The sequence below is a fragment of the Lepidochelys olivacea genome, assembly GCF_965140295.1.
Source record: "Lepidochelys olivacea isolate rLepOli2 genome assembly, chromosome: 2".
Lineage (NCBI taxonomy): Eukaryota > Metazoa > Chordata > Testudines > Cheloniidae > Lepidochelys > Lepidochelys olivacea.
In genome coordinates, this window is record NC_140412.1 from 221,343,820 (window position 1) to 221,415,908 (window position 72,089).

The 72,089-nt window shown below is 41.4% G+C and overlaps 1 protein-coding gene across 6 annotated transcripts; it reads right to left on the bottom strand.

Moving 5' to 3' along the window:
- Positions 1–24,754: 24,754 nt before the first annotated feature.
- On the bottom strand, positions 24,755–34,246 carry TAC1 (tachykinin precursor 1). Of its 6 annotated transcripts, none has more exons than XM_084618579.1 (6): positions 34,128–34,246; positions 33,492–33,713; positions 31,948–32,044; positions 30,719–30,742; positions 29,055–29,108; positions 24,755–25,328 (listed from the first exon to the last, which is right to left on the bottom strand). In XM_084618579.1, exons 2-6 carry the CDS (start codon positions 33,612–33,614, stop codon positions 25,279–25,281), a joined length of 348 nt encoding a protein of 115 aa, XP_084474705.1. In that variant the 5' UTR covers positions 33,615–33,713; positions 34,128–34,246; the 3' UTR covers positions 24,755–25,278. The 6 variants fall into 6 exon arrangements, with proteins under 6 accessions (XP_084474705.1, XP_084474706.1, XP_084474707.1 ...); XM_084618580.1 differs by lacking the exon at positions 34,128–34,246 and adding an exon at positions 33,927–34,025 and having other exon boundaries at positions 33,492–33,710; XM_084618581.1 differs by lacking the exon at positions 34,128–34,246 and adding an exon at positions 33,848–33,907.
- Positions 34,247–72,089: the final 37,843 nt, after the last annotated feature.

Sequence of the window (72,089 nt, forward strand, 5' to 3'; positions counted from 1 at the left end):
TATGGACAAGAAACTGGACTGGGACTTGGAGATCTGAATTCAGTTTCTGGTTTGGACACAGACTTCCAGACTAACACTCTCTGTTCCTCAGCTCAAACTCTTTAAAATGGAGATAAATACACCCTTTCTCCCAGCTCTGAACTGTCTTGTCTGGTTAGACTGCATGATCTACAGGAATGATTGTTCCTTAGCACGTATTATTTCAATGCCTGCACAGGAGGGGCTCTGATCTTGTTAGGACTTGGAGACACTCATGAAATCCAAATAATAGTAATTAATAAATTGTGATTCCCATCGGGGCTGTCATTGGGAAAAGTCTAGAGATTAGAATGAGCTAAATTTGAGGGGGATAGGTAATGGGGAGGCAACAGAAGTGAGAATGAAGAGTGCAATCATGACTGACACCATCTTGATATCTTACAACTGAGGGGAGATTTTATATAAACACATTTTTCCTGTTTATTTTTAAGATCCATTCACTCCATAATTTCTTTCTCTTTCTCCTTCACACACCCAAGGCCAGCCCTAGGCGTTTTTCCACCAAGCCCCCCCCCCCCCCCCCCCAAGCTGCCGAGGGTTGTGGTGCCTTCTTTCCACACACAATTTAATTTGGGCACGCCCCATTGGGTTTTTAAGTGGTGCCCAGTGCAACTTCCCTGATTATCTGCCCCTAAGGCTGGACCTGCACATTCTGTGCCCCCTTTCATTTACTAGCCTCAAGACTTTTCCATCAGGAGAATTTATAAACCACTGTAACTCATTTTTATTCCACTCGTGTCCTTAGGTTCATATATTTTTTGTTGCTGCTGGCAGGTGGCTTAGAAACATCAATTGCTTAATGCACCCTTATTTATTATGTATTAAGGGGCCTAGTGGGAACAGTTTCGGAGTTACCAAGGTTGGAACTGTGCTAAGAAATCAGAGCTGGTGAGTCCTGTATTTTTGTACATTGTGTACTGTACCATGTGCTAATAACATGATGATTTAAATTAATAAAATGTAACTAAAGGAAACTGAGTGTCATCAAATGTTTTCACTAGGTGTTTAGTGCACTGCTTCTGCGATATGTTAATATTTGAGTTCATATTTTGTGGATTTCTTTTGAAAAATATAGGTATGCCATCAATTGATTTTTGTGAGTGGCCTGCAGATGGCAGTAGCTAATAATTTGTCTGTTTAAAAGGAACATGGTTGGCATGGAAGGCATGTGATTTTTTTTTCTGAGTTTTTTTTTTTCATGTTCTCTCAAGTACAGTCGTTATTAAGATTATTGCACTGGCTTTGGTGAAAGGAACATGATAGGTATTAGACTACTGTCATTTGCAAGATTAGATTAAAACAATAAAAGAGAAAAGGCTTGTTAAATTAATGTTGCTGGCAAGATTAGGAAATTAGGAAAATAATCTAAATAGGGTTATACTGAATGCCAGAAAATTTACATTTATATATGGTACTCTGTCCTGGCTCTAAACTGTAGAGGAAGATAATACACAATGGGATAAGATACATGTTATTTTTAACTTTGAATTCCCTGGCTTCTTCCAGTTTGTTACAAATTAATATTTTTTCAGCAAAGGTTTTGGGCTATTGTTCTCCCCTTATGACTACAGTTGCTAGAAGTGGGTGTTACAGACATGAATCAAAGAGGCAATTAGAAACCGTTATCTATTAAAATGCCCTGAGGGTTTTCAAAAGAAAAGATATTTTTTTCTTGTATGTTTTAAAACACAATATTAGTTCACAATACTGAAATGGTTTCCTCTTTTTGTTAAGGGTACAATTCTGCAGTTATGCATGCAGAAATCCATTGACAACTGCAGTATGGGTCTGAATATATTTTTGTAATTAGTTGATATTTTGTCAGGAATCTATGAACCCCAGAGCCATTCTGATGTATCAGTTATATAAAAATGACATCTTCAACCATTTTGAATAGGGTGTATTTTATGTACTCATTTTGACAGCCATAACAATCTAGGGTTCAGATTCTTACCTATTGTAAGTTGGCCTTGGAAACATATTTTTATATCCATGCTATTTATCTACGGTTGGATCCACTGAATAGCATGGCAAATCCATTTGCAAGTCCCAAAATTCACTTCACACTTGGCTCCAAAATGGTACTGAGGAAAACATAGCTGTAGTTCTTTAAAAATCACTGCAGTCCACCTCATGCTTCCCCTCCAAAAATGTTTTGAAAGATCCTCCAGGCCACATCATGGGAAGACAACACTTTCCTGCTGACAGCACAGTGCAGTCTGGAATAACGCCATTCTGCACCATTTTGGGAATATGTACTTATTGGTATTAATAGAATATGCACTGTATTATTTATATAGCACACCTGGGCATTTGTCTTTAGAGCCATTCTTGAGTCTTTGGAAATAACATATTAATGCAAGATACATTTTATTAAAATGAACATTATTTTTGGGAAAAATAGAAAGGAGTTTTAAAAAATCAATTAAATATTTAAAGTCATATACCAAAGAGATGCAAATTACCAGATGAATGACAGTTGACTGATGAAAAAAAAAGCCCATAGAGTGGTCATCACAATTGACACTATTTGGAGATCTTTCTAGCAATCTCTGAGGACAGGCCTAGGAAAGAATGGGCATGAAGATGCAACTACTCTCTCCTGTTAGGAAAGGGTTGGAGAAGCTTGTATGGTGGCTGTGGGGAAACAGAGGACATCCATCTCCTGGGCTGACAATGGGGCACCTTCCAGGAGCACTACAATTCATTATAATATTTTAAACAGGCATATTATATCCCCAGGGCTGTCTATGCAGAATCCAATTAAAATAGTTGGGGCATCCTACTGGCACAAGGGTGTGTGATGTGGTCCAGACTGCAACAGTGGGACCTAAACTTTAACCACTCAGAACTTTGCTTATTTACAAAATAACTGCATAGATTTTTAGTGACTATTTTAATAACGAGATAGTCTTTGATTGCCTGAAGAAAACAGAACTTCTGCTCTCACAGGGTCTGATTCTGCAAGTCACAAGATGCCAAACAGTTCAGAACCTCAAATGGCTCTAAACTAGTAAGGATCCAATAATGATAAAATTGAGCAAAAGCACCGCATAAGCATTTTCTGGACAAAACAATCACTGACCACCCACAGCAATTACACTGTATAAGAAACATCATTTCATTGTTTTCACAGGATCAGTGTCTCACACTTTGAGAATAATCTCATGGATTCACAGAGTTTAGGAGCAGAAGGAACAAGTAGATCATCTAGTCTGACCTCCTGTATAACACTGGCCATTAAATTTTACCCAGTTACCCCTTTTCATAAATATAAAGGGAAGGGTAACCACCTTTCTGTATACAGTGCTATAAAATCCCTCCTGGGCAGAGGCAAAATCCTTTCACCTGTAAAGGGTTAAGAAGCTAAGGTAACCCCACTGGCACCTGACCTAAAATGGCCAATGAGGAGACAAGATTCTTTCAAATCTGGAGGGCAGGGAACAAAGGGTTTGCTCTGTCTGTGTGATGCTTTTGCCGGGAACAGATCAGGAATGCAGTCTTACAACTCTTGTAAAGTTAGTAAGTAATCTAGCTAGAAAATGCGTTAGATTTCCTTTTGTTTAATAGCTTGTAAAATAAGCTGTGCTGGAGGGAATTATATTCCTGTTTTTGAGTCTTCTTGTAACTTAAGGTTTTGCCTAGAGGGATTCTCTCTGTTTTGAATCTGATTACCTTGTAAGGTGTTTACCATCCTGATTTTACAAAGGTGATTCTTTCACCTTTTCTTTAATTAAAATTCTTCTTTTAAGAACCTGATTGATTTTTCATTGTTCTTAAGATCCCAGGGTTTGGGTCCGTGTTCACCTGTACCAATTGGTGAGGATTATTATCAAGCCTTCCCCAGGAAAGGGGGTGTAGGGCTTGGGGGGATATTTTGGGGGAAGACGTCTCCAAGTGGTCTCTTTCCCTGTTCTTTGTTTAAAACGCTTGGTGGTGGCAGCATACTGTTCAAGGACAAGGCAAAGTTTGTACCTTGGGGAAGTTTTTAACCTAAGCTGGTAAGAATAAGCTTAGGGGGTCTTTCATACGGGTCCCCACATCTGTGCCCTAGAGTTCAGAGTGGGGAAGGAATCCTGACACCCCTGTATTGAGTTTGATAGTCTCATAGCATATACAGTCAGCTCCAACCAGGAGAGAGTATTATCCATAACTCTAATCTATTTACATTGGGTCCAGTCCTACTCCTACTGAAATCCATAGCAAAACTCCTATTTACTTCAGTGGGAACAGGCTTGATCTCATTAATTCTATTATTAAGTAGATTATTTGATCTAAGGCGTAACAACTCAATACTGTAGTCAGTGCAGCCTCAAAATTCTTTATATTACCATAGTGCTCAGCCACGTGGATCATCATTTTATATTTGTACACACACACAAATATGTTGTACACAAATTTGCTGTGCAGCAGCCAACATTCTACAGTTGATATATTGCACATGGTATATTTACTATTTTTCTTAATGACTTTAAGGTTGGTGTAAACATTGTGAACTATTTAAGTACATAAAATAATTTTACAAAATATATTTTATTCCCTATTTTGTGAAGCAGTGAAAGCACCAACACTGGCATGTTGCTATTAACTTATATTCTTAAAAAAAAAATCAAAATAGTTTCAGCAAATTGCCTTTCTGGAAATTTGTAAAAATAATATCATTGATTAACCAAATGAATGGACCCAGTTGTGTCTCCACACATGGGCAGCACATGACTTCTGCATTTGGGGAGGCTGGGCCTGAGTGCCGGAAGCTCCATAGAAGTGAGGGGGAACCACCAATGCCTGGACCATGGCCCCCGCCCTCTGTTCCACCCTGAGGCTCATCCCCCCTCAGACTCCTCCCCGCAAGGCCCCATCCAGGCTCCATCCCCACTCTGCCCCAGGCTCCAGTCCCACTCAGCCCACCGAGAGGTCCCCCCACCATGTATCTCTTCCCCCTCCCCCGGGATGCCCCCTTGCCACTTGTGCCTCTCTGCTGCTCAGGGGGTGAAGAGGCACGAACAGCAGATGCGGGGGGAGAGTTGTGGATGGTGGTGGGGGAGGTCAGGGGAAGAGGCAGACTGGGGGCAGGAAGAGACGCAGCATGGGTGGGGCCACAGGGAAGAGTGAGATGCAAGAGCGGGACTTTGGGGTGGAAAATAGTTGGGGGGGGCTACAGCTCGGATGCCCTTTCAGCAGTGGTGCTTCACAGGCGGCTGGCCGACAGCATGCCTCCAAAGGGAGGTGTGCCACATCTTATTCGGGGAGCTTGGCCTCCCCTGGCCTATTATACCCACCACCCATGTCTCCATAGTCCTGGTGCAGATAAGGGCATCCATGTATGCTCCTGCTGTGTAGAACAGGAGAGTCAGATGCAACTATGGCAGTGGCTCTCTCCCATATCCAGCTTGCGGCCCTCAGGGAGTATGGGGCTGGAGTCTGGGACTAGGAAGGGGGAAGGAGTAGGTAAGTCAACGATAGGGTTCAGGGGAGATATAGCCTTCCTCCCTGCCTCCAGCTGAATTCCCCACACAAAGTTAATACAACTTAAGAATGTAGAAAAGCCTGTAATTAGGGAGGGGAGGATGGTCTAGTGGATTGGGAACTGGCTTGTGGCTTGGGAAACCTGAGTTCAATTCCTGCCTCAAGCACAGGCTTCATATGTGACTATGGGGAAATCAGTTAATCTATTCCATGTTCCTCCGCAAAACAGGGACAATGCTTCCCTTGCTCACAGGGATGTTGTGAGCATAAACTCAGGTGTTCAAATGTTACAGGGATGAAGACTATATAAGTACCTAAACAGCATTTTCAACTGTCCACTCCCCAGTAGTGTGGATTCTGCCTCTGGTCAGAGAGGAAGAATTCTAACAGTTAAGATCCACGCACAAAACTCAATTGCTTGATCTTTGTCTAGGCAGGTGAATGTCACCCCAAATGCATTTATATTTAAATAAAACTATTAAATCGAATCAGTCCTTAAATACCAGGGTGATAAGTGCTATAAAAGTGCATTGAAGAGACAGATGGAAATTTTTATTTCTTAATTATTCTCCATCATCATTGTTCAATGGAATGGGTTTAAATTCTAAATGCTCATCAAATCCAGCATTTGTTTTAAAAGTCTGGATGATAATGACTAGGGAAATATTAATAAATTCAGTTTCTATTTAAATACATAGTATTTTATCCCAAAATGGAGAATTATATAATTGAAAACAAAGTGCAATTTCAAATAAGCAAACTTCCCTATTGCTTTTTATCTACATACGTACAAACAATGACATCATGTTTAACAAACGATGAATAATGGAAAAGATTTTGCAAAGTTCATATGTTGTAGAGATATGTGCTTAAAGTGTAGCATCTGTTACAAATAGATGGCAAGGCACAGGATTAGGAGATGCTGATATGTTTTTTTTTCAGGGATCAAAAGTCTCGACACTGGAGACAAATTGAAGAGAAGAAAGCCTCTGAGGATGCTAGACACTCTGTGCTTTGAGTGGCTTAGTTACATGTCACAGCACTTGTTAAGTCTGGCAAAGCCAATAATAACTATTTTGTTTGGGGGATTTGAAAGTAGCATGGCCTGAACATGTGCCTTGAGTAAGCTTGCAGCATTGCTTGTTTTCTAAGCTCAGGGCTCAATCATTCCATAGAAATATACCAAGAGAGAATGAATCCTGTCAAATACAGACCCAAAGTGCCTAAGAAGCACAGAAAACTCCCACTACCCTGAAATTCATGGAGGCTGATCTAGGGCTCTCCATTTCCCACAGGACATGCCCAGTGAAAATCCACTTTCTGTTGTATCATCCCTCATCACTGCCAGCAATAGTTTGCCTGGAGTCCCCTCTATGATGTGAAGCCCTCCTGAGGGTGGGGTTTGAGCTAACAAAGGAGAGGTTCTCATGACAGCATGGGTCATTAGTGATGATCAGCAGGGATGGCGGGAGGGCTAGGCTCTGAACTTGCAAACACACACCATGAACAGTCCTGTTTCAATCAGCCTACTCATAATAGTAAAGTTAAGCATGCACACAAGTGTTTACAAGATTGGGACACTAAGGAGTCTCATTGCTTTTTTCCCTCCTCGCCAGATGCTCAGCTTTCAGAGAAGCTGAGAGTTAAGTAGTTAAGCAAACCCTCACTTCAAACTCCAGCTATCTCTACAATTAATTTTTGATGCCCACTGCTTACGCTGCAGGGGAGGATGAGTAGGAAATGCTCTGTGTTGACTCTTCCAGCATTTACTGTCCCCATTGTGCTCTCTAGGCATGATTTAGGCCAAAGCCTTCAAGAGCTGTAGAGCTGTGTGAAACTTTCAGCAGAGGAGGGAGGGGGATATTTCTATTCTCCTTCTTGATAAACAGGGAAGCCATCACCAACTCTCTCTTCCCTTGCTGGAAGTAGACCAAAGTACGAAGGCAGGAGGTAACCATCAGTTTCATGTTGGCCATAGAGGAAAAGACAAAACAAAAAGAAGAGAATGTGAGCAGGCATGGGAGAAATAAGAATTGCAGAGAGGAAGGCTTAGATCCTCAATGTAGTTAGAAGCTTAACTTGTTGGTTTCTTGGGCATTAGGCAACTAAATATCTTTGAGGATCTGGGCTGAAGAGTCTTCTCTTCAGTTCACCACCCATTCTCTCTCTTTTCATTTGTGCTTCTCTCTCCAGCATCAGGTTTTAAAGCAATTCAGAGCTCTGCCTTCTTTTTCACTTTGTTCTTTCTATGTCATCTTTATAACCTACCATAGTGCACATCCTCACCTCATGGGTGCCTCCTCACCTCTGGGCACAGCTGTGATGCCAGTAGACCAGGTGCCAGCTCATCCCAAATCCCCCAGGCCTCACTGAACATTGACAAATGCATAGCTGGAAACCAGTCTGACTCACCGGTGTGGCAGTATTGTTAAAGTAGGTGTTAGAGTTACAAGAATGTGTTTAGTGTTCAGACTTTATGGCATGCTAGTAGGATGCTGCATTATTAATTGTATAGTATCTGTATCCCATATTATAAGGTATTCCTTAAGTGTTTGCTCTGTAACTATAAAAATGTTTGCTAAGGGCAGATCTACATTTAACACTGCAGCAGCACCAGAGCAGCTATGCCGCTTAGCGCTTCCGGGAAGATGCTGCCTACGCTGATGGGAGGGGTTCTCCCATTGGCATAGGTACTCCACTTCCCCAAGAGGCAGTAGCTATGTTGATGGGAGAAGCTGCAGTGTGTCTGGTGAAGACGCTCTATGTTGACGGGAGAGAGCTCTCCCATTGGCATAAAAAAACCACCTCCATGAGTGGCATAAGCTATGTTGGCGGGAGATGCTCTCCCGGTGACATAGTGCTGTGCACACAAATGCTTATGTTGTTGTAACTAATTCAAACCCCTGCGAGACGTAAGTTTTGCTGACTTAGGCTGCAGTGTAGACATAGTCTGAGACTGGAAATCCCCAAAGTCAAAGGAGAAGCATTGGCCCTCTGGCCATGTCACATCAAAGTTGAAACCCCTTCCAGGGTAGCACAAACAAGGCCAATACAAGTCCAAACAAATCTGAAAACTAACAGCCATTCCACCTCCAACCCTCCAGGCTTCAAAGCAGTTCCCTTGTTAGCTCCACTTCAGGAGCTAGTCTACTCCTGTAGTGTTCTTCCTCCACTGTTTCCTGTCTGGATAAAACCTAGCCCAAGGCATCTCTCTCCATCAGAGAGCACTGTCTCCTTTTCAGTCAGTCCCCCCACCATCTAGTTATAAGGCCTAGCTCCGCCTCCTCTGGCTATGTGGCAATTACCCTGAAGGTGAAGAACATGACCAAGTGGGTTCTTTCCCTTGCCTTGCAGGTGATGGGGGTTAAGTCCCAACACACCCTCTCATTTACTAAAAAATAAAATCAGCCTCCCTCCTGACACTTTTCTCTTTCCCCCTTCTCTTCTGTTGATTTCAGTGGGCATTAGGTGCCTAAGTACCTTTTTGAATCCCACGTATACATCCTGCAAATATATATAGGAATGTTACTCATTGAACTCACTGAGATTATCCACATGACTAATGTTATTCATGTGCATACGTGTTTGCAGAATATGGGTCTAGGGACTCAATCGTGTTAGGTGCTAAACTCCTCCTTCAAGATGGAGAGCACTCTCAAATCTCATTGAGCTCAATTAGATCTGAAGGTGCTCAACAACTTCCAGAATTTAGTACCTCGAATGGCTAATATATACATGCAGGAGGGTGGGAGGAAACGGATGTGGCATAAAAGCAAAGTGATTAAGCAATTAAGTTTGACCCACATCTTGGAAGGTCTAAGGTCTTCTTTAGTTTAATTTTTAATGATCATTCTGTAGCGTGACCAAGATGCAAGGGTTATCTCAGAGACTGGGGTGAGTGGTTATTGTGGGAAGGACAGCTAAAAGGAGCAAAGCAGGTTTAGAAGGAGGAGAACAAGACTTCCTGTTGTACAGTAAGAGGCAGGTTGTTCACATGCCTATATGTATTTGACCAAACTTGTATGTCTGCATGTAAGCCGTGATCCAAAGTTCACCTAAATTTACTAAAGGACTGCCATTGACTTCACTGTGCTTTGGATTACGCCCATACTACATGATTAACTCTTCTTGAGTTTAGTGTGTTGTTTTAAGCAATGTATTTTGTCAGCTACCATGTTCTCTTTAAACAGAAGTCATAATGAGCATTGAACAGTAAAGTCATTCTGAGTGTTTTACACTCTTCATTCATTGTGTTGAGTTTCTATACAAGGTAAATCACACTCAAAATAAAGTAATGCTGATATGTACATGTAAGCAGAGTCTGGATGAGCTGTCCGCTGACATGTAATGGTGAGCTGTGGAAAAAGACTTCAGAAGCTGATCTCATTTGCATGGACATACCCACCCTGCCTGGGTGCTCAGCATGATGGGATTGCTTGCCCAAATGATCACTTGTGGCTGGTGTTGGATCCCCAGTCTCCTTGTTATTGAGGCAAGAGTAATAAAGGGTTGTTATCCTTGTTGTGTGAAATGAGGGCAGCAGAACTGTACCTGGCATACCCCAATGGAGGGACTCATCCTCAACTGAACAGCACTCGCTAGGCAGTGGACATGGGTTCCAAAGCACAATGAGTTGAGAGAGAGAGAGAGGGATAGGGTGGGTCCGTCCGAGGCATCATTTGACGTTTCCTATTTCCATGGTATACTAAAAGAGCTAATTTAGGCTCAATTGAGAGTCTTGTTACATGCTGTAGAGCTGAAATCCCTGGTACTTGGGGGTGGGTCTTTTGCTCATGGTTTGTATTTGTGAATCCTGGCTGCGGTGTTTTCCCAAATTAATGCTGAGTTACTTCCCTCCTTTTAATAAAAGTTTTTGCTACACTCAAACTCTGTGCTTGCGAGAGGGGAAGTACTGACTCTCAGAGGTGCGCAGGGGTGGTGTGTAATTGTCCCAGGTCACTGAGTGGGAGCTCGAGCCGGTTTTGTGTTGTATTGTTGAAAAGGAATCCCTAGATTCTGAACCCTGCCCTTGTTGCTGCTGGCTCCACCTGGCAGAAGGGTTACATACATATAAAAGCAATGTAAATGCTCATGATGATCTATACATTTTTTTGGCCTTGTTCTCAGTTTGTCTACCCTTATGCCCTAAGTAACACTTGGGAGGAGTGGCTGGTTAGATTATAGGAATCTTGCTCAAACTTTTACAGAATGATATGTGATATCACAGCTCCTTTTCATGGTTAAGGAATCAAATTATTTCAATAACTTGGCATGATTTTTGCATCTTGAATTTGATAGGCTCAATACTGAGCAGCTGGTCATTCAGAAAATTATCCTGTCATATAAAAAAAATTAATAATGGTTTACTGCTTCTTCTTGAAAGAGATCAGAAGACAAATACTAGTTCCCTGTAGAAAATCACCTCGGTGTTAATGTTTTATTCACATAGCGTATTACTGAAATTTACCCCGATGTAATTTTTACCATTACAGCTAAAACAGGGCTTGTGTGTGTTTGATTTTTCAAATTCCCTTTCAGAAATACTAAATAGTTTAAAAAACAACAACACACATTTCACTTGTTCCTCTGTGAGGTACAAAAGATATTTCCAGTGAATCCTTATGACTCAATTTGCCCCCTCTAGGATAATTCTTCTTGATCCTTGTTTGGATGCTCCTTCTTCCAGAGACATTTTAGCATCTAAAATGAGTTATTAGAGACATTCCTGCAGCACTGGAGGTCAATCTAGATGATCAGAGTGGTCCCTTCTGACCTTGGAATCTATAAATGTAAACACTTTTATGAAATCTAACTTCTTTCTGTCAAGAGTTGGATGTGACTAAAGTTCCATGGTAGGAATGGAAAATGCACATGTGACTTTTGTAAGTTAAAAATACTCTTGAATAGCAATATATGTAGCACCATTGACTCTCCCCTCCCATTTTTAACGGTGAAGAACACGTCGCATAGACATGTCGTATCTATACTTGCCCTTGATTGGAAAAATGTCATGCACATTTATTTCCATGCATTCCAGCTGTTGTGTACACTTGCACACACCATTTCTCTGTTTTCTACACGTACAGGTCGTGTGCAGTGCTTTGAAAAACTTGTCATTTAAGTTTTCTGCCGCCCCGCCATCAGGTTGCAGGTGCCTAGCTGTGTGCGTCAGCACAGTTGGAGACTCTGCTTTCTGTCAGTAGCTAATGGAGGCGCTGCTGCTTCTTTAGAGGACAATTTGCACAGCAGAAGGTCTAGTGTCAGCATGGTACACAACTTTTAAAATGCAGCTGTTGGCAAACCTGTTTCTTTATATATATAAAAAATGAAATCACGGAATTGACGTTAACAGGAGGACGGAGCTCTGAACGAAGAGAGCGACAACATATGGAAGATGAGAAATCAAGAGCTTGAAAAACAATCCAGAGTGACGAACAATCCAGAGCAGCTGTATAGTACACTCCAAAATGAACGAGAACTATTTTTTGTGAAAGTTAAATATTTTAAAGACAGAGCATCATTGAAGAAATTGTTTAAATAATGATTTATTTCTCTGAGGCTCTGAGAGTCACAAGCTCATTTTCCAAGAGCAGAAAGGTTCTCCGCAGCTATCAAGGTTCAATAAAAGACTCACCAGGTGTGATGTAAGATTTTGCAGTAGGCAATTCCCAAACCTACAGGATAGAAATATTGCAGTGTACAGTGATCACTATTTCCAGTCATACTATATATTAACCAAGGTAGGTGGCCATATATACAATACAAAACTTAGGAAAATATGGTGGGCTATAAGCTTTTATGCTTCAAACTCCAGAAGAGGGAATAAAGGGATCAACAATAACTAACCATGCTCAGAGTAATTCTCTGTTGTGATCAATTATTTTAAGAGACAGAAATGGAGGGCTTATAGCACTCAGAAAATTCAGGAGACGTGCTATACAAAGGGTGCTCTTTTATTAAAGTCCTACTGCTACTCATAAGGTATGTCTACCCTTATGGTTGTGTGTAGAGGACAGACACTGCATGCTCCCTAGCATAGGTATTAATAGCACTGAGGCATGGCTTAGGTGAGTAGAATGTCGTACACACCTGGACCCCAAGGCATATACCGTACGCAGATTCTGTACGTGCCCAGGCAGTGCTTCCCATGTCTACGCTTGCTATTTTTAGCAGTGTAATGTCCTGCTGGAGGAGCCTTTCCCCGCTGCCTCCCTATGGCTGGAGCCTTTCATTGCCCCATATAGCTTGCAGACCACAATGACTGGTGTGGATGCAGCCTGCCTTTCACTGCGATGAGTAGCTACACAGAGTGCCTGTACTCTGGCCTAAGTGAAGACATAGCCATAGTCTCAGAAATGCTTTTATATTTGATTTCTCCAGGCCTAGATAGAATGAAACCAAAATTAAAAAACACAAAGTGCAGGAGGCTCCAGAGAGTGAGTATAAAACCACATGGATCAGAAACAAAGGGGTTTTAATTCAAACGTTTGGGTTTCTGTGCCATATAAATTAACAAGAACAATGTTACAGACCTTTCCAGCGGCCTCCTTTGTTTTGTCTCTTTCCTTTTCCTTCTGTGGAGTCCTGCTGGGACAATATAAAAAGCATCTATATGACCACCAGCATGGCTGGGCTTTGATAACATATTAAGCCTTAGAAAAGTGCAGGAAATTTCCTTAAATTCTACAATGGTTGGAAGCTGCTTCAACTGGATTAAAGGTATGTGTTTATAGTGGTGACATGAATGATCCTCTGAGATGTCTTTACAGGATACGATGTTATAAAATACAGTGCTGTAAAATACACTGCTATTTTGATCTCTGAATTATGACATGCTTTGAATGCTTTGTGCTCTTCTTGGCTGGTGAAGTCCAGTTGACAAGAGCTGGGGCCTATTACTAGTGGGTATTGTCAATGCCCCCCTTGCAGAGGGCAGGCTGCTGCTTCCCTTAAGACAGTGCTCACGCAGCCTCTGTTCAAGAAAACATCTCAATACTGAAGTTCTGGCCAACTAGTGTTCTTTAAATATTCTTCCATTTTTGGTTAAGATTCTTCAGCAGCTTATGGCAAGGCAGTTCTGAATATCTAGATGCTTCAGATCTCTGAAATTTCAAATTTCAGTGGAAAGAAGAGTCCGTTCTCCCCCACCCCCCAAAACTATCCTATTTTTTCTGCCGGTTCTACTACTTATTGTACTAACCCAAATAGATAAAGAAATGACATATATCAAATCATAACATTTACAGTGTGCTATATCATGTTACATGTACTAGCACATATCTACATGATGGAAAAATCATACTCCTTTTGAGGCACAATTTAGATAAGGTAAAGCAGTACAAGAGTGATTTATACAGACAAAACCCTCCTTCTGAACATACAATGAAATCCAATTATTTCTTGCATGTACCTGGGTCTACAACCAATAGCAAGTGTCTGGACTTGTCTTGAACTGTTACAACTACTGAAGAAGCAGCATAGACAATGGGAAAATGTGGAATGCCAATGTACAATAAAATTGTAGTGGTCCATTCTTTTTGAGAAGACACAACTAGAAGACCTTCTCATAAATGAACTAGGGAAATACAACCTAGATGGAGCTACTATAAGATGGGTGCATAACTGGTTGGAAAATCATTCCCAGAGAGTAGTTATCAGTGGTTCACAGTCATGCTGGAAGGGCATAATGAGTGGTGTCCCGCAGAGATCGGTTCTGGGTCTGGTTCTGTTCAATATCTTCATCAATGATTTAGATAATGGCATAGAGAGTACACTTATGAAGTTTGTGGACAAGCTGGGAGGGGTTGCAAGTGCTTTGGAGAATAGGATTAAAATTCAAAATGATCTGGACAAACTGGAGAAATGGTCTTAAGTAAATAGGATGAAATTCAATAAGGAAGAATGCAAAGTACTCCACTTAGGAAGGAACAATCAACTGCACACATACAAAATGGGAAATGACTGCCTAGGAGGGAGTACTGGGGAAAGGGATCTGGGGGTCATAGTGGATCACAAGCTAAATATGGGTCAACAGTATAACACTGTTGCAAAAAAAAGCAAACATCATTCTGGGATGTATTAGCAGGAGTATTGTAAGCAAGACACGAGAAGTAATTCTTCTGCTCTACTCCACGCTGATTAGGCCTCAACTTGAGTATTGTGTCCAGTTCTGGGCACCACATTTCAGGAAAGATGTGGACAAATTGAAGAAAGTCCATAGGAGAGGAACAAAAATGATTAAAGAACTAGAAAACATGACCTATGAGGGACGATTGAAAAAAATTGGTTTATTTAGTCTGGAGAAGAGAAGATTGAGAGGGAACCTCAGTCTTAACAGTTTTCAAGTACATAAAAGGTTGTTACAAGGAGGAGGGAGAAAAATTATTTGTCTTAACCTCTGAGGCTAGGACAAGAAGCAATGGGCTTAAATTGCAGCAAGGAAAGTTTAGGTTGGACATTAAGAAAAACTTCCTAGCTGTCAGAGTGGTTAAGCACTGGAATAAACTGCCTAGGGAGGTGGTGGAATCTCCATCATTGGGGATTTTTAAGAGTAGGTTAGACAAATACCTGTCAGGGATGGTCTAGATCAGTGGTTCTCAAAGTCGGTCCACTGCTTGTTCAGGGAAAGCCCCTGGCGGGCCGGACTGGTTTGTTTACCTGCCACATCCGCGGGTTCGGCCGATTGTGGCTCCCACTGGCCGCGGTTCGCCGATCAAAGCTAATGGGGGTTGCGGGAAGGGCGGCCAGCACGTCCCTTGGCCCGCGCCGCTTCCTGCAGCCCCCATTGGCCTGGAGCGGCGAACCGCGGCCAGTGGGAGCCGCAATTGGCCAAGCCTGTGGACGCAGCAAGTAAACAAACTGTTCCCGCCCACCAGGGGCTTTCCCTGAATAAACAGCGGACCGGCTTTGAGAACCACTGGTCTTGATAATACTTAGTCCTGCCTTGAGTGCAGGGGACTGTACTAGATGACCTCTCGAGGTCCCCTCCAGTTCTATGATTCTATGAACTGATCATCTAGAGAAAAAGAAACCTTGCTGCTCTATGCTACATTCTAACACACAGGGAATTTTACTTCCTTGGAGAAAAAAAAAGCAGCTGAAATACAAGTTAAAAAAGTCTACAGCAGCAAGTATAATTATTGAGGGTTCAGAAATACTGTACTGTTCTGTACTGGCTGGATAGGAATACTCTTTCTTTAAATTTGTAGCAGAGGGCCTGGCATGAGGGAAGGCTGTGGAAAGTTCAAGGCATGAATGCTGCAGTGAAGCAGAGGGGTAGAACTTTTAGGGATTCTAATAAAGTTCATTGTTAAAAGAAAGTGATTCTTTCTGTGGGTCTTTAACATTGTCACAGGACTTATTTATGCCCTGAATTTCTGTGATGGATCTCTAATGAGAACAGACATTTAACAGTGATGCCAATCCCAAGCATGAGTCAGGTGTCAAAAATCATGAGACTGATTTAAATATGTGATTTTAAAAATACTCTATTTTGAGGGAAGTGTCTCCTGGTTTTTGAGCCTTTAGGGTTCACATTTTCAACCTTTTCTTCATAATCATTTAGATTAGAAGTGTACTTTAAAAAAAATAAAAGCAGAGAATCTTACATAATCACATGACTCTGGGAGCTGGGGCTTTAAGAAAAAACATCCGATATAGTGGAAATTGGCAATATTGCATCAGTGCTGATTGTCATTGTCCAAGTAATTCCTTAGGTAAGTACTTTGAACCCTTAGGAATATAAAAACAATATAACAAATTGGTTTTGCTTGGCAGGGGACTGGAAGGAGGTAAAGAATAAGAGGCATTTCTTTATTACATAGTGTAGCTATTATATCCTCTTTCTAAAGAAGGCAAACACCAAACAAAGCTTTTCTACCTATATTGTAATTTGAAATGACCAGATGTGGTTGGCAAAGATCCAGTACAGAGGCTTCCACAATGTTAGCCAAAGGGTAGTTTAATGTCTTTTGTGAGAATTCCAGAAATCCAGTATTTTTATGTTTTAAGAAAACTCCATTTACCAAATAAAGTTCTCTTTCCAGCTGCTCTGCCAATAATTGAGAGTTTGAGATAAAAGGTGCTTCAGCCCACACTCATCCTGCTATCACAAATGAAGAACCATTTGTGTAAAGCTTAAAAGTCTTCCCTATCCATTTTCATCAGAGTAATTTGCCTCCTCTCTAGCTGAAGCAGTTTTGTGCCTTGGGTATAGATACACAAATTAATAATGAACTTTTCTACTGAAAACATTTGAAATGACAGGTAAATGAGACACTGCTTGCATCTTCCCCAGTTTCTCAAGTTCAAGTGGAGACACTAAGAATAGACGCTTTAAATCAAACGTATGGTACTTAATGAGTAGCAAACATGAAATACAGCCTAGATTGAGCTACTATAAGGTGGGTGCATAATTGGTTGGAAAAGTGTTCCCAGAGAGTAGTTAGTGGTTCACAGTCAAGCTGGAAGGGCATACGGAGTGGGGTCCTTCAGGGATCAGTCCTGAGTCTGGTTCTCTTCAAAAAGAAAAGGAGGACTCGTGGCTCCTTAGAGACTAACAAATTTATTTGAGCATAAGCTTTCGTGAGCTACAGCTCACTTCATCGGATGCATGCAGTGGAAAATACAGTGGGGAGATTTATATACACAGAGAACATGAAACAATGGGTGTTACCATACAGACTGTAAAGAGAGTGATCAGGAAAGGTGAGCTATTACCAGCAGGAGAGAAAAAAAACAGGCTTTGTTGCAAGGATAGGTTCCTGGGTTAGTGCTTTTGTTGTGTGGTGTGTGGTTGCTGGTTAGTATTTGCTTCAGGTTGGGGGGCTGTCTGTAAGCAAGGCTTACACCATCATAGGGCCTTTTTGAGGATACAGACTAACAAGAATTATAACATTCAAAAAAAGAGCAAGGCTTACAGACAGCCCCACAACCTGAAGCAAATATTCACCAGCAACCACACAACAAAACCACTAACCCGGGAACCTATCCTTGCAACAAAGCCTGTTGCCAACGGTGTCCACATATCTATTCAGGGGACACCATCATAGGGCCTAATCACATCAGCCACACTATCAGAGGCTCGTTCACCTGCACATCCACCAATGTGATATATGCCATCATGTGCCAGCAATGCCCCTCTGCCATGCACATTGCCCAAACCGGACAGTCTCTACGTAAAAGAATAAATGGACACAAATCAGACGTCAAGAATTATAACATTCAAAAACCAGTCGGAGAACACTTCAATCTCTTTGGTCACTCGATTACAGACCTAAAAGTGGCAATTCTTCTACAAAAAAACTTAAAAAACAGATTCCAACAAGAGACTGCTGAATTGGAATTAATTTGCAAACTGGACACCATTAACTTAGGCTTGAATAAAGACTGGGAGTGGATGTGTCATTACACAAAGTAGAACTATTTCCCCATGTTTATTTCCCCCCCCTCACCATTCCTCCCACTTTCTTGTCAACTGCTGGAAATGGCCCACCTTGATTATCACTACAAAAGGTTTTTTTTCTCTCCTGCTGGTAATAGCTCACCTTACCTGATCACTCTCGTTACAGTGTGTATGGTAACACCCATTGTTTCCTGTGTATATAAAATCTCCCCACTGTATTTTTCACTGCATGCATCCGATGAAGTGAGCTGTAGCTCACGAAAGATTGTGCTCAAATAAATTTGTTAGTCTCTAAGGTGCCACAAGTACTCCTTTTCTTTTTGCGGATACAGACTCACGCGGCTGCTACTCTGAAACCTGGTTCTCTTCAATATCTTAATAAATGATTTAGATAATGGCATAGCGAGTACACCTATAACGTTTGCGGACGATGCCAAACTGGGAGGAGTTGCAAATGCTTTGGAGGATAGGATTAAAATTCAAAATGATCTGGACACACTGGAGAAATGGTCTGAAGTAAATAGGATGAATTCAATAAGGACAAAATGCAAAGTACTGCACTTGGAAAGGAACAATCAGTTGCACATGTGCGAAGTGGAAAATGACTGCCTAGGAAGAAGTACTGCAGAAAGGGATCTGGGGGTTATAGTGGATCACAGGCTAAATATGAGTCAACAGTGTAACACTTGCAAAAAAAAAAAAAAGCAAATATTCTGGGATGTATTAGCAGGAGTATTGTAAGCAAGACACAAAAAGTAATTCTTATGCTCTACTCCACACTGATAAGGTCTCAGCTGAAGTATTGTGCCCAGTTCTGGGCCCCACATTTCAGGAAGGATGCGGACAAATTGGAGAAAGTCCATAGATTAAAGGTCTAGAAAACATGACCTATGAGGAAAGATTGGAAAAAAATGGGTTTTAATCTGAAGAAGAGAAGACTGAGGGGGGACATGATAACAGTTTTCAGGTACATAAAAGGTTCTTACAAGGAAGAGGGTGAAAAATTATTCTCCTTAACTTCAGAAGCTAGGACAAGAAGCAATGGGCTTAAACTGTAGCAAGGGAGGCTTAGGTTGGACAATGGGAAAAACTTCCTAACTGTTAGGGTAGTTAAGCACTGGAACAAATTGCTCAGGAATTCTTGTCTTTGGAAGTTTTTAAGAACATGTTAGACAAACGCCTGTCAGGGATGGTCTAATTATTACATGGTCCTGCCTTGAGTGCAGGAGACTGGTCTAGATGACCTCTTGAAGTCCTTTCCAGTCCTACAATTCTATGAAGTGGTCAAAATATTAAAGGTGGCCAGAAAGGAAATACATGGGGCTTGTACCTTTTCTAGTTTCTCTGTGGTGTACAACGAGGGCATGGATGGAGTATTTTTTAAAGTTTTTATTCTGCTTGTTTTTAATATTAGAAGTTCAGGTCTTGTCTAAGCTGGAAGACTAAATAGTGACTTGCAAACAAGTGAAACTGCTCTATCACCAGAGTATGAAAGTTGAGCACTTGAGCGGGGAAGAGCTTTTTAGTCAGACTTTTTCCAGGTGCCAGATTTTCAGAAACGCTCTGCACCTCTGGTTGGAGATGATTTTTGATAGAAGAGCTTAGCTCCCATTAAGGCACCTAAATGAAGCTACCAGCTTTTCAAAAGTGATAAGTACCCACCAGCTCCCATTGTTCCCAATGGTCACTTATTCAGTAGTCTAAAGGGGAATCACTGGTCACCAAAGTAAAATCTGGTCCCCTTAAATCTTATTTAATTGTGTGACCATGTTATACTTCAGGGTTCAGGAAAGAAATCAGTGCCTGGACTTTAGTAGGGAGCAAACCAATAAAGGTTTACTGAGGGCAGTTGTTTCTTTTCCGGACCCAGCACAATTGACTGCTGTAGTTCCATTCAGATAACGCGTAAGTCTCAAGTAGAACAGTAAACACAATACCTCAGGTCAAAAAGGGAACACACTTGCAGGCAACAAAGCGAATGCAACAGGCCCACATTCCTTCTGGGAGGCTCTAGCATCTAACAGTCTCTAGTTGGGGTTTGGTCTGGGTCTGGGTTCGGGTCTGTCCATCCCACCTTCCTTCCCTCCCTCCCTCTAACCCAGCCTGCCTGCCCTTCAGGGAAGCCGCACAAGAAATCAGCTCACCTTTCCAGCCTCCCCTCAATTGAACTGGCTCTCTCCTTTTGAATACCCCCTTGAAAAATGACTGCTTTTGCAGGGCAAGGGCAGGAGGACAGTTTGAGCCCACAAGAGCTCATTAACCCTTCACTGAGTTTGTGCACCTCCCATCACAAAACTTTAATTGCTAAATAATATTTTGAATAAGGGCAATTTTTGTTAAAAATTCAACCCTTGGGATATTAGAGCCCACAATGAACATGCTCTAAATCTGAGACTGACAACAGGTCCAACAAAAACAGGTCTACATCAGTCTTAGTATTGCAGATATTTCTGAGGTAAAAAGAAATAAGCCTTAAAGGCAACCTGCATAGAATTTTATTTTAATTAAGATTATGCCCTTTTTTCAGAGCTTTATGATTTATAAAGAATGTCTGATAGTTATGTTTATTTTTTATTTTTTCTGCTTTTTTTTTTAACTTGGAGGATTGTGCTTTTGTCGCCTTCACAGGGCCCTGGGCTGGAGCCTGGTGGAGTGGTTGGGCCCAGGCTTCCCTACCAAAACCCCCTCTGCAGGTCAAATGGCATAAGCCCTGACCACTAGGTAACAAAGGCAGGAACTATCTTGTTGTATGTAGATGTACGGTACAGTGACCCAAAGACCTTTGGAGGGCATAGGGTTAGACGGAGGTACAGGGATCCCCTGGGTTCACCCCACGAATGTCATGTAAGGTCTCTAATGAATGCCCATGTCACACTGATCAACATAATCACTGCAAAATGTATGGTCAGATATTGTGTAAGAAGTTATGTATATACAATGAAAATTATGTTCCTAAGGTCTTGTGAGGCAAACCCGCAGCCAAACCAGGGCTACTCACTCAGCTGCCTCTCTAACAGAATGGGGCTGTGAGCATGGGCATGTACCTGGAGTAGTTCAACACCTCTCCTGACACCCGCTTCTTCTGCTGGGAGAGGGAGACCTTGGCACACATTTAATATTGAGTGCACGAGGTTGCAGCCCCTCTTCCAGCTCCTCCAAAACTCCTCCTCCAGTTCTGACTACATTTTTCCCCTCACCTCTTGATTTATGCACACCTCATCTGTGGTCCTACAAAGTCATGAAGCCTCCTCATAAACTTCTTCCTGGCAATGGCCCAAGGGGTCTTCTAGCATACCAGGAGGAGGAAGCTGGACGGGGAGTGCTCTTGTGATTGCAGGGCCTATTTCCAATCCCTTCTGCAGTCACGTCTCTGGGCACAGTTCCTTTGGGCCATGTCCACTGGCTCCCTGGATGCCTTTGAGGAGCAGTGGGCACTGTCCAGCGTTCTCTGCTAGGTGTCCTGCTCTAGATTCCTGATTTTGAACCTGTAACCTAATATCTGGTTAAAAAAAGTTTCTGAGCCTGTACTCCTTTAATCTTATCAAATAGAAATACATTAGCCACATTTGTTATGCATAAATGATATTTATTGTCATAATGGCCATGTCTACATTACCCGCTGGATCTGCGGGTAGTGATCGATCTATCAGGGATTGATTTATCGCGTCTAGTGTAGATGTGATAAATTGATCCCCGATCGCTCTGCCGTCGACTCCAGAACTCCACCATGGTGAGAGGCGGAACTGGAGTTGATGGGGGAGCGGCCACCATGGATCCCGCGCCGCGAGGACGCACAGTAAGTGATTCTAAGTTGATCTAAGATGTCGACTTCTTGTAGCTGAAGTTGCGTGTCTTAGATCGATCCCCCCCCACAGTGTACACCAGGCCAATGAATAGTTTTGTAAGACTCTCTGGCCAAACATGTCAGTTCACTCTTTTCAAAAACATCCTGGAAACAGTTTGAAGCGGTTTTCTCAATATTGTTAGAAGTAGACTAGCTCAAGGACATCAATGCTGCTGCTGACAGGAGCAAGATCCTACCCTAGCAATCTCTACTCCAGTAGCACCTATTTTGAATAAGATTCATTGATAACCAAATGTATAGCTTTATCCAAACAATGCATTTCTAATATCTGCACGTACATAACAGAGAAATACAATTATGAAGGAGCTGCTATGACCTATTGTCAGTAATGCTCAGCTTAAAATGTTTGCTAGTGCTCGTTAACTCAATGGCCAAAATTGCTGCTAAGGGAACTATTAAAGCCCATCAAGACAAAATTTTGTCTTTAAAGATGTTTTGTACAGGGATTTACACAATATTTCTTTATGCTACACCAAGTGTATAAACAAATGTTTTTAAAAAGGATTTAAATAGAGCATGAAAATGTACAATAGCCCTCAACAGCTCAGAGGGAGCCATTCAATGAGTATTCTGAATAACAAGTGTTTTTTTTTTAAATCACTCTCGCAATTAAAAATTTTAAAATTGCCTCAGCACTCAGGCATTTCTGTGTTGTTTTCCTCCTTTTATTAGACCAGATATTAAACACAAACTCAGCAGGTAAGCAGGAAAGGCTCAAGTGTGGCAGTTAGCCACAGTCTTGGGTAGAGAACTTTGCAGAGCCACACCTGCCCAAGAAAGCGACTCCCACTCTCAATTCCCTAGTGTGCAGGGAGAATGTGCAAAGTGTATCATTCTGTGGCTATGACCCCTTAGAATGATTTTTGCCTGAGGAGTGCAAAGAAGGACCAGTCCCTGGAGTTCCCTAATTACAGGGACTGATTGTTCCTGATCCTTGTGTAAGGTGCTCAAGATGAGAAGAAAGACTCCTGCATTCCCCACATCTATCCATGCTAGGGCAGGAACACTCTAATCCTAAGCATTTGACTTCAATACTCTGAATATTTAGAAATTGTGAGTTGTACGTGCTGTGACGAGGCCTCAATTTCTGTTCTTTTTCCAATCTCAACTTGTCTTTTTACAAGGGTGAACTTCCTAATTCTTATTTTACTGCACAAAGTTGAATGAGAAGATAAAATGGGGATGACTTTGACTCTCACTGACTTCTTTCAGTGCTGCCTTCCTATACGGTTCTTTCTTAAGTTTCCTTAGCTTTGCATTTTATTGGGTAATGCCTTTGTTGACTATCCAATTCTGCCTGGGCAATGGCAGCCTGTCACCACCAGAACAGTTGTGTAGCTTTGTGTATATTGGAATGAGTCTTGCAGAAAGCAGGAAATTAATTATAAAGCAAGGCATGCTGCAATACAGGCATAGCTCTCTAATTGCTCTCACTAGCTGACATCATACAGAATGACAGCAGCAATAAATAGTTCTGTCCAAAGTCAAATTATGTTTAAAATTTAAGCTGCCCAGTAAAGGTGAATGAAAACAACAGGCAGTTTAGCCTAGCAGGTAGTATGTGGTTTAAACTTAAAACTTCCTTCTCCTTTAGATTAAGCTTCAGATAATGTACACTCCCATTGTTTCACTTACTACTACTAATGAATAAGTTAGAGGATGGTGGTGATAGAGAAGCAAAATGATCATTGTATATACCTGCTTCAGTAAACAAAAATCCAGGAGACAGTGTTTGTTACAACAGTGTTATGTTTGAATGGAACATCAAGATACCAGGTTCCAGGCTATGTGATAGAAGCACGTTTGGCTAGAGGAATATGCACAGGTTTGGGAATCAGGATCTCCTGCTGCCACTGACTTACTATGGAGTCTGGGGCAAATTGCTATGTGTAAAATGGGGCAAATATTTCTTACCCACCTTTCCAGTAACGGGGTCATCGGGAAATGGCATTTCCATCTATCCAAAATTCCACTATTTCAAAATTTGTCTTCATTCAACATCAGAACAAAATGTCATTTTTTAAAAATTTCCTAATAAATGAAGCTTTTAAAAAAAGTTTGTTTCAGATCAATAGAAACATTATATAAACAGAATTGAAATGCTTCATTCTGGTTTTGACTTTTAACATTTTTCTTGCATTTTCCATTTTAATATTGTATTTTAATACAAAAGAAAAGAACAATAATTTCAGAAGGTAAAGTTTCTTTTCAAAGTAAAAAATCAAAAATGCTTCATTTCAATTTTTTTCAAACTCAAATTTTGTCAAAATTGACACATTCCTGTGCAATGTTTCAATTTCAATAATGTTCCAACACAGAAACATTTAGTTAGAAAATTATTGACCAGCTCTATAAGGTGGCATTAGTTATTGGTTGTACAATACTTTGAACAGGTAAAACGCTAACTAAATGCTGTGTATTGTTTTCCCTGATGTGAGTGGCTTTTCAGCATTTGCTTTTGTGCTATGTAGAAGAGGAACACTTGAGAGAGCCAAATAGCCATTTTTCTTCTGTATAATTCACAATTTTACAGTTCCTGATTTGGTTAGGCCCTCAAGACGGAACAATTCTGTGGCCCCACAGTTGCAGAATCCAGGGGAGTTTGGCCATAGGACCCAATTCTACACACTACTGAGCTTTATTTCAATAGAAATTGAAGGGTCTCAGCACCTTGTATGACTGAGCCCATAATATATCAACTCAGGGGCAGCTGGCTGGAATCCCTACCGCTAAAAACAGAACTAGAAAGAATCCTCAAAGTTTTAACCCCTCCCCCCCATTAGAAAGCTTATATTTTGCCCAGCAAAATGAAGTCCTGTAATTATAACTGGCTTTCTTCTGCTCCTAGAGTCCAATATCTTTTCTTAGTTTGCATCTTATTTCAGATGATTCTGGGTTTGAAATAATTCCACCAGTCTACCCAAGGTATGTTGCAAAATCCCAAAAGTATTTTTTATTTAAAATGTTACTATCATAAAATTTCAGACTATGAACTGAAGACTTTGGATTCACATTCAAACCTCTTTTGTTTAAATAGATATATATACGCAGTCACAAAACATAAAACATGCTGCAATGATACAAATATATTTTTGATATGAAAATTACAGTACATTTTAAACCATGGAAAGAAATTGAGGCACTAGACTGTACATCAGTTCTGTTCTGCACTGGTAGTGAAGCGGATAAGATTGCTTTAAATTAACAAAATAATTTTATTTCCTTTTTTTGTTATTTGGTGAACATATCTTTACAGGTCATTTCAAATAATGTGCTTTGTTGTGAAATGTCACTGATTTCAGTTCCATGGGGAGTCTTTGTTTTAGACCTAAAACACACTTATACAACACGTATCGCTGCCACACTATGAAAAATAATCATTTTATTGAATTTACAACTCAAAAAACCAACAACTATTAAATAATTAGTCCTTACAGTGGATAGTTTATATTACACTGCATTGGCCATTTAAACAAATGACGTTTAATAGATAGATAGGAATGTCTTATTTACGCCTTCGTTCGTAATTCTGTGCTGTGTTCTTTTCAGAGAACCCTAGGGGAAAAAAGTGTAAGTGTTGTATAAATAGAATAAGCACCAGGAGTCATATAAAACATAGCAAGTTTTATGTATCACCACATTTCACTGTGTTGCACCATTTAGTTCTGAGCAATATATTAAGGGCCTGAGCCTAATGAGATTATCAGTACTCTCAACTCCCAATTACGTCAGTAAAAGTTGAGGGCTTTCAGCTCCTTTCAAGATTAGGCCTATATGCTTTATTTCCTCAATGCAGTTTGCTCCTGGAAGCTGTGTGTGTATGCTAGCTCCCCAGTAGTCTCAATCCCAGCCATTCTGAGGAGTGGGACCTTAAGTCACTTCCAGATTAGGGGTGAGCTATGGGGCTCACCCACAATCCACTGCAGATCTCCTAGGGTCTGTAATAGGTCATATCCATCTGCATGGAGGCTTTGAACCTCTGTGCTAGCTCCGTATGCTGGATGACCACCGTGGCTTTCTTGACAGATGGTTCGAATGGTGCCTTGCTACTAGGAATTCCACTGACCACTGCTGTCCCCAGGATCCCTCTGAAAGGAGGACCTTCTCACTGAGGCAGGTGGAAAACTTAAGATACCCTCAGGCACACCTCTCCTTGATACTCTCCAGAAGGCCAGCTGAAGGAACTATGTTCTTTCTCCTCAGAGAGACCTCCCACCCACTGCCTGCCCCAACACACTCCTGCCTCACATTTATCAACAAACTGTTTGCAGAGGGAATGGTGGATGCTGCTGTGAAGACAGCTGATCTCCCCTTCCACCGTAAGGGGAGAGATGTGTGTGGAGAGTCCTGGTCTAGCCTTTTGCATCTCCCATACTAGTTTTGCTTTTTTAAAGAAAAGCACAAACCCATAGGGTCTTTAGGATTGCTTTCCTGTCTTGCCACTGGCACTAATTTCTTCACATAGTGCCTCACAGAAGGTGGGAGGTCTCAGCTGTGCCATCTGCCTCTGTTCTAGAGCAGGTTTCCAAGTGGTAGCTGTGCTAGTCTGCATCAGCAAAAAGAATGAGGAGTACTGAGGTGCCTTGTTCTTTCATAGAATATCAGGGTTGGAAGGGACCTCAGGAGGTCATCTAGTCCAACCCCCTGCTCAAAGCAGGACCAATCGCCAATTTTTGCCCCAGATCCCTAAATGTCCCCCTCAAGGATTGAACTCACAACCCTGGGTTTAGCAGGCCAATGCTCAAACCACTGAGCTAACCCTCCCCCCTTTGTTCTAAGGCAGCAGTTCTCAACTATGGAGTGGGCCTCCCAAAGGGGGTGTGTGGGGGGGTGCGCATGCGCACGCCTGCAGACACAAAGAAGCAGGGTCCGATCAAATAAGTTTGAGAAGCCCTGTTCTAGAGGAATTCTTCAAGCAGCCATAAACCAAAACCTCTGCATCTTCCAAAAGTCTGTTTTAGGGGATTCATTGCTTTTCCTTTTTAATCATAATTATATCTGCCTCTAAGCCAGAAGGCTGTGTCATGGATCATGAGGGAGACCTTTCCCCCATTCTGACATCAAGAATATTCCTAGCCATGCTCAGTAAAGCATGCAGATGCATAACTATTACATGCAACTGCCTTGCTAATTTTGAGGGATCCAGTGCTGCACATCTTGAGTTATGACTCTGCTCCATAGGAGTTAAGGAAAAACCAAGTGAAGGCCCAAATTAAAGAAACAGCTTTCAGGGTGTGTCTAATTAAACACTAAAACATTACTCTCTGGTTAAGTTTTGATAATATCTTACTTTCTGCTAAAGAAATGCAATGGTATTGAAACAATTTTTATAGTGGGCTGCTGAAAACCACTGAACAAACTAAACCCTATATATGATGGAAACCACTTCAAGCCAGTGGGTGCTGCCATGCCCCCAGTACCTGCAATTTCTGTACCCCTTATCGGTATAAATTCCCCTGGCATTTATGGTTATTTAGTTATCATGGCTATCTGCAGGCCACTGATTTAATAGGTTTCATGAGGCTCTGAGTGGGTGCATGGCTCTGCCTGCATTAACTTTTTGCAGATCAAGGCATTACATATTGGAACCTGCTTTACTGAGACAGGAAATGTTGGGCAAATCACCAGGATTATGGTACCACGGGACCTCTAATTTAAATTTCCACCCACCAGAAGGGACATTAGCATAGCTTCCATACAAAGCCTCTCCTAATGCCAGGACTTAGTAATTTTCTGAAGAAACTGTATTAGCCAGCGAGGGGAGAAACCCAGCACATTTCCAACATGTAACTTTACTCTTAAATGAAGAAAATCTTCCTGAGGAACCTTTTCCTGATCTGTATAGGGGCAAACAATGTTGCAGTTGTGGTTGAATTGCATACTTTTTAACAGAAGCGTAATCAAACCTTTACTATTCCATCCTCATTTCCCAACTAGGCAGAGGAGTATATGAATGCTAAATTCTAAGAAACTGGTTTACCTATCAGGCTGGTATGTTACTATTAAAAAGCCTGACTGTCTACAACTTCATTATTCGTCCAGGTTATAGTTAACGAACCACATAGTTGTATTCTAACTATACCAGCAAATTTGAAAGTAATCAAAGAGGAGCATTTTACACTCACTGCATCTCCGATTTTCATACTTAAAATAATAAGGTAAATTTAATCCCAAAGTAAACTGAAGCAGATTTATCACTTGATGCCATTTGCTATTATAGCAGCAAATATGTATTACAAGTATATGTACATTTAATTACTATTACCCTCACAGTAAGAGCAACTATACTGAATTGCTCCTGATTCATGGAAATTTGCAAAACTAGTTAGGATATAGAGACCTATATTACATCTTTGACTACAGTCTAGTTAAAAATAAAATCACTGACAACTGTAATTACAGAAAATAGTTTACAATGTGCACCTGTGTAATATCAAAATGTTTGTGGCCATTTAACTTATAATCCATTTAACAAAACAGTGAGAATTATTTCAGTAGCTTTAAACAGGCATTAGATCACTTTAAAAAAAAAAAAATCTTTTTCTGGATAGCTAACTAATGCTTTGTGGATAAGGCAAGTTACAGCCAACTGACGACTGGAGTTATCCATATGCTATATTCACAATAAAAACAGGCAAGATTTAAGGGAAATGTAGATAATATGGGGAAATGGGAGGGAAAGTCATGGTGAGCACTTGTCTGCAATACTTTGGTAGTTTAAAGTGCTGCTTCACTTTGTTTATTGAGTCATTATTTGAATGTAAAATTAAAAGTTCACAAAAGTTGTGGCTGTTTAACAAATAAAACCTTTACACCTTGTGGCAAAAGGTGGGGCCACTTTTGATGGGAGGACTTTAAGCTCAGTCAGTAGTGTACAAGATAAAAACAGTTTCCCATTAAACCTCCAAAAGTCAGTTGGTGCAGGAGGTAGTGCACCTTCTACCTGAGGTGATCTAGGTTCAAATCCTCTGAGAACTGGAACAACATGGATGCTACAGGTCAGGATTGAGGGGCTTAAGCAGAATTCTTTAGGGAAATTTAGATGGCACCTATGAACTGTGCCTGGCTCAAGCTACTGCCCATCCTCATTTTCATAAGCACTGAAATGACCTTCAGATTAAAATATTTTTATTAAGCAACTTTTCCCCCTCTTATAAGAGCTCATCTGTCATTTATGAATTGCCTCACGTCAAGACTGCTTCTTCAGTTTATTGGGAGAGAATGAAACGGTAATAGTAGAATTAAGAGGTAGTTTTAGTCTTAGCCATTGTTTATACATACCAGAATTTAAAGATCTTTTGCCCATAAGTCCAACAAAGGAGTCTGTTTTATACCCTGAAAAAATATATTTGGGGGTGTTTTAATACATTTTCAATATGCAGTTTTTCTGAGGCAATTTGTTTTCATGAGACATACAAGGAAGATGTAGACTCCAAATATTCTTCCTACTTACTAAAGTTGATACCACTTGAAATGTAGTATAAATGGAGAATGCACATCATCCTCACCTATCTCATCGGGTCTGATCCAGAGCTAGTAAGTGCCTTTCCATTGTGGCTAAAAACAGACCGTGACCAGATAACTGATGCCAATTTTGACCTCATTGTAGTCCAATGGTAGAACTTCCCGTGACTTCAATAGAAGACTGATCAGGCCCTATAGCTTGACAGACTTCTGCTTCCTGTATCTTGGGTCTGTTGGATTATCTGTTCCATGAATTATTTCACATAAAATAATATGGACCAAAGGACTCTATGGGCCAAATTATGGAGTCCTTAGTCATGCTGGTTAGTCAAAGGACTACACAGAAGTAAATGTGTTAGGGCTCCACAGCCTGGCCTATACAGGATTTTTAACTTTTCTCGTGAGGCCACATTTTGCAGTCCTTATTCCATTTGTGACCCTGGAAGCACTCACTGAGGCTTGTTAAGAGTTGCAGGATTTAGCCCATAATGTATGCGGCACCTGTAGCAGTAGCTAGCCTGATTTCAAACAACGAGAGAAACACTTTGAAAAGGATCTACTTCTATTTTACTATTCTGATGTGAATCAAGTGTGCAAATTCCTCTTTGGAAAGAGTTTTATCCTGTATTATGAACACAATCAAGGAAATTACCATAAAACCTCTCAGAGGTCAATCTCTCTGATCTTCATAAAGACAACATTTGAAGGCTATAATTTTGGCTTCAACCAGTAGCTACATCTGGTTATCTGGCATGAGCTTTAGGATGAGACTTTTAAAGTTGTCATTCAGACAGGTAATCCCAGTGATAAAGCCGTTAGCACAGAACTCTGGCATGTTTTTAACCTCCTTGGATAGCTAAGGTCTCACAAAATCTAAAATCATCAATCTTTACTTATTAAAAGCCATGCTTTTGGATTTCATCTAAGCATCTTCGACACTTCCAGAGGGGGAAAAAAATACATCTCAGTGTGAATGATATGATTTCTCCTGGGTGACAGACAAGAATGAAGATGTCCACGCTGATTCATGTTGCCACTGATTCATCTTGGCAGGTGCACTTGCTTATGTGACAACTCATTCATCAGTTAGATACAATATAACTTAATTTAGAACATTGATATATCTCAAGTGTAAACTTTGGATCAGGAATCAAACCAGGGATCTGAAGTTATAGTTTGCTTGCTTCTGCCATCTAAATCCATGTATCTTGATTTTGGGAGTAATCCCATACTGACTGAGACAGCCCCAAAGAGGGGCTGTTCAGAGTAGGTAACCATGATCAAGCCTATCTCTAGTTATATTATTTGATAAACCCAGAGCTAGAAATATTTCTCTTCCACTCGGTTTCAGTGTTTTTAGTAAGAAACACTAACATTCCAAGCTATGGTGACAATAGAAACCTCAAAATTAGAACAATTCAGTTTCTCACTTTGTACTTGTTTAGATAATTGTTTAGGAAAAAAAATCTTTTCCAACTTACTTTTATGAGAGATTTGGCCATATCCTAGAGGAAGGGGGAAAAAAGTAGCTTTAATAGTGATAAATATAAAAAAGTGATCTCTATGAAGAAATAGAAACAACCTTGTAATCTGTATATTCCCAGTCTTGGAGAATTAGTGCAATAATTCACTGCCAGATCAATCATTGAGCTATACAGTATATTAATGACTAAAATATAATATCTTCTATAAATCAAGACACAATTAGTTAACTTTCATTAAGACTCAAAATAGTTATTTCCCCCGTTCTTAGTAAACCTTTTGAACTAGAAATCAGGACAATAATTTAAAGGCATATATTCCAGCCCACAAGACCTCATTTGATCATTTTCTTAATTGTGTTTACAAAATGTGTGCGCACTTAAGAATTGTTTACTATAAAGACCAAATCATATGTCCGCTGTTTTTCCAAATGATGGATTAATTTTATATAAAATAAAAAACACTTACAGTAGCTGGAGTACATTTAATTTATATTTAAGAACAAATTATAAAGTATTATAAAAGGCATGGATAGTTATGCTGAAAAGAGGTCTACAATGATGTACCTTTGAGATGGTCCTGAAAATAATCCGGACATAAAATGGTACTCAAAATAATTTATTCTGATTGTACCCTGGGAAGCAAAATGAAATCGGTTTCTACATCTGTGTGTTTGCTTTCTCTTAAAGCATTTAGGGTCAGATTTACATTTCATAGAATCATAGAATATCAGGGTTGGAAGGGACCCCTGAAGGTCCTCTAGTCCAACCCCCTGCTCGAAGCAGGACCAATTCCCAGTTAAATCATCCCAGCCAGGGCTTTGTCAAGCCTGACCTTAAAAACCTCTAAGGAAGGAGATTCTACCACCTCCCTAGGTAACGCATTCCAGTGTTTCACCACCCTCTTAGTGAAAAACTTTTTCCTAATATCCAATCTAAACCTCCCCCACTGCAATTTGCCAGGGGTGATTGTAAGTCTCACTCATGACAGAAAAAAAACTGAAACAAATTCCCATTTTATCCTCATTACCTCTTCTTCAAAATGAGTTGTCATAAACTGGGCGCAGTCCAGTTCAAAGACACTACATGAACCGAAATGCCTATAGTGCCTCCCCAATAGCAGAGAGAATTGAACTGTGAAGTGGTTTAAAAGGCAGGAGGCTAACGGACCCCTAGGTTCGGATGTGTGTAAATCAGTCCTCTAGCACAGAAAGGGAATGCAATCTCACCAGCATCTCGTTTGCCCATTAACCCGTAGAACTGCTGTGGTCTGGGTCTCCTGGCAATTCTCTGCAGAAAGTGTTCCAAGGGTAAGGGCAGCTCCTCCTGAAATGTAGAGGGGAGTGTCAGCATTTTACGCAGCACAGCCCTGGAGATCCGGGAGGGGGAAAAAAACCCGGGGAGTCCCCGGAATAGCATCCAGCAAATTAAGACTAGGCCCCAGCAGCCCCGTTACAAGCTTCTGGCTGCCGGTCCGTGCTGCACCGGACACGCCTGCTGCCTGCCTGTGGACTCTGCACCGCGAGTGCTTGAGAAGAAGCGGCTGTAGGGTAAGGGCAATCTGAACCGGGATCGAGCCGGAGCGGCGCCTTGCTTTCCAAAAGGGGGATTTCGATCCGTTTGGATTCTGGTGGCTCGCCTGGAGGAAAACTATTTTGTGCGTGCAGGTCCGATCAGGGTTGGGCACCTTCCCCCGCCCCGGCCGCCTCAGCTAGGCTGGCCAGTGCCAGGGGAACCGCCACGTGCCCGGGCTGCAGGCCACACGCTTTGCGGTAGGCGCCCGAATACGCGGCAGCGGCCGTCTGGCAACAGGTGTCCGCAGAGGAACGGGGACGGGCCAAGAGACACGCGGCGAGCGCGGGGCCCAGCGGCCCCAGGGGCGCGGCCACGCCTCAGAGGAAGGAGGCCCGGCGCGGGGGGACGGGCATTTTCACTCTCGCTGGGCCGGGGCGCCCCCGCTGGGTGTGGCCGGCGGCGGAGCCGGCTGCTCGCACGGAGCGGGAAGGAGGCACGTGTCGCCAGAGTAGGGTCCTGTGGCCGGGTTATTTTTCAAACGAGTCCACTCGTACGTCCCGGGGAAAGCGGGTCGGTTGGGTTATTGCACGCGGAGGCAAAAGTTACCTTGCCGCGGCACTGCCAAGTGTGGTCCCCGGCTCGCCGCCAAGCCCACCCCACAGAGGGCCACCCGACTCGGCCAGACCTGGGAGTAATGTCCCCGCAGCGCACACGCCCCCGTCCCCGTCTCACTGCGGCTGCATCGCCCCGCTCCCTCCCTGCTCGGAGCTCCCCGTCTACACGTTACGGCTTCAGAGCCGCCAGCGAACTGCGTTGGGAGCGAGGTGATTCACTGCGTAACAGCTTTCCCCGAGGTCACTCGGCTCCCTTCCCTTCGTGAGAGCAACGACTCGCAAGCTGCTCTCGCAGAGGGGGAACCTCTGTTAAACCTGGTGTGAAAGCGGCACGCAGTTACCTGGACCAGAAGCGGGTTTGGGAGCCACCCAAAGACAGCAACCGTTTAACGCGCTGGACCCGCATATTAAAGGGCTAACTGCTGGCAGTCACCCAGCAATTCATTGGCAGTCGTCACCTCTCGGTCTTAAACGGAAATGGGTTGTAGCGTTTATAAATTAGGAAATGTAACGATAAGACACACTGCAAGACAAAGATCAGAATCCTCTCACCTGACGGGCGCCCAAAGCTCATGCATTTACTTAGAAAAGCTGCCCCTCGACTTACTTGCATGAGCTGAGCAGTTCCAGGCTTTCTAGCTCACCTTGAGTTGGTCAGTGTCGGACCAGTCAGACCAGTAATTCAGATCATCATTGGCTCCGATTTCTTCTGCAAATACTTGCGCTGAAATTAGGAAAAGCACTGCAAAAGCGACGAGGATTTTCATCTTCGCCTCTCCTCCTGCTAGGCAGTACCCCTAGTGCGGTGGGTGGGTGGCGGACGAGTGTCCCGAGCCGTCCGGCCAGTTGCTCGAAGTTGCTGTCTGCTGTAACAAAGAAAAGAAAGGCGTGAGTACGGCATATAACTCCTCTCCCCCTCCGCATCCGTCCCAAGAGGAACCGCGCATCTCCGCATAGACAAGATCTAACGAGCAAAGCAATGGGCAGGAGGAATCACCACCTAGGTCCTAACAACAGAGTCTCCGCACAGAGGAATGTGCTACAGCGGCTGGCGCGTCCCGGGGGCTGAGCGCACTTACTGCAATGGGGAAACGCGACGCTCTCCGCGGCTCTCTCCTAGCGTGTCTGAATGCATGCCCGAGAGCTCTCCAGTTTATATACCTGGAGATGGGGAGGGCCAAGGGAGCTTCATTTGCCTAAATCTAATTACTTCCTTGTAGTTATGTGAAACACGTGACAGCCCCCCCCCCAGCTGTACTTTGCGATCAATAGTCAATTACTCTGAGTATCCCTTCCTTCCTCTTTCCCTCTGACCCTCGGAAGGAGCCTTTCCTTGGAGGTGACCCCTTGAGTGTCCGTGTCCACCACAGACTACATTCCTTTTGGGTTTCAAATGACGCAAAGTCTGCGCAGAAGGCGCCCATCTCCAACCCGCAACTCCTGCCATCCGCTCAGAGACGGATTTTGATCCACTGTCCCCTGACACCAAAGATTAGTCATCAGAGCAGAGCAAGTGACGCATTCAAAGCAACTTCATGATAATATTTCACACGTCAGGGCAGGTGCACTGAAAATGAGCTGAAAGGACCCCTAAGTATTACTACAAGAAAACCGAAGAATCACTTTAAACACTTGAAAATAACGCCCATGCCCGGCATTCCTTAATGAAAGCTACAATTAATTAGGAAGCTATTACACAACAGTGTGACTCCTCTGTAGAACATTCAGTATTGATCACCTAATGCAAATTAAAAGGAATGAATCCTGGCTTCTTGTCATCTTGGATAGCTCAATACACATTAATTTATCAGGGGATTATTGCATTGTCCTCAGACGCCCAGTACAGGTGCAGGATCTCTTTCTGTTGGTACTTTGGAAGAAAAGACATGGAATGGAAATGATGAAGATTTAGTTTGCATTAAGGGTCAGATCCAAAGCCCTCTGAAATCAATGGGAACCTTTCCATTGACTCCAGTGATATTTGGATCAGGTCCTTTTACATCTTTAGTACATCAGATGCATTTTTCTATAACACATCTCTTGGAAAAAATGTTTGCTCTGTTTTTTTGTTTATCTTTCTTTAAGGGACACAGATCTGATAATAGATTGCATTTAACCTCTGAAAAGGATGTCAGATGTAGGGTACCCACTGAAAGATTTGCTGGCAAGTGAAAGCAGTACAACAGAAACTTCTTTGGGCTACAGTTCTTCATTTTCCAGATTCTCCCGCTCCCTCTTTTCTGTGGTTATAAAAGATGTGGTTTTGAAAGTAATTTGCACTTTACCACTTTGGGTGTGAATTATGGTAAGAGATGATTATACCAACAATAAAATTGCACTGATGAGAAACAAGTCCCTACAGAAAAAAAATTAGCTTTTGCTGGGATATTTGACTGCAGCTCTTACCATCTCCCGCTCTCTCTCTCTCTCCCCTAATTGAAACATTGCTTATTTTTGTGCATGTTATGGAAATACATTATCTTGCCTTTATGTTTAAACTATATATTCTCCCTGTAATATTATTTCTTTAGATGGTCTTGTCCTGCTCACAGCAGTTTAGCATGTAAACAGAAATGAGTTCTGAGACATAATTACATTACACTCAGGAACATTTATGTCTAGACATCGATATATCCCACTACCAAATCTTCTAATATAAGGCAGCTGAATGATAAAGATTTGGGGTCAAACTCTCTGATGGTACAAATGACTTTACTGGAGTGGTGCCAATCTACTCCAACAGAGAGTTTGGACTTTTATCCTTTTTCATATGACAGTTTTGTGTGACTTATGACATTCAACTCAGATAACCATTTAGCTTCCCTTGCAGTTCACATAGCTGGTCTGTCTTATTTAAGGTTACTTATATGCATGATGATGTTCATTTAACTTTTGCTGTACACCAGCACCTGTACTGGCAGAATGTGCATTAGTGCTGTCTAGATAAATCACTTAATTCAAGGCATGGCAGTAACTATTAATATTTTTAGAAAGGAAGACATTTTCCAGGAAATGGCAATTTGTTTTCTGACTCCATTGTTCCTATTGTTTCAGAATGCTGTTACTGAAATGGCCCTTCTAACACAATTTTAAGCCTCCCTCCCAGAATGGCCCATTGACATTTAGTTAGTTAATCCTGTGGCACTGCAATCCCGTTGCTAGATGAAAGACACCGCTGGTTTCAGATGAGACCGGTAAAGAAAAAGTTAACCATAAAGTGATAATCACTCTTGTGACTCCTTTTCTTCCATAAATCTGTCCCAGCACAAGTCCCTTTCATACTCATTACACCTATAGACACATTGGTGGAAATGGCATTGTTGAGCCAACATTGGGGAATTCAGCCATCTCTTTTCCTTGCTGTGCTTTTGTGCATTTTGTCCCATTTTACACATGAGCTTTAAAGATCTAGCCCTTTCTGGTTTTGCTGTGCTTTGGTTATCCCATGTTAGTCTTCTCTGGGCATGTGGTTGTCCCATGTCAGTCTTCAGTGGGCGTCTGTGGACAAAAGGGCCAAAATGTACAAACTTGAGTACCTAATATGTAACACCTAGATCCATATGTAGGCACCACAGTAAAGATCCTGATTTGCAGAGGTGCTGACTATCCACAGCTCCCACTGAAGACAATTCTATGCACTCAAGCTTCAATATTTTAGCCATGATAAACTGACATTATCAAGTCCTAGTTGTCCAGCAGTATTAAATTGTCATCAAAATGGCCACAACAATCACAGTGTGCCCTATGATCTTCTAGACAAGAAAGATTTTCTTTTAGAGAGAGAGAAAGAGAGACCACAAAATTAAAACGGATATAGTCCAGCTGTTTCTCTTTTTTATAGGTATCAGTAACTTCAAGCATTTTATCACTGTCTTATCTAGTATTCTGGGTGAGACTGAACATTGACTAAAAGGGCAAGCTCACTTTTTTCTTCCCAGTCATACAATGAGCTGATTGCTCGAGGTTTTCCTGCCCTTTTGAACCTTACACACAAAAATTGCACTATGGACTTTTAAGAAACTGAGAAGCCCATCTCAGGGCTAATTGGCAAAAGTGGGGCCCCAGCAAAAGTGCCCATCTTTAACATGAGAGAGAGGGCATAGAATGATGGGGACAGAAGTGCAATTCAGTGCATAGGGCACAAGAATAGGAGTTGGGGAGACACGACTATTTGTAATTCTGTCACTAACTCTTGGTATTATCTTAAATGAGTCATGTTGGGGCTCCATACTGCTCCCCTTGTAGTCAATGTGATCCCCCCCATTGGCTTTTCAGTTTGCTTATCTGTGAAAGAGGAAATGACCTACCTACCTTTGTCAAACACTTTGAAATCTATGTCTCAGAAGTGCTAAAGCTAAATATACTATTGTTATTACTCCGAGGCGAAGATAATCATGTATTTTTTAGCACAGTTCTGTCACCGGGTTCTTTTTAATACTTGAGACACCTACATCACTGGCCAGTATGAATTAAAGGAACTGCAGGATTTGGCCCCTAACCACTGGGTACATGCAGTGTAGCTTCTTACATGACAGTAAAAAAGAATTACAGGATATTAGTAAGTTTTACATCATACTATCAATTTGTTTGCAAATGAGCATGAGAGATTACAATATTAGGCCCTATAATTTCACACAACAGATACAGAAATTTTGGCTCACAAATCCAGAGATAATGGGATCAAAGGTCTTCCAAATGTTCAGTATTTCTCATGCAAATTATAATAAGGGAAGAAGACTTCAGTATTATTAATCAGGCATTCTTCTAGACTCATATTTAGGAATTGTATTAAAAAAACCCTGTCATTGCATGAATCCCAACTCAAATGGAAAAACTGTGAAGCAATTGTATCTGAAAAACTACACAGAGTGTTGTTTTTCAGATCGCTCTAAAATGATAATTTCTCTGTGAGGATACTTGAGAAATGTTTATTTGAATTCTATGCTGCTGTGTTGGTTTGCAACAAAAAATCCAATAGTATAGTGATGTGACAGAACAGCTGGTATGCCATCAAAGGACTTTGCCAGTCCAACTAATACCAACTATTAGCAATATCAGCTAATACAGACTAATAATGCGTGTGTATACAGCAGTGGATTAATGCCTGGGCCCAGTATGCCTATGCCCAGGAGCCCCAGCCAATTCAGCGCCGGAACCTGTGTAGAAGTGGAGTGGGGGACACCAGTGCAGGAACTGTGGTCCCATCCCCTGCTCTTCCTCTTCCCCTGAGACTCCACCCCGTGGCCAGGCTGGAAGGGCCATGGTAAGAGCCGCCCAGGGAGACTGGGCCACTGTGGGGAGCCCCGGACTCTCAACTTGCCTTAGGTTGGGAGTCAGGGGGCCTAAGAGCAACCCTTGGCCAGTTTCCCCACCCCACGGGATGCATCGCCCAGGACAGGTGGAGGCTCCGAGGCACCCCACAGTGGCCTGGGCTCCATGAGTGGCTCTTACCACAGCCCAGCTCTAGCTTCCTGCCTGGCCAGGGCCTTGGGGGAAGAGGAGGAGCAGGGGACACAGCCCTATGGTGAGTGGGGGGGGCTAAGGCCCACCTCAGCCCCCCACCAGGAAGAGGCTGGCACCACTAAGAAGGGCTGTGCTTTGCAGTGGGAGAGCTGATCACCATAGGAGCTCCCTCCGCCGCAAAGGACAGCCCCTGCCGCTGCCATTCTGTTCCTGCCCGAGGCTACTATGCCCATGTTGAAAAGTGGGTGGGCATGGCTGCCGGGGCATGGGAGGCCCAAATTGTTTTTGTGCCCAGGGCCCCAATAAATCTTAATTCACCTCTCTCTCTCTATATATATATAAACAAACTTCACTTCTCATTTTCAGCTTTGCAAGATCATTTGAAATGTTCTAGTCAGGAGGTGTCTTATTTATTCATAAGTAAGAGAAGTTGTGATTGATTACCTCTTAAATTTCTCATAAATATATGCCTAAAGAGAAAGTAGAATGATTACAGATCTGGCATCATGGTACAATGGTGATTGATTTTGACATCTTAAAATTATTTATTGGTGAAGTATCCAATTTGCATTATACTTATGAGACATGGAATAAATTAGCAGAACTCAGATAGCAGACAGGTTTTATAATTTAGCGTGGCCAGATTGCTGAACTACTGTGAAACCTAAGTTTTTAAATTCTATAATGCAAATGTATCAGATATTAAATAATTCTTGCAATGGGGATTTATAGTTATAGAATACACATGTATGTGAATATGAATGTATGTACAAAGAATATATGCTAGTGTGATGTTTAATTATGCTTATGCAGAGGTTGGGGGAGACAGGGAATCACTGTATTTTCTGTCTGTAAAGGCAGGTGCCATAAATTCAGCTGTACAAGGCTCAGAGGGAGGCAAGAATCTCAAAGTAGCAAGGGCTGCATCCCAAAGAAATGTTTTCAGTGTCCTGGCCAGATCCAGACAGAAAAAGCCAATCTTGCCACTTATATGGTCATCTAACAGCTGCGGGAGATTCAACAGTATCCCCAGATTCTCAGCATGAGCCACACCTGGTGAGCACACTTCCCTAGTTACACTGGGAGATATAGTTTTCGTAATATTTTCCAATTGCTTCCCCAATCCTACCAACATCATTTTCATCTGATCAGGATTGAGTTTCATCTAGTTTACCCTCATTTGGGGCCCAATTTTTATCAATGCTGTGTAGGGCATGTGATGTGCTGGTGGGGTCAGATGAAATGGAGTTAGAGAGCTGGGTGTCATCAGCATGCTGAAAATATTTACTGCATCTCAGCACCTCTTTACTACTTTAGTGGCCCAATATACACACTGAACAAAAGTGGGAATCCTGCAGAAGTCTATGAGAGAGTCCTTGGGGCTGAAGAACAATACCTCCAAACCACTCTGAGATCTTTGAGAGATAGGAACAAAGCCACCTAAGACCAACTCTAGCTATTCCCTCTAGGGCGTGCAGGCAAGTTAACACCTTATGACCAATGGCATGCAAGATGGTAGTTAGATCTAACAATGTCAGCATGGACACCTGATTTTTATCCATCCTCAGGAGTGATCATTTACCGAAGCCTCCGTGGCATATGTAGATCTATACACAGATAAGCACCCTGTCATGTTTAAGGGAGATGCTAGCAATCTCTGTAAACAATGATTCCTGTTTTTCCTCACTGGCCTTCAACATCCAGGAAGAACTAGGGGCTAAGGCACAATTTGTAGTACAAAGTATTCTCAAAATCTGTAGTACTTCAGTAATCACCACTGACCTAAACTTAACCAGAGAAATAGTAACATGAAATTTCCTCATAATGGGAGGGTGTCATATCAGCCACTGAGCAAAAACACCTTGGATTAACAAAATCTGCTGACCGATACTCACTTTGATGATGCCTCCTGTACAGTCATGACATAAGATTACAAAAAATGTTTTTGACTCAGTTGATTTGATCCAGGCTAAGACTTCAGAGACTAGCTCTCTAGTTATTTTGTTTCTTGCTTCAGTTGTTTTAGGTCATCTGAAAACTATGGTGACCTGTAAGGACAAAGATATGGATGAGGCCACTTCATCAACAGTAGAGGACAAACAATGATTTTTTGTGCAGGCCTACCAAATCTTCTTTCCTGTCAAAGTAAATATATTACCCCACAGAGCCCTCCAGAACTGCTCAGGTTTTATTACATCTCTGTGGGTTGACTATAAAATAGGTCCCTTGCCCTGACATAGACACCCAAGTTTGAAAAGTTTTGAAAAGATAGACCTGAGTGATTATCTATCAACATTTCTATGCTAATTCATTATCACTGATGAATGCTTGCTGCCTGAAGTCACAAGATATTTGTGGCAGGATCAGGGATCGAATTAAGTTGTCCCAACTCCCAGTTCCATGCCTAAATACAAGATTGTCCTTTCTCTTGTTGGGGCCTACCAATTATGGGGCCACTGGGCACTCCACTACACCCTGGTCCTTTTTTACACTCCCATGGAGTGGACCATAGCAAAGCTTAGGTCCACAACTGAAAAGGGGATGGGTAGGCCCTGCCTACTCCTCCACATCCTGACTTCTTCTTAGTGAAACATGAGTGTTCTGCTGCATCATGGGCCTTCTCAAGCTTCTCCATGGCCCCCATAGTTTCACCCTAACAGCAGCAACATATTAATGATATTATTATACAGTACAACCTATAATTAATATAAATAATTTCTTAACTCCCTAGGCTTCAAACAACTTTATATTTGATAAATCATATGGAAAGTTTAGAACAGTGTTTTTCAACCTGGGGGTCCACAGACTCTGTCTAAGACTTACAAAAGGGTCTGCACCTCCATTCGAAATTTTTTAAGGGTCCGCAAATGAAAAAAGGTCACTTTTTCACCCATCTTCTCTACATGCCCCTATATGCTGCTGGATGTCTGACATCCAAAGTTTGTCATATCAGAATGATGACAGACACAAATTAAAGGCCTTTTTTTGATAAGTCTCTATATTCCAAAATTTACTTTACGAAAAAAGGTATATATTATTATATGGATATAATCTTTGATGAGGTATTGTGTACAACAACATAAGAGAAAAAAGTAAACAGCTCACAGAATATTAGCAGCCACTATAATAAGACAGTATATGTCATAATGCCACTATATAAATCCATGGTACACCCACACCTTGAATACTGTGTGCAGTTCTGGTCCCCACTTCTGAAAAAAAGGTATATTAGAATTGGAAAAGGTGCAGAGAAGGGCAACAAAAATGATTAGGGGGTACGGAACAGCTTCTACATGAGGAGAGATTAAAAAGACTGGGACTGTTCATCTTAGAAAAGAGATGACTAAGGGAGGATATGATAGAGGTCTATAAAATCATGAATGGTCTGGAGAAAGTGAAAAAGGAAGATTTATTCACTCCTTTACATAACGCAAGAACCAAGGGTCACCCAATGAAATTAATAGGGAGCAGGTTTAAAAGAAACAAAAGGAAGTATTTCTTCACACAATGCACAAGTCAGCCCATAGAAGTTGTTGCCAGAGGATGTTGTGAAGGCCAAAAGTATAACTGGCTTCAGAAAAGAATTAGATAAGTTCATGGAGAACAGATCCATCAATGTTTATTAGCTAAGATGGTGAGAGAGGCAACCCCACGCTCTGACTGTCAGATGCTGGGACTGGATGGCAAGGGATGGATCATTCAATGTTTGCCCTATTCTGTTCATTCCTTCTGAAGCATCTGGCACTGGCCACTGTCGGAAGACAGGATACTGGGCTAGATGGACCATTGGTCTGACCCAGTATGGCCATTCTTATGTTCTAAAAATAAATAAATAATCAGTAGTCTGAATTTTGCAGGAGAGAGAACTGTAGTCTCAGCAGAAGTTTAATTGAATTCTGATCTTAATATAGAAAATTAATGCTACCAGTTTTATTGGTGGCTGAGCTAAGGAGAAGACAAGCCTTGTTTTTTAATCCAAATGCATTTTCTGCTTTGTTTTGCTTTGCTCTCTTTCCCTCTCAGCACATATTGAATAGTGTATTGTTGTGAAGTTCATCATCTCTTCACAAGTCCCAGAAGTCTTTTATGATCTTGTGTATGTTGTTTAGGATTTCTCTGCCTCTCATTCATTCCTCCTCACAATTCTTCTCCAGCCTCTCTTCTAAATCTTTGACCCCAGCATGAAGTATTTTTCCACACTGCATAAAAGTGGGTTGGAATTTCTGCTGCAAACACTGAACTTAGCATTTGTATGTGTGATAAAAAGTAGGTGATGAAAAGAACTGGCAGGAGAGAAAGTAAGTGGGACAGCTGAGAAGGAGAAAAACTTGGACGAAGCAGAAAAAAAGAGAAAAAGGGAGAAAGTTGCAAGATCTCAAGCACCTCTGGTAATCACAGTAAAACATCTCTGTATGGCGTGGCTACCTATTGCACCATTTCTGAATCTGACAATATTTAAAATATTTAAAACATTTTGAGTACAATAATTGCATTACTGACTAGTTTTAAGTGGAGAGTCAAGATAAGGGTGGTAATATGTTTTATTGGACCATCTTCTGTTGGTGAGAGAGAGAGAAATTGGTCCAATAAAAGATACTGCCTCACCCACCTTGTCTCTCTGATATCCGGGGACTGACACAGCTTCAACTATACTGCATACAAGTTCTAAGTGGGTCAGGTAAAAATTATGTACTAAGTAATTGTGCTGGAAGGAACAAGGAAGAATGTGTAAAATGGGTCTATGAGGATGGGATATAATGACATTTATGACAATAACTAAATAAATGGAGAAGCTAGTTGTACTGGAAAGTGTGTCCTATGGAGAAAGGTGACTACGAGATATAGTTGCTAATGCTGTCATGGTAACCTCAGAATTTTCATCACATTGTTTACAAGGATGTTTTGTTTATTTTGTTTTGTTGCATTGCGATTGTGATTGCATTGTGATTCCCTCCCACTTACTCCATGGTCAGACATGCCAAATCTGTGGAAAAAAAGCAGAAATTGGGCTTGTTTTTGGCTTGTAGCTTGTTTGGCTTTGTAGCTTGTTGCTTCTTCTTTTTGACTGGTTCCCAGCAAGCAGGAGAAAGGGGTGGAGGCAAGCAGAGGCAAGGGGGGAGAGTCAGGGGTGCACAGGGGGACCACCACAGTCCCAGACTGCACACTCGGGGGGAACTAGTCACATACAGTGTTGGGGTTCTTAGGGATTGGCTTGTTTTGGCCTTGTTTTGAAATGGGATTAGCTTGATTTTTGGCTTATTGTGAAAGTCGGGGTACTTATTTACCACGTGAAAGTTGCCAACTGTGTCCATGGTGACTTCCAAGCAACTTTAAAAGCTTGTCACAGCTCTGATGTCGATTCTTCAAAGGGCTTGGGATCTACATTTCATCAGCGGAAGAAGGAGGAGGAACTGACTCTCAGTAATTCTTAGGGGGCCACCATGATGCCTGAGGAAATCTGAGAATCCATCCCTCCGCCTCCACTCTTCCACTCTTTGATATAGAGTCCCGGATATGGTGAGATTTATGTTTAAAACTTTGCATTTGTTTCTTCTAGAATTCTTTTTGATGTCTATGATGAAAGGATCTGCAATGTTTTTGAAAGATTTTGGGAATGGTGGGGGGGGAATCCCACAGGATTGTTACATAGACTAGGAAGGAGTGAGTAGCGCAAGCAGGTTCTGGCCATACCTCCAATGTCCACACTCCAAATCCTGCTGGCAATAGGATGCTAGTGTTCAGGAGTGCTGCTGGCACTGTAAGTGCTCACCGAGCATAGGTCCAGAAGGGAGGAAAGAGGAAGAGACTAAGGTTCAGCCCAAAGGAAGATGTAATCATCAATCACGGTTTAGAGTCGTGTCTTGGCCTCTAAATGGTGTCTCCCTTATAGGTAACCTCCTCAACTGCATTGTGTGTCTTAGCTTCTTGGTACATGATCTGTTCTCTCCGCACAGTTGTTCCAAACAGCTGTAAAGCTCCATTCATTAGGAAAAGGGGAAACACAAATATGTCTATGACATGGCAGAATAAGGCATTGCGTAGAGAGATTAATGGCAGAGAAGCTGTTCAGGGTTTGAAGGGAGAGAAAAATAATGAATACATCTGAGTTAACGAAAATTATGTTTCCTTATGTAATAATATTGCACTTTTAAGGTCTGAAGTCTGTAGATATACCAGAGCTGTAGAAGCAAATACTGTGTGTCCTATTGAATCTTCATTTTGTTATAGTATAAAGATCCGATAAAAGCATTGGACTGAGACATGGGAAAATTACAGTCCTTCTGTCTGAACATTCAGTGTTAATCTCTCTATTATAGCCAATGACTGATTACAATAATTAAAAGATGGTATTAGCAATGTTGAGATACACACAAATCTGTTCAAAGTACCATCATGATAAAACATTGTTAGAATTATCTACTCAGGAAACCAGAGGCTAGCATTCTTCAGAGAAGGATTATTTCATATTGTCACTGTTTTGATTTCTCTTTGGAGAGCTAATAGAAGACTATAGCAGATAAATCAACTCTGAGTTCTGGAGCACATGACTGACAGTAAAGAGGGACTACACTGAACAACACAGGAAATGGTCTATACCTGGGAACCAAAAAAAGCTCCTTTGTATGAGAAACCTTACATAGAGATCTTCTTAATGGGTATACCACATTACACAACACTCAGGGATCATGCTGCAATCTCTTTTTTATTTTGTAGTGAGGCTTTTTCCAGGCTTTTGGTTGTTTGATGTGCTTTGGTCAAACACCAGTTAATAGGCTCAGTGCTGGTGCAACTAGGTGGGATTCAATGGACTGTGTTGTACAGAAGGTCTAGGGTGACCAGACACCAAGTGTGAAAAATTGGTATGGGGTGGGGGGGTAATAGGAGCCTATATAAGAAAAAAACCCCAAAATCTAGATTGTCCCTGTAAAATTGGGACATCTGGTCATCCTAAGGTCAGAATAGATGATGTAATGGTGCATTCTGTTCTTAGAATCTATGAATCTACAAACTATCCACCACCTCGAATACTGTCACCCTGAAGAGTTCTTTGTTTTCTTTGCCATTCCTTTCCTTGCATTTACAGCATGTCAGTCACAGTGATTTCATTTGTGGATTTACATTCTGCTCTTCACTAGGGTCAGTGTATTAGGGGGATGTATCATGTTGTCAGGTGAATCTGGGAGCTGCCTTAACTTTTGGCATTTCCTGCAGTTGTGAGTGTCTGATATTTCAGTCATAGCAGTGTCTTAATACTGGCGGTCCATGTGCTTTTCAGGGTATTCCCTCTGTTCATACACAGACTAGCCCTCCATAGCTCTTCTGTACCACCCCTGGCAACAGAAGAGTGCAGTTTTCTGGAAGGAAGGATTGTCTAGTGCAGTGGTTCTCAACCTTTTTACCATTGTGGGCTTCATACGCAACTCTTTTTGTTGTGTGTGCTGCATCTCCTCCCCCGCCCCCACAAACCTGTGTGGCACTGAGAATGTCACATGAGCTGCAGCTATGTGCTGATTGGTCTGCAGGTGGCCCGCAGGTTGAGAACCACTGGTCTAGCGAGTAAGGCACTGGACTTGGATTCAGACTCAGGGGAACTGAGCTCAGTTCCTTGCTCAGCCACAGACTTCCTGTGTGACCTTGGGCAAGTCATTTATTCTACCCTGTGCCATAGATCCCCAACTAAAGAACAAGGATAAAATCTATTAATAAATGTGAAGTGCCCAGATACTATGGCCATATACGTACCTAAATAGACACCTTCCTAGAAACCTGTACTCAAGTTATTATCTCCTCTTGGCTCTGGTTCACCTGAGGTTCATTGCATCTATCTGATGTGACTGCCCCTGCTAGAAATTTAGGCAGGAAAAAAATAAAGAACAAATAGCAAAATAGGAAGGTACAAAAATAAACACTTCTAGGAAAATACTACAGAAAGCACCACTATGCTGGCATTTAGCTTACGTTAGAAAGTATAGTTTTAGATACTTTAAAAATTCATATAGCAGACAGTTGTTTGATCCCCAAGTCAAAGCTGTCTTTCTTCTTTCAGTTCAGAGACTAGGTCACATATATTGGAAAGGTGTGGGTATATGTCTCTGTGATAAATTTCTCCTCTTGCAGTTTGGTTTGGATGAGTAAGTATCAAGTGTTGAGTCTAATTTAACTTTGTATCACTCTCCAGTTAATACATATGCAGCAAACACATTCAATTTTTAATTCGGCACCAAGTTTAATTATATTTCTTCTTGGTCATTAAGGGATGTCCACAAAATGCTGCGTTTCTATCCCAATTGTGACTCCCTCCCAGCCCGAGTTCAGCATGCATATTTAAACATTTGTTTGTTGATCCTATTGATTCCCACAAGCACTCTTGAGATGGGCCTGGATAGATAATTTCCCAAGACAAACAGTACTGTCTATTCAGTTAGAAATTATGGGCCAAGTTTTTATGATTGTGCATGCAGTTGTATTAACTGTGTGTATAAGTGGCCAGCTTAACAGTATGATTGGACATCAACACACACACAAATTATGCACATATGCACCAGGCAAATCTGGTCCTCTATAGATGAAAAAATCAGAAAGCCTTATACATTTAATATAAAGGTATAAATAATACATCCAGTATATAGCACTGTCACATATATGTTATCTGTATACTGTGAGACAGCACTGAAGAACAAACTTTAACCTCTAGCAGTGGTGGATTTAGAGTTAGTGGGGCCCTGTGCACAGCTTTGTTTTCAGCGCCCCTTGGGCCCCAGCCAAGAAAAAGAACATTCTCTCTTATCTCCTCCCCATTTTTCATTCTTTTTTCCTTCATCCTCCTGCTATAGTATAAGTAATGGGAAGTAAATGAAAATAAAATGAGGTACCTTGACTGGGGTAGGGGGTTGGGGTGTTGGTTCTGTGAGGAAGTTTGGGTGTGGTCTCTGGGCTGGGGCAGGGGGTTGGTGTGTCAGAGGGGGTGAGGAGTGCGGGCTCTGGAAGGAAGTTTGGGTGCAGGGTGCAGGCTCTGGGCTGGGGCAGTGGGTTGGGGTGAGGGAAGGGGGCAGCGGGGTGGTGCTTACCTGGGGCAGCGCAGCTCCCAAATCGACCGGCACACCCTCCATCTGGCAGCGGCACCTAGGCGCGGGGGGTCTGGGGTCTCTGTGCGCCGCTGCCTGCAGGTGCTGCCCCTGCAGCTCCCATTGGTCGCAGTTCCTGGCCAATGGGAGCTGCGGAGTCGGCGCTCAGGGTGGGGACAGCACGCAGAGACACACAGACACACATCCAGGGACTGCAGGGAGATGCCAGCTGCTTCTGGGAGCCAAGCGGTGTGGAGGGAGGGAGGCAGAGTGGGCAGGGAACTGCCTTAGCCCTGCTGCACTGCTGCTGCTGGCAAGTCTCTGTGCGCCCCTTGGGGCAGGGGCAGTGCGCTGAGACCCCCCGTCAGGAGCCTGCTGCTTCTGGGAGCTGAGTGGGGCCACTGGCCACGGCATGCAGGCAACCTGCCTGCCTGAGCCCTGCTGCGCTGCCGGCCGGGACTCAGGGGCAGGTTGTCAGATATTTGTCCTGCATTTTGGGGGGCCCTGTTGTTGGGGGCCCCATGCCACCGCACGGTTTGTTTCATGGTAAATCCATTCCTGATCTCTAGTGACTACATTACCATAAACTCTAGAATACCTTTGGTAAAATTCACAAAGTGAAGCTTTTTCTTTTCATCAGATGACGTGCTGAAAATGTTGGCCTAGGTGCTTGGTAGATTATCACATAAAGAAAGATAATTATTTGCCCAATTCTTTAGATGCTAAAGTCTATGAGGTCATTCTCATTTTAGGAAATTAATTTTATATAATCTCTTGGTGATTATTATAGCAGTGTCTAAAGGCCCCCCAATCAGGGATTCAAAGTACCCCATTGTACTAAGTGTTGTACAGTTCTCTTTAAACTAAGACAAGGAGAAAGGGCAGCTCTCTAATGGTGGCTATACACTCTAATGACAAACATCAAATCCTGCATGGAGCTACTTGTATGATTTTAACTGCCTGCATTGTTGCAATGTCAATATGAAGCCCAACAATGCATCACTTCATATCTAAATGCAATTAGTTAATTTAATTTTTATATACATACACACAATACCTATTGTAATAGAGAATATTAAACACTACACAGCTGAGCTGGAATTGTAGACATTTCTTCTCTCAACTTCAAATAAAGATATTTCATGTTCACATCTTTCCTTGTTAATATCCTGATGGATAATTTATAAAAATACTACAATGCAACATTTTGATTTTTCATGATTTGAGTAACTCCCATCAAATGAAGCAAATGAAGAGACATGTGTGAAATATATTGGGCCACATCAAAGAGGGAATTATTACTCCTAGATCTTAGGTCTATTACCTCAGAAAACATTATATAGATTCTGTTTTCCCAATGTTCTGCAGTATTTCATGAAACATAGATAGTTTCTTCTACCTTTAATACTTTTCTCTAGGTAATAATATTGAGCTTAAGATAGTTCACCAGATATGAAGGTATGTGCTTACTGAGTCTGATGCTTGTGCACTGTCCTTCTAACACTAATGTGTAACAGGAAAGCCTTGTTTCTGACAGTCTATGAGTTGGTACAATTACTTTTAAAAACATATTACAAATTCTGCATGTATATCCAAGGGCAGAATTATGCCCACAGATAAAAAAAATACCACACTGCATTAATATCTCCCTCATTTTACTCTTTCAATTGATTAATTAGCTAAGGGCTAGATTGTAACCTTACCAGTTACCATCATAATTTCTACCTTACAGAAATCTTGTTCCCCTCTGCTGCTCCTTTTTTATGGGCAGAAGTGATTTCAGCTGGACAGCTTATGAAGTAAGACAATGATTTAGGAAAATATCTCCATGCCAGAGAGCACTTAAGCACATGCTTTAAGTCTCATTGAAGCTTGAAGTTAAGTATGTGCTTAAATGCTGTCCTGGCCTTAAGTGCTAGAGTGCAGAAGGTAAGGATAAGGGCCACAGAATCTGGTCCTGAGTTCCCAGTCTTGCAAGCTGTTCTGGACACCATATGCAGCCCCACTAACTTCCAAGGGGGCTCCATCTGTGCACAGAAGTCCACACAGAAAAGGTGCAGGGTCTAATGACTGAGATATTCATACCTTTAAGTGCAGAACTTGGCTTCGGTGGCAGTTCCAGTCGCAGAGGGCTTGTGGGACTGGGCCCAGACTCCATTGAACAACTGGTAATCAGCCAAACCCTAATTACAAAGCAATTTATAGACTCTTTGGCCTCCATTCTTGATTGAGCTTGTGGCATATTTAGTGAAATCAGTCGTCTTACTTGGATTTTGTTAAAACTAAGAACAACATTTTTAAAAGGAAGTAGTTTCTTTTTCTGTATCATACCTCTCCCTCAGTTCAACTCAGCTAAAAGTAGGAAAGAACAAAAAGATTCTGTTCTCTCACTGCAGCCATGACAACCTGCTCATATTTGACCTGACAGGCTCCTATCAGGTTTTTCTCCTTTTTGAAAAAATGTCACAACGCACAACTTCACAGTAGACCTTATCCACTAGAGGAAAAAACTCTGCAGTTTTACTTACAAATAATAATTCAGGGAGCCAATTAACATTAAGACCTGGCAGCAAGACAATTGAAAAGCAAATATATGATTACCTCCTCCTTTCAAAGAAGGGCTATTCTCTTTATAAATGTTCAGAGCATTTTCCTGATTTCCACAGAGAGACATTATCATCAGTGATACCAAAGATACCTCTACATTCCCATCTTCCTCTTCATAGTAGTAATGTTGTGTGCGACCACTCAGTCAGAACTATTTTTGTTTTTTGAGCAGATGAGAATGTATGAGAATTCATACAATTCTGTCTTTTAGCCGGACTAACCGCAAACACAGATTATATAGGACATTGATGGGAATTTTGCCTGCAGGATCAGGCTCATATTTAGCAATTGTCTTGTATTACTCAGATTTCACACTGAATAATGTCTTTACCTATGTCATATAAAAAGATTGGAAAAAGATGATTTGGGTTTATAAGTGCATCTTCATTTTTAGAAAGAAGTGTGCATCCTGTCTATCTAAGAATTTCTGTTTGAATTGATCAGCGTGGTATCTTGCCTATTTATAGTTAGAACATGTAAACTATCATATTTTCAGTGGAGATTTCTGGAGAGAGAGAGGAAGTCAGTATTGTATCTAAACCAGAAAAGCAGGGTGAGTAGGAAACTGGAGGTTTTGTAAGTTTCCAAACCTCCTGCTTCCATGTGCTGCATTTATTATAGGGAGAGAGGAATAATTTGCAATAAACATTTATATTCAAACTTTATGTTACTTTGTCAGCTGATCTGTTTTTTATGTGAAGATAGTATCCCTTGCATATTGACTTTATCTGGTATATAGTTTGTGGTACTTGTGCTAAAGGGTTTTGTATACATTTGAGCAGAATCCCAAAACTGCTGAGATATTATTAAAATGATAGAAAAGTTATCTAAATAATGAGGGCATTTTTTCTTCAGCTCAACAAGTGTCTCATGCTTAAAAATATGCCAAACTACTCTGTGGGTATATTTTTGACTCAGCCTGATAGCTAACACATTGCCAAAATGTCATCATTCATTCATTCAAACATTCATTCATGCAGTATCTGCTCCAGGCGGTGAATATTCTAATTGAAAAAGTTCTTTTGAACTGAGAGTGGGTAATTGATCCAAAAATAAGAGAGCTCTTTAAATTTTAAACATCATGCCATATTATCCTAATTGTGTGTCGCTTTATATGATGTGGCATGGAGAACCATCAATGTATAATATTTCCTACTATAAATAAAAAGTTGGCTAAAGTTTATTACCTGGCTGAAACATTCCATCTTTGAAAAGAAAAATAACCCAGTTCAGTATCTGAGACTGAGTTTCAAAGCTGCACATTTCAGCAGAGGGGAATAATGCAGCTTCTTTCCTCAATGATCAGTTGTGTACAATTTACAACAAGATGCCATTGTCATAGACATATCCCAGCTAACTGAAATTATGTTGAAATTGTTCAACATATTGTTGAAAAAGATGAAGGGTAAAGAGGAAAAACACTCTCTGAAAGAAATCTTTCAAAGCAACATGAATGTGAACATTTCACAGACATGATCAGGGGCTCAGCAAACTGTGATAGTGATTAAGTGAGACAAGAACAATGGACAGCTTCCATGATGGTAGGATACAGAGGAATAATGCTTCAAAGACTAGTTTACTGTCACTGGAATAATAAGAAAGGAGTGGAAATTTATATTTAAAAAAAGTGTAGTGAGTATCTGCATAACAAAAAAGGCACATAAAAGCAGTATGGAATAATTTTGTCACATCAAAGCTATTAAAATGAGCAAAATTTAAATTAAAAAGAGTTAGTAAGCAATCTAGTTAGATATGCATTAGATTCTGTTTTGTTTAAATGGCTGGTAAAATAAGCTGTGCTGAATGGGATGTATATTCTTGTTTTTGTGTCTTTTTGTAACTTAAGGTTTTCCCCAGAGGGATTTTCTATGTTTTGAATCTGACTGCTCTGTAAGGTATTTCCCTTCCTGATTTTACAGAGGTTTTTCTTTTACTTTTTCTCAAATTAAAATTCTCTTTTAAGAACCTGATTGCTTTTTCATTGTTCTTAAGATCCAAGGGTTTGGGTCTGTGTTTACCTATGCAAATTGGTGAGGATTTTTATCAAGCCTTCCCCAGGAAAGGGGGTGTAGGGCTTGGGAGGGATATTTTGGCGCGAAGACGTCTCCAAGTGGGCTCTTCCCCTGTTCTTTGTTTAACATGCTTGGTGGTGGTAGCATAAGGTCCAACGACAAAAGGTAAAAGTTTGTACCTTGGGGAAGTTTTAACCTAAGATGGTAAGAATAAGCTTAGGGGGTCTTTCATGCAGGTCCCCACATCTGTACCCTAGAGTTCAGAGGGGGGAAGGAACCTTGACACAGGGTACTGTCAGAATCCTACCTAAAATGTGACAAAAATTCATTGAACCTGAGATGTTTCCATGAAACACTTCTGCTTCGATGAATTGGCATTCTTTTTTGTCAGAAGATTCCCAAACAGGTCTTATAATTATATGCAATATACTGACATACAATGGAATAAGTTTGTCTTTATTAAAGGTGATTGTCACCTTTGTTTTACAATTGCTTAGATTAGGGGTTGGAAGGGTCTTTCTTTCCCGAAAATAATCATTATCTTTACACTGTTGCTGTTGAGTTTTCTTTACATTTAAAATTTTAATGCTGCTCCAAAATTACCAAATAAATTTCACATGCATAGTACTTCATTTTATAATTAGTGCACTTTCTAAATTAATTCAGAATTTCCAATCAGTTAAGTCACTAAAGACAACAGAAAAAAATAAAAATTCAGAAGCTTGCACATACCCAATATCAAGCAAATACTCTCTTCAGATACTCAGACCACACCCATCATGGTAATCCTATCTTTACTTCCTGTAGGAGTGGCAAACCGTAGATGGATAGGCCGATACAGTACTGCTACCTCTTTGGCCTAAGCAGTTAGCCAATATTTGCAGCCTTATGGGATTGTTTCTGTTAAGAGAAGATATCAGTACATTGTTGGTGTAATCTTATTGAAGAATAATGAAGTACACAAGGTCTGTTTCCCTGAACACAGTAAAAACAAACAGTTAGCTTCCCTGCTTGGAAAATCCCCAAGTCTAGCACTCCAGTGAGATCTGTGCCCAAGGAGCTCTGCCCTCTGCTTCCTCTAATGGTCACACTCACAACTCCTTCACCTGGCTTTCCGCCTCCAACACACACAGCCTGCAACTGACATACTAGCCCCAGCCCACATGGCGGAGGGGATTTGCTTGTGAATAAGAATATTCATTATTTGCTATTTGGATTCATGTGGTTTATCCAGATGAATGATGCAAAAATTATCTAGGCCTTGGGCAGTCATCATAATGTCTGCTGCTTTTTTATTTTTACTACCAAAAGGGGCTTGATTACTCTGTCTAAAAGAGTACATGGCACAGCCACTGCCTTTAGCAAGGACTGTGATTGTCTTTGGTTCCAAGACTCAGCTGCTGGCAGTCATCAGCACCTTTCAGCGCAACAATGCCATTGGTGGGCAGGATGTGTGGAATCCCGGCTGGTTGATTTGAAGCTGTGCAACATGCCATGAAACCTGGCATGTTTGGGACTTCCTATGTTTCAGTCTGTGGAGAAACAAGGGCCAGAGCTGGTGGATCACTGAGAACATTTTTCCCTGTGGGGTGTGAGATGTGGCAGTGGGGCCTATTACCGCCCTGAGAATGGAGCAGTGGCCAGCAAGGGCTTTACAGTCACCATGCAGAAGTGAAAAAATGAATGATTATTTTGCTCTGGACCCAGTGGACTGTCCCTGTGTGTTACCTCATTACTGTGAACTGAGTGTAGGATTTGTGCCTGTGGCTGTATGTGGGGTTGCAGCTTCTGCTTATGAGTAAGTTCTGGATTTTTCAAGGCATTTTTTGTTCTGTTATTATGGTGTTGCCAGACCAGCCTAACAGCTGGTAACTGAGTGTGTTCTTTGTGCATCAAGAAGCAAGAGGAAGTCAAACCATCAGAAGGAACTGTTGCATTTTCTATGGACTTTTTCTTTAATTCATAATGTGATAAGATATCAGAAAGCTCAAACCTGGCTGTTTAAACATGATCACTGAATATCATCCTATTCTATATATTTCCTCTGTGTAAAGCAGCTATCCTGCCAGTTAGGGAGTAAGCAATTAGCTCTATACTATATGTTTAGAGAATTAAGTCTTTAATAATTATTAGAGCTTCCTGAATCCTGCACAAGACAGTGTTTGTGAACGTTAGGTAAAATTTTGAAAGGCTGTCTGTGTTTGCGTCCCTTTTAATGTCCTATTTGCAAACATTTGTGCAAACAGGTTTCTGATCACAGGTATGTTTGGGGATGGATCTTTTTTCACAGAAAATACTTATTTTTGCGTGTGGAAAAGGGGATAGGCTTATGAATAAGAATATTCATTCTTTACTATTCAGATTCATGTGGTTCTGTTAGGCCAGGTTTCACTTTATGTAAATTTACCTAGAGACGCTAAGATAAAGAATTTCCTAATGCTAACAGAAAGTGCACTTTCCATGAGCTATTATGCTTGTCAGTAACAGCAAAAACCTCTCTCTCATTGGCAAAGGACTATAAAAATGGAGGGAAAAATTCCACCTTGGTATCTTATGTGTATAATTTTATTATAGAAGAGAGCGCATAAAATAATGATTAATGGTAATATAGCAACAGTTATGTTAGTCATCATTATGCTATAGAATCATAAAATCACAGAAATATAGGGCTTGGAGGGACCTTGAAATCTTGTGAATTCCAGCTCCCTAAGCTGAGGAAGGATCAACTAAACCTAGATCATCCCTGTCAGGTGTTTGTCCAACCTGTTCTTGAAAACCTCCCATGATGGGGATGCCATACCCTCCCTTGGAAACCTATTCCAGAATTTAACTACCCTTATAATTAGATTTTCCTAATATCTAACCTAAATCTCCTTTAGAATCATAGAAGATTAGGGTTGGAAGAGACCTCAGGAGGTCATCTAGTCCAATCCCCTGCTCAAAGCAGGACCAACCCCAACTAAATCATCCCAGCCTGGGCTTTATCAAGCCGGGCCTTAAAAACCTCTAAGGATGGAGATTCCACCACCTCCCTAAGTAACCCTTTCCAGTGCTTCACCACCCTCCTAGTGAAATAGTTTTTCTTAATATCCAACCTGGACCTCCCCCACTGCAACTTGAGACCATTGCTCCTTGTTCTATAATCTGCCACCACTGAGAACAGCCTAGCTCCATCCACTTTGGAACCCCCCTTCAGGTAATTGAAGGCTGCTATCAAATCCCCCTCACTCTTCTCTTCTGCAGACTAATAAGATCAGTTCCCTCAGCCTCTCCTCATAAGTCATGTGCCCCAGCCCTCTAATAATTGTCGCTGCTGTCCACTGGACTCTCTCCAATTTGTCCATATCCTTTCTGTAGTGGGTGGGCCCAAAACTGGACACAATACTCCAGATGAGGTCTCACCAGTGTCGAATAGAGGGGAATAATCACTTCCCTTGATCTGCTGGCAATGCTCCTACTAATGCAGCCCAATATGCCATTAGCCTTCTTGGCAACAAGGCCATACCGTTGACTCATATCCAGCTTCTCGTCCACTGTAATCCCCAGGTCCTTTTCTGCAGAACTTGCCACTTAGCCAGTCGGTCCCCAGCCTGTAGCAATGCATGGGATTCTTCCGTCCTAAGTGCAGGACTCTACACTTCTCCTTGTTGAACCTCAGATTTCTTTTAGCCCAATCCTCCAATTTGTATAGGTCACTCTGGACCCTACCTCTCCCCTGAGTTTAGTGTCATCTGAGAACTTGCTGAGAGTGCAATCTATTCCATCATCCAGATCATTAATGAAGATGTTGAACAAAACCAGCCCCAGGACAGACCCCTGGGGCACTCCACTAGATACCGGCTGCCAACTAGACATCAAGCCGTTGATCACTACCCATTGAGCCCGACAGTCTAGCCAGCTTTCTACCCACCTTATAGTCCATACTTTTTTAACTTGCTGGCAAGAATTCTGTGGAACTGTAACCTTGCTGAAGATTAAGCCCCTTACTAATTGTCTGCTTCAGTGGACATGGAAAACAATTGATCACTGTCCTCTTTACAACAGCCCTTAACATATTCTCAGACTGTTACCAGGCTCCACCCTCAGTCTTCTTTTCTCAAGACTGTAAATGCCCAGTTTTTTAACCTTTCCTCAGAGGTCTGTTTTTTATCATTTTATTGCTCTCCTCTGGACTCTCTCCAGTTTGTCCCCATCTTTCGTAAAGTGTGGCACCCGAACTGGACACAGTACTCCAGTTCAAACCTCACCAGTGCTGAGTAGAATGGGACAATGACCTTCTGTGTATTACATACATCCTGTTTATGCCCCCCAGAATGATATTAGCCTTTTTCACAACTGCATCACATTGTTGACTCATATAAATTCGTGATTCACCCTAACCCCTAGATTCTTTTCCGCAATACTATCACCTACCGAGTTATTCCCCATTTTGTAGTTGTGCACTTGACTTTTGCTTCCTAAGAGAAGCACTTTGCGCTTGTCTTTATTGACTTTCATCTTATTGATTTCAGACCAATTCTCTAATTTGTCAAGGTTGTTTTAGATTCTAATCCTGTCCTCCAAAGTGCTAGCAACCCCCGCCTCCCATCTTGGTGTAATCTTCTTCACATTTTATAAGTATACTCTCCATCTAAGTCAATAATGAAAATATTGACTAGTATTGGCCCCATGACTGACCCCCTGCTGGATCCCACTAGATATGACCTCCCAGTTTGACAGTGAGCCATTGAGAACAGTCTTTCAACCAGTTATGCACCCACATTGTAGTAATTTCACATAGACCACATTTTTCTAGTTTTCTAATGAGAATGCCACTGTGTCAAAAAACTCACAAAAATCAAAATATATCACATCTTCTGCTTCTCACTTATCCACTAGACCATGTTAACAGTCACATTGTAATAAAGGTGAAACAAAGTCCAGGAAGCATTTTTTAATGCTTGAAAATGAAAGAGTATAAATCATATTAACATCCACAGGACATGGCTTTAATCAGGGCAATGTATCTCTAAATGTGATGAAGCATATTTCCCTTTATCAGCTATTCTACTGGACAGAAGGGAATAGGATGAGTGTAGACAGACGGATTTGTGAGTCCTCAACATAAACATTGTGGCTGAAACTATTGGAGTGGAGGCAGTCACCCCCAGGCCGAGTGTAAAGGTGGGCCAGAACAGGACTGGTAACACTCAGAGTGGAAAGACAAGTCAAGAGGTAGGCCCCAGCAGTAATAATTGAAGTTGTATTGAGAACAGAGTGAGACAAGTATGTTTCTTTAGGAATTAGAGTTAATCTTCAGGAATTAAAAATTAATCTTTAATTAAAGATGTTCAAGTGATGAAAACTCCAGGAATACATCCAACCAAAATTGGCAACACTATTAGGAATGTAGATCCATGCACTAGTATCCTGATAGAAGGCTGTGGTTTTCTGAGTTTAAGCTTCACAATAGGATAATATCTTAAAGAGCAAGATTCTAAGAATCTTAAAAATAAAAACAACAAAACTTATCTGTATCTACAGCTGTATCATCTATATCTGTACTATGGTAGCTGTGATGAAGCTTATGAACTGGATCACGTTTTTTGACGTTAACCTCCTACTTCTGGAACATTGCCTGCTTATAGATAAATAATAGAGAGCCAACAGAACATTTTCCTACTGAAAACTGCCAGTTCATTGAAATCTAAACTTTCTATGTGTAACCAGGGCGCAGCCTCACCGGCGGCACCTCCAATCATAGAATCATAGAATATCAGAGTTGGAAGGGACCTCTGGAGGTCATCTAGTCCAACCCCCTGCCCAACCTCCCCCGGTCATCTCAATGAATTAGCTCACCAGCCTCCGGAGCACCCCCTTCAGGCTGGTGTCTCACCTTGCTGCTGGCTCCCATGTCCCTCCCAGGACCCCAGTGCCCCTTTCACTGGGTGCTGCCCCCTGGCAGTAAACCCCACAGTTCTGGGTCTCCCCCTCCCAGGGGAACCACCCCACGCACTATCCCTACCTTGCCTCAGTCGTAGGCTCCTGCCAGTCATCAGCTAGCCCCCGCACCCTGGGGCAGACTGCAGTATGAGCCACTCATCACTCGCAAGGTTGGGTTTGGACCTGCTGCCTCTGCCTACCTGTGGCTGCCCCTGAAATCCCTGTACCTACTAGACCTTACCAGGCCCGCAGCCCTGGGGCTTTCCTAGGCCAGAGCTCCCCGGCTCCCTTGGCCTTTCCCCAGCCCTGCTCCTTCCGTCTACAACAGCCCTCTCTCAGGGCTGTTCTAAACCCCTCTCGGCCCGAGCAGGTGTCCACCCCGCTATACTATAGGACCATTTCTATTCTGATTATATTATTTAAAAAAAAATAAAAAATAGAATTTTCAAAAGGTCAGAATGTTCCAATATCAGAATGCAATATTTCAATTATTTTGTTTCTAAACAACTTTTTGTTTTGTTATGTTATATTATAAATTATCATGTAAGCAGTGTCAGGATGAGCTCCACCCTGACATCTGGTAGTGAGGAGTGGCAAGTTGTGGAAAAGAACCTCAGGGGCCGATCTCATTTGCATAGGCACACCCACCACGCCTAGAATGAGACCATAGCTGCCCAAATGGTCACTTTGCCTGCTGTGGGATCCCCAGTGTCTCTGTTATTGGGGCAGGAAGAATAAATTGTTATTACCCTGATTATGGGAACTGTGCTTGGAACTGTACGTGGCCTTTTGTTATGATGGAGGGATTCACCATCAACTAAGTAGCACTCGCTAGGCAAGGGTCATGGGTTCCAAAACTGTGTGAAGGGAGAGAGGCTGGGGACAAGTAGTAATACTTGGTGGCATGGGTCCCTTGGTGAGGGCCTTACATGCTAATTGCACTTTCTCCTCTCTCCACTGTGGAATATCAGAGCTAATTTTGATTTCATTAGAAGTCTAGTTATAGGCTGCTGAGCTCACTTTGGGCTGACAGTGCACCAGCACTGGGGCTCCCCTACTACAAGCTGAATTCACCTAAGAGCTGAAATCACTGAGTGTTGTGTTAAGTAGTGGGGGAGCCTGAAGATATATTGTGGAGCAGTTTGCGGGACGGCTGGTGAAGCAGTTCGACGCGGCGCAGTGTGTGGATGGCAGGAGCTGCTTGTGGGCCGTGGAGCTGAGCGAAGGAGTTCGTGGGGCGGCTGGCAGAGCGGAGCGCAGCTGAGCGAAGGAGTTCGTGGGGCGGCTGGTGGAGCGGAGCGCAGCTGAGCGAAGGAGTTCGTGGGGCGGCTGGCGGAGCGGAGCGCAGCTGAGCGAAGGAGTTCGTGGGGCGGCTGGCGGAGCGGAGCGCAGCTGAGCGAAGGAGTTCGTGGGGCGGCTGGCGGAGCGGAGTGCAGCTGAGCGAAGGAGTTTGTGGGGCGGCTGGCGGAGCGGAGCGCCGCTATGGAGCTATGGGGCGGTCAGCTTCAGATCATGTAAGGTGCCTCTTACCCCCATCCCATTTCCACCCAGGTTGGGAGGTAAAGCTCTGCAGATAAACTTTCGAACTCTGGGGCTGCCCTGACCAGGGACAGAGACTTTTGGGGCATTGGACTTTTGGAACTTTGGGTGATTTGGGGTTGCTGGACTCAAGAACCAAAGGGAAAAGCGTTGCTGCCAACTCTGACGGGCAGAAGGGTTACAATCATATAAAATACAAAAAGTCACAGTTGGAACAAAACATTTTGATTTTATTGAAATGGAATTTTTCAATCGAACTAAAATGAATTCTTTTTAGAAATGTTCGCTTTGTGAGAAATTTTGAATTTTTTTGTTTCTGCTCTGATTTGGAACAGAAACACGTCAGAACATTGGAATTTCCTGTGGAATGGAATTTGAGTTTTGGCCAGCTCTAGTGAATAACACTTGCCTTCTTATTGGTGAATGCAACTCTTAGGGTACATCTGCACAGCAAAAACAGAGCAGCAGCAGCTAGTCTCAGAGCCTGGGTTAGCTAACTCAGGCTCATGGGGCTTGTGCTAGGGGCTAAAAATAGCAATGTAGACTTTTAGGCTTGGGCTGCAACCCAGGCTCTGAATCCCCTTGATACTTGTTGGGAGGGTCTTGGACCCAGGTTACAGCCTGAGCCCAAACTTCTACACTGCTATTTTTAGCCCTGTACTGCAAGCCCAAGTCAGTTGACCCAGGCTTTGAGATTTGATGCCGTGGGTTGGTTTGGTTGGTTTTTTTTGCTGTTTGTAGACATACCCTTTGACAGTTAACAAAGATGAGTAAAAGACTTGAGTTCTTCTCTTAAGGCTACATGTAATTTTGGGAGGCTGATAAAAAGTCAGGGTCACAGAATCCTATCCTGCTCCCATACGAGTCAAGACTCAGTTCCCATTGAATTAAATGAAAAAAGTATATTGCTTAGCAGGCTTTAATGCTTGTAGAAGTCATAGAATGAGAAAAGGAGAATCTGTGTCTACTAACCAGAGGTTTATATGTATTAAATACAAACATGATTTTAATGGCTGACATTTTTTACCTCATAGAAGTAATTTCTGTTAAGAGACTTTTGATTGGTGAATCTGTCTTTCTGCAGTCACTGGCAGGTAATATTCCAGAGAAGAAAGACATGACCTCTGATAAAACAAACTTGGAGCTCATGGGTCAAAATCATTACATGAATAAATTCCAAAATGGGAAGCAGAACGTTGAAAATGAGGCCTTAAGAATCTGAATAAGACAGTTTGGGGATTATTTGTTATGGAAAGGTGAACATTACCAGAATTAAAGTAAAGATATTAATACTGTCAAGAAGACTTGAACCAATTACAAGGAATTACAGATTGATCCAATTGAATATAGATAGATTTTTCTCTTAGAGATTTAGAATTGTCTACATCCATCTATTTTGCAGAATAAAGGTTTAAAGTAGAGTAATGAATTGGAGAAGAACTCTTCTGTCTGATTTCTGTTCCTTGACAAAGTATCTATTACACAGCTTATACCAAAGAGAAATTACACCATAGAAAGCATCTAGCCCATATCTAAGGAGGTTATTGTCCACTTAAAACAATTGGCTAATAGCAATAGAGCTTCAGATCTTTGCTTTTAGTCTCTTTTTCTGTAACTTTCAGCAACATAACCATTTTCTCCTCATTCTCATTTTTTCCACAACACTCATTTCTTCTTGCCAACTCTAATCTTTCATTGTTAAAAACTCATTCCCATCATACATTAAAAATGTAACAAACATGAAAGCCAAGCTCAGCCAGCTTCTATCTCTTGCTTTCTGAAAATAACAGTGCCAAGAGGCCTATATTTATATAGGCATTTTTATTTCTTCAACTATGTGGGAAAGACTTGTGTCTTCACCTAGAGGTGCTTGTACAAAAGGTATTTAAAACAGACAAGTTAAGGGGGAAATCTCAATACAGTTAACTTGCTTTATTAATCAATCCTGAAAAAACCCCCCTATTATGTACCCATAATAAACTAAAAACTGCCTTCTTCTGACCACCTCTGAACCACCAACCTGTTCTCGCTCCAAAAATGTGAGATAACAGCGGAGCCTTGCAGTATACCATGAAAGTTAACAAGTCTGGGCTGATAGACTGAGGAAGGAAGAGAATTCCAGAGTCTATGACCCTTCATAGAAAATGCCCTGCCACCAACTCACTCTCTTTTAAGCCAGGGTGTCTATTAACTTGATTACTTTCACAGACTACAACTGTGGCAATATCACATGGGAAGAGAGATAGGACTTAGTACAACCAGGATATGCACTATTACCCCCTGTCTTGTGTTTGCACTACTCCACATTTGTAATCAGATTGCTTTGTCTTTGGCTCAATCTTAAAGGTAAACTCTTTGTTTCAGGGACCTTGTGGTTCTATTTTTGCCTGAAAAAAGATATATGCATGCACAATGGCATTATAAAAGAAAATACATAATACATATACTACATATATTAATAATACCTGTTGTCTTTAGTCTCTTTCACATTTTAATATTTGCACACAATAAATAATGGCATCATAGTGTCACTGAGCTATCACAGGGTAACACTGCACAGAACACATGAAGACAGGATTAAGCAATCCCGCATGTGAACTGTCCCAGTATAATGGTATTATCATTAGTGTGTTCATGCTTAGGTGGATTTTAATGTGCCCATCACTCTAATATCAGTAGAATATGGTTCTTTCACACTTTGGGTAAGCTGTGCAATAGAGGTACCATGTATAATTTTCAGTACTAACCAGTACAATTTTAAAGAGTTGGAAAACTAGTTATTTATAGTGACAATTTAATTTTGAGCTTGCTGTTATGTTTGTATATGTTTTTTAGAAAATGCCATTAGTATTGTGGACTGATTTATTAAATATCCCATATATTTTAATAAACCTCATACTGCAGCTGCATGGTATTACCATTTTCCTTCTCGATACGTGATAACAATACATTACAGAAGATATTACATTAAACTCCATACAAACAAAATAAATAATTGTGAAACAGAACTAGAGCAACAGCTTTATGATCTTTCCTTGTCTTATTTCCCATATTTTTATCATTCCTATTTCCTAATAGCAATAATACAGATTAGTCAGATAATTCCAAGGAATTATTACACTTCAGACTTTTACAGCCATATCTCACAATGAACCTGAGTCCTCCAATAATCCTCTAAAAATCAGACTTTGCATCTTATTGCTTAACCATTTACTGAACCTCGATGTTTCTTCTTTTATAAATGTCCTAATGCAAAGCAGTGACAAGAATACCAGAATGTTTATATTACACATAGAACTCCGTTAAAAGAAAGTCAAAGTTGCAAAGTTAACCGCTCAAAAGTCAGGAAATGCGGGAATTAAAGGTGCCTGTGCAATCTTAATTTGCCCCCCTTGTGTGTACGTATTATGATACAGTCTTCAATTATATGATCAGATACTATTTTTTTCCAGAAGACCCCGGCCTCATTTAGTGCACAGGATGGACGGCATTCACTGAATGAACAGCTATTAAATATTTTGTTTTCTCCTCATTGTTTATTGCCTTTTTTTATTGCACGTGGGGCAAACTCTGCTCTGAAACAGAATTATGAATTTCCTCATGGGCTTTTCTATGCCAGTCATCACTATAGCATCTGAGTGCATGATAAATATTAATTATTTTTCACAACATCCCTGCAAGATGACAGGGGGAACAGAGGTGAAGAGAGATTAAGGTCAAAAGTGTCCATTTGTTTTGGAAAAAGAAAAGGAGGACTTGTGGCACCTTTGAGACTAATAAATTTATTTGAGCATAAGCTTTCGTGAGCTACAGCTCCCTTCATCGGATGCATTTTTTTTCCCCACAGTATGCATCCGATGAAGTGAGCTGTAGCTCACGAAAGCGTATGCTCAAATAAATGTGTTAGTCTCTAAGGTGCCACAAGTACTCCTTTTCTTTTGCGAATACAGACTAACATGGCTGCTACTCTGAAACCATTTATTTTGGGTGTCTTAGTTAGATATCTTGCTCAGCCAGTCACAGTCTCATAGAATCATAGAATATCAGGGTTGGAAGGGACCCCAGAAGGTCATCTAGTCCAACCCCCTGCTCGAAGTAGGACCAATTCCCAGTTAAATCATCCCAGCCAGGGCTTTGTCAAGCCTGACCTTAAAAACCTCTAAGGAAGGAGATTCTACCACCTCCCTAGGTAAAGCATTCCAGTGTTTCACCACCCTCATAGTGAAAAAGTTTTTCCTAATATCCAATCTAAACCTCCCCCACTGCAACTTGAGACCATTACTCCTCGTTCTGTCATCTGCTACCATTGAGAACAGTCTAGAGCCATCCTCTTTGGAACCCCCTTTCAGGTAGTTGAAAGCAGCTATCAAATCCCCCCTCATTCTTCTCTTCTGCAGGCTAAACAATCCCAGCTCCCTTAGCCTCTCCTCATAACTCATGTGTTCCAGTCCCCTAATCATTTTTGTTGCCCTTCGCTGGACTCTCTCCAATTTATCCACATCCTTCTTGAAGTGTGGGGCCCAAAACTGGACACAGTACTCCAGATGAGGCCTCACCAATGTCGAATAGAGGGGAACGATCACGTCCCTCGATCTGCTCGCTATGCCCCTACTTATACATCCCAAAAGGCCATTGGCCTTCTTGGCAACAAGGACACACTGCTGACTCATATCCAGCTTCTCGTCCACTGTCACCCCTAGGTCCTTTTCCGCAGAACTGCTGCCTAGCCATTCGGTCCCTAGTCTGTAGCGGTGCATTCGATTCTTCCGTCCTAAGTGCAGGACCCTGCACTTATCCTTATTGAACCTCATCAGATTTCTTTTGGCCCAATCCTCCAATTTGTCTAGGTCCTTCTGTATCCTATCCCTCCCCTCCAGCGTATCTACCACTCCTCCCAGTTTAGTATCATCCGCAAATTTGCTGAGAGTGCAATCCACACCATCCTCCAGATCATTTATGAAGATATTGAACAAAACCGGCCCCAGGACCAACCCTTGGGGCACTCCACTTGATACCGGCTGCCAACTAGACATGGAGTCATTGATCACTACCCGTTGAGCCTGACAATCTAGCCAGCTTTCTACCCACCTTATAGTGCATTCATCCAGCCCATACTTCCTTAACTTGCTGACAAGAATACTGTGGGAGACGGTGTCAAAAGCTTTGCTAAAGTCAAGAAACAATACATCCACTGCTTTCCCTTCATCCACAGAACCAGTAATCTCATCATAAAAGGTGATTAGATTAGTCAGGCATGACCTTCCCTTGGTGAATCCATGCTGGCTGTTCCTGATCACTTTCCTCTCATGCAAGTGCTTCAGGATTGATTCTTTGAGGACCTGCTCCATGATTTTTCCAGGGACTGAGGTGAGGCTGACTGGCCTGTAGTTCCCAGGATCCTCCTTCTTCCCTTTTTTAAAGATTGGCACTACATTAGCCTTTTTCCAGTCATCCGGGACTTCCCCGGTTCGCCACGAGTTTTCAAAGATAATGGCCAATGGCTCTGCAATCACAGCCGCCAATTCCTTCAGCACTCTCGGATGCAACTCGTCCGGCCCCATGGACTTGTGCACGTCCAGCTTTTCTAAATAGTCCCTAACCACCTCTATCTCCACAGAGGGCTGGCCATCTCTTCCCCATTTTGTGATGCCCAGCGCAGCAGTCTGGGAGCTGACCTTGTTAGTGAAAACAGAGGCAAAAAAAGCATTTGCCCAGCTAAATAACACGACTCACAACCAAAGTCTTTTCCTAACACTTCAGTAATATTTACAGTTATATACATAATATGGGTCACATGCGTAAGTTCACAATGATATATGAGTGTGGAGAAGTTAACGTATAATAGGACCTTTAAGGAAGAAATCAGTTTTTCTTTAATAAAGAAACACATTAATATTTATTATTATCTGTAATAGCTTTCACTATTATAGTGTTAGCTTTTGTAATATGAATGTATTGCATTGTCAAGCATTAAGATAATACGTTTTATTTATAATTTAAAGGCTCCTATCGCTGACATTTAGCAAAATAATGGAAATAGAGCCTGATCCAATGTCCACTGAAGTCAGTGGGAGACTTTCCATTAATTTCAGTGGGCTTTGGAAAAGGTCTATATCGTTTCTATCTCAGGTGCATCAACAACTTCATTGTTTAACAATGGATTATACAATAAATAATGCAAATTGGATTGCCCTAGTTTAAATCAATGTATGAAAAGTTATTCTTTCAGTTACTTAATATTTAATACGTATATAATGAGGTATTACATGTCTAGATCCTAAATCAAATGATACAATTGCCATTCAATGTAAGTACCACAGTTTATTACAAATACACATATGAGAAAACAGTTTTCAGGCTTGATAGTTAATGCAAGTGATATCCAATACAGTTGATCTTGCATAAATAAGGTCTATCTCTCTATAAATAAATTATTCCTAATTACACTGCGCCTGATTTTCACTCGTTTCTGACTAAAGGAACAGATTGAAACAACAATTTGCAACACAACATTTACCTCACCCACCCCCTTCTAAAAATCATGTATGAGTTCTAGAAATCTTGGAAGTGGCTTGGTCAAAATGGATTCTAACCTGTCTCTTGAGGTCTTCTTCCAGTGCTGGAGCAGCTGGCTCAGACTCAAAGCACCTCTGCCAAGTAGCTGGCACATGATGCATCTGCCAACAGAACTATTGGAGGGGCTAATTTCTTGCTAATCATTTTGAGTTTGACTTCAGCACTGTGTTGTCATCTTCTCTGAGGCTGTAGGATGTGGACCTAGTCTCCCTCCTGGAATTTTCTCTCCTGTCAGTACTGAGTGACTGCTTTCTCTCCCCTTTGTGGTACTTGTACATTACCTGTGATGTTCCCTTTCTCACTTTGGTTTTAGCTGATATAAAAGTAATTTTAGCTCCCTACTAATCATACAGAAAAGTAGAGAAGCATCAGCAATGGTGTGTGTAAATCATTTGTATGTGTAACACTTGTCTGCCATAGAATTACCTCAGAAGTGTGCTCCCGGCAAAATGAATTGTAAAGGTGACTTGCAAAGTGAAAAAGATGATTTCATACTTTTAAATTTCTTTAAAATGTTTAAAGGCCTGATATATTTATATTTAAAAAGTGGGGAGACAGGGTCCTGGGTTTTATTTTCTGTTTTTGTTGTTTTTAATATATATTAGAAATTCAGGTCTTATCTTCCCTGGAGATTGCTGTGAAGACCAGCAAAATAGAGAGATGATGACATCAAGAGAATGAAAATTGAGCAATTGGAAGGGAAGGTAGGTTTAGTCAGACTGTTTAAAATTCTTTGTCTAAAATTCTGGATAAAGAACATCTTGTTAAAGATTCAACCCCCCTTCATTTTCAGTAAATGAATTGGAGCTCACTGTACACACATGCTGAGGCCCCTGCTTCCCACCGCAGAGGGTCTCCACCAAAGCTATGGAAGACTAGACTTGACATTCTTGATATTTCTAAGGTAAAATATAAACAGAAACCCCATCCTCATCCCCCTTTTTGTGGAAAAAGCTTTCACGCTCCTTTATATGTCTCAAAGAAGCAAATGGAAGACATTTTAAAATAAATTCTTAAATAAAGACCTTTCCTCAATATCCTTTTAAAACTTTTGGTAGCCCTGACAAAGAGTTTTTCCAGTATCCCCTCTATCTCTGACATAAGACTCTTTGCTGGGGATACAAAATAGGCATGTCAAGCACCAACAGTAAATCACAATGAGGTATTTTTACTGACCAAGGCCTTCCTCAATCTCAAATAAGATGTGGATTTGCAAATGGCAGCATGGCATCAGTGACCAGGCTCTCAGCTACAATGGTTCTGAGTTAGGCTAACATGATTTTCCAACACAGAGACAAACTGTGCAATCTAGTCGTTCTTTATCTCTGCTTGGACGTCATAGTTGATGGTGGGTCATAAACAGTATCTATGTACTGGTTGGGCCTCACTATCCACAAATGTCCATCATGGGTCATGTATGACACCCTAGCTCATAAAGATAGAGGGTACAGAGCTGAGTGTTGCTGGACAAGGGTGTCACTATTCCAGAATGGTTGTTACTATCTGTTAGGGGTGTTCTTAGGCTATTTTTAATCTTGTAAGTACTTACATTCTGTTTCTGCATCTCTTTTTGGTTCTGTTACATTAGCTACTCTGATGGTACCTTGCAGCAATAAGAGTCACGATACTGTCAGCCTCATTCTTCCCATACTATCCTCCCTACCTTTGTTATCCTTAGCTGTGCTGGGTCTCAGGGTCTGATCCAGGGCTAACTAAGACAATGCAAGGACTCCCAGTGAGTCCAGTGGGTGTTGGATCAGGCCCTAAGGTGGTAAGCTCCTCTGCACAGGGCCCTGCCTTTTATTTGTCTATATCGTATCGCTGTCATGTCACTGTAGAAATAGATGATTAAAAACAAACACCACCACAACAACTATCTGGCACTAATAAGCAAAATCTTTTGTAGCAGCACAGAACCTAATGGAGGGAATGGGCAATGAGACTATATTTAATTTTCACAACCTCCAAAATATACCCAAGGTTGATGCCTGAGTTCTCCCTCTTCTGCACATAAACGCAGGACTTAGGTTCCTGGAGATAACAACCCATGATCACTGAAAATCTCATTTATTTAGAAAACAGAACAGCCAAAAATAGTTTGCAGACTATGAAAAACTGGAGAAATTGGCATAAGCATCTTTGTCATCCACATTTTAGTCCATTGAAAGATTTAGTGAGGTCTGAAAATACGACATAATATATAATACAAAATAATTTTGATTACTTTAAAACAAAGAAATCAGACACATAAAATAAATGCAGCAGAAAAGCAGAATTATGCTTTAGTGCAGCATCCATTACTGTAATAGCAGTGTGTCTTATTCTTAAGCTTTAATATTTCAATTTTTTTTCAGTTTTCAGGAGATAGTCTTTTTTTTTTCGCATTGTTTAGAAAAAAATGATACCAATTTAGTTCTGTGCCTCCTGAGACTGCTACTCAACATAGTTTTGTATTTCTGCAATTTTCCATCAGTCCTGTTTGAAAGGAGCACACGACCATGTGTAAGTAAAGTTAAGTGTGTGCATAAGTGTTTACAGGACAAGGTCTTGTCTGTTTATATGTTTGCTACAATCTACAAAAGCACAGCGGCATATAACTGCTGTGGCATGTCACTATCTCTTGTGGTCAGATGAAAACTGATCAACCTTTCAGAGCTTTTGAGTCATCCTACTGCTTTTAACTGCTGTGAGCACATTAAAGGTGATATGAGAAAAAACTCGGCTCATAATAATTAGTAATGAAGCACCTAATGAAATGTAGAGATTTGCTTGATGGATAATTTATCCTCTGTCTCATCTCCTATTTACTTCCAAAATAATATCCTAATTGCTTTTCTCCTACTTGTCTCTCAATTAATGCTTCATTTGTCTCTCTCTAACTTTCAATGGTTGGCTGAATTTCCCCTATTTACTTTTCAAATAATGATCTGGTATGTTTTGCCTTCTTGAAACTCACTTGAGAGAAAACTCAGCTACGCCAATGCCATGCTCATGCTTTCTTGCTCACAATAAAATTAATGCTACTGCTCTGAATAAAACGAATGGAAGTGTCTGTTTTGTCTCTGCTCGTCTAGTGAAGCAGCACAAATTAAATTGTAGACTGCTCAGATTGATTTTTGTGCTTGGTCTCCACCTCACCTTCTGTCATTCTATGGGAACTCAAGGACAATGGAGATATGATAGCACTTATGTTGGGGACCTGTTCCTGGGGGGTAAAAAATCATTGCCTTGCAACAATAAGTTTCTGGAAATTAAGCAGTCCTAATGCAATGATCTGTTTTCTATTATTCTCCAAAATAGTCTTCTCCATAAATAGCTAAGCACCTCTTGTCTGTGCACCACAGATGTGCATATAACGCTTGAAGGGCAGAGTGAGGCAAATGTGAGATATGTGTAGTCACAGAAAAGTCAGCAGTGGAAAAAAGATAATGCATCTGTGAGCATGGCTGCTGGGCAGTTGTAACATATTCACTTCCTTACAGATTTGAATAATTGGTTGGTCGTGTTCCTTTCAAGTACCACTTTATTTCTAGCTGTTGGCTACATAGTCATGCACAGGGGGAGATGAAGATGATCCTCATTCCCTCATTTTCTATCTATGCTTAAAATATTGTTACCCATAAAAGAATATTGGATTTTGGTTTTGGAAGTGGCAAAATATGGACTGTGGAAGCAATGGATCTGTGTGAGCATACTGCCCTGAGGCAGTTCTCCACACCACAAACCAAGCCTCTTCTTATCCATAACACTGTAAACTGAGGCTAATAATTGCTCACCTTGGTTTGTAAAGTGCTTTGAGATCTATGGATGAAAAACAGTGTAAGAGCTAGATACTATTATTGCTGAAGTGAGAGCAAACAAATCAAAGAAGACCAAAATTAAACCTCTTCTAACTTACAGAGAGGAAGAATATTTTCTCTAGTATCACATTCTATTGAGGTAGTGGCATTTTGTGAGACATGTGAGATGAAATCTGCGTACATGGTTTGTCTTTGATCCAAGCCAATGGAAACAGGTTATTAAAGGATTCTGGAGCTAAGATTATAAGGAAATGAATTAATTTCTAGATATATAGGCCTTTTCTACACAATTCAGGACATGGAAGAAGCCAATACTCATGCATATACCATACTGGAATGCATCTGAAGCTCCTATCTTGTCAGTCAGTATCTCAGTTTTCATTAAAAAAGTGTCTGTCTGTTATTAATTGTCTACCTGAGTTTGCAGAGAGCCTGGAACTATAGCTTTCATAGGTGTGAACTGCTCCATTCAATGCAGTGAAGTGTTAATCTGATGTCCAGTGATAAACAGACTTTTGTAAGGCATTTGACTTAATACCCCTTGACATTCTCCTTAAAAAAATAGCACTATACAATATCAATATAGCACATGTTAAATGGATAAAGAACTGGCTGACAGAGCTCAAAAACTAGTTGTCAATGGGGAATCATCATCAAATGGATATATTTCTAGTGGGATTCTGCAGGAATCAGTACTAGGCCTGACACTGTTAAATATTTTTATCAGTGATCTGGAAGTAAATATAAAATCTCTGCTGATAAAATTTGTGGGTGACACAAAGATTAGTGGTATGGTAAATAATTATGAGGACAGGGAAGTCATACAGAACAATCTGGATCTGTTGGTAAGCTGGGACCATTCAAACAAAATGTGTTTTAATACAGCCATATGCAGTTATACATCTAGGAACAAGGAATGTGGGCCATACCTACAGAATGGGGGACTGTACCCTGGAAAGCAGTGACTCTGAAAAGGATTTAGGAGTCCTAGTGGGAAAAAAAATCAACATGAGCTCCCAAGGCAATGATGTGGCAAAAAGGGCGAATGCGAGTTGGTGATATAAATATGGGCGTAGGAGTAGGGAGGTGATTTTACCTCTGTATCTGGAATTGGTGAGACTGATATAGAATACTGCATACCGTTCTGGTGTACATATATTTAAAAGGATGTTAACAAATTGGAGTCAATGCAGAAAAGAGCCACATACATTATTTGAGAGTTGAAGAACATGCCTTACAGTGAGGGACTTAAAGAGCTCAATCCATTTAGCTTATCAAAAAGAAGGCTGAAAGGAGACTTGTGTAAGTACCTTCATGTGGCGAAAATACTGAGTACTATTACTCAATACTACTACTACTTAGTACTGAGTACTAAGGCTCTTAAACTAGTAGAGAAAGGCATAACAAAAACCTATGGCTGCAAATTAAAGCCAGAGTGCAACACTGTGCTGGAGAGATCAGAATGGCCCCTGAGGTGAGAATTTTAGGGCTGCTATGCAAACCCCACAGTCCTCTATCTACAAATATTGAAGAAGAAAGAAGAAAGCCACGCATGGCAAAAATAGAGAAAATTTCCATCTCATTTCAAATAACCTTTAATTTTCCATGTTATGTTTGGCATTTACAGATGATGACGATTATTGCTCTGTAAATATAAATTAGATGAAATAGATACAGACACAGACAGTGAGACAGAGGCTACCAAACTTATTGATCATAATACGGATATGAAGCCAGCTTCTCTTTGAGGTACAATCACATTAAATAATAAAATCTCCTGTTCCCTGAAACACACATTTCAATTTTGTCCCCTCCCCCTAAACTGATTGGTGACTTCCAGAAATCCTGATCAAGATTTTAATCTATTTTTTCCTCTTTCTACAGTAATCAGATAATGAATTGGTCTTACTCTGAAAAGGATATCTATATTAGGGTGCATTGAACTCACAAGTACCTAAAGGATGACATCAGTAAGTAAAATAAAATGGACTGTGAATTGATAGATGGTCTAAATGACCCTACTTAGAGATGAGAACACTTTCAGGATTGTTCATTTATTTATTGATTTGATTCCCAAAACTGCAACGTTTGTTGTCCAGTGCCAGCCAGATGATTATGTTACGTAATTTCACCCTCTTTCTCCCACCCCCCCCAAAATACCGTGGATTCTCCTGTTATTGGAAGCGACATTTCTTTAGTTTTGGTCTTTGTGTTCAGTACTGAACAACAATTTTTAGCGAGCCACCCAATGGAATAGC

Excerpts from the sequence above, each read along its gene's own strand:
- TAC1 (XM_084618579.1), bottom strand. The coding sequence starts at position 33,614 with ATGAAAATCCTCGTCGCTTTTGCAGTGCTTTTCCTAATTTCAGCGCAA. Across the intron at positions 29,109-30,718 it reads TGGCCAAATCTCTCATAAAA|GGTATAAAACAGACTCCTTT; the intron begins GTAAGTTGGAAA and ends ATATTTTTTCAG. Across the intron at positions 25,329-29,054 it reads CAAAAGATCTTTAAATTCTG|GGTTCTCTGAAAAGAACACA; the intron begins GTATGTATAAAC and ends TTTTTCCCCTAG.